A 60,948-nucleotide genomic window follows, 5' to 3' on the forward strand; every position below is an offset into this window, starting at 1 on the left:
GATGGTGAAAGTACACAATATCTTCAGCCATGGGAGGAATGTAGGAACAGGTCAGAAAAATATGAGACGAGCCAGTTAAAATTTTCACCGCAATGAACTCAATTCCGAACTCGTTCATGAAAGGAATAATTTCAGAAGGGTACTTATTAGTAACAGCAATGAGGACACCACCTGCAAAAGTTGGACGATCCAATCGAAACACTATGAATTTGGAAACAAGAATTTCATAATCAGAGACAGAGGAGTTAAGCCAAGTTTCAGTAAGCACTATAGCATCAAAATCAAAAGAAGCACTCTTTGTAAAAAACTGGCTCAGCTTACCCAGAATACTTCTAACGTTTTGATAGCAGCAGGAAAATACTATGTTATTCAGTTTTTTGAAGCAGTTTCTGCAGGGATAGGATTCTGAGCGTCTTTTGCTAGGAATTCATGAACGATACTGTGCTCAGGCCAGGCTACAGGATCAAGTGCTTTTTCAAGGTAGGAATCAGGTAGAACTATTTTAAAAGAAGATATAGAACGCTTATGCTTAAAGTTAAACTTAAAAATAGCTATTTCATTAGGAGCTACCTTAAGATGGTTTAACAGGTGACTCTTGACATCATCAACAGTAGCATCCGGCATAAGCCGAGAGACAAAAATGGCCTTACGAGGAGCAACCGCCCTCAGCGTAAGTCCAGAAGTTCTAACTTCAGGCGCCACACCAACCAGAGGCCTTGGAGACATCACAGCTAGAGCAGAGGGTAGGTTGTCCAACGATGGGGGTTGTCCAACGATGTCCAACGATGGAGGCTCCAAGATGAGAGGTGGCTCGAGATTTGTACTTGGTACGCTGATCGCTTCTTGCAAGGGATGAATATTAGAGTGCCCTGAAGACCCTGATCATTCGCTTGTATAGGCTTACAGATCGCGTATCCTGAAACGCTACGCCAACTTGCGTTTTCGTATTCCGGTGGTCCTCCGTTCCTCAGAATTTCCTTCATATAACGGCCAAGCAGATCGTTAACGACCTTGCACCAGAAATCCTTGGGAATCAGACCATCCTTGGAACCCCTATCAAGGACTCCAATGAGGGTTCGGCCCTTCAAGGCCCTTCTTTTCCTTCAAGGTGCCTACTCCTGCCGGCTTTTGAGGCTCTAATAATACTCCCATTTTTGGGTAAAATTTCCCATGCCCATGGGAAGGATTGAGCCGATGGGTCCTCGTCGTGCTATCCTCATAGGCTGCTCTGCTTCTATCCTAATAGATCCTTTGTGCTGTGTCGAATGAGGCGCTGCCAGAGTTTACCCCACCGTTTCGCTAAATTTAATCCGTTCGCTAAACGATATGCTCAAACAACCATTTCCAAGGCTAGTTGTTTACATAAATCTTCACTTGGAGATGACCGGCAACCACAAGTGGATGGTAATTGAGACGTTGGAAGCGCATCGCTGCCCATCTTCTTATCACTTTTCGTTGGGCCACCCGATCGTGTCTTCTTTTTGCCGAATGAGATGTTTATTTACCTTTTGGATGTGGGAGTGTATCATTGCTGCGCGTGGATGTTTCTTATTATGAAAGCTCTATGCTTTCCTCTGGCACTGGATTTGCCTTGCAACTGGAAGACTCTAATGGAAGGATCTGTCCTGTCCTATCTTGCAAGTTATACGTATTGGATACGCCTTTACATGTACCCTTACCAGCAGTGTATTTTCAACATTACCCCCTAAAGTCCAATTCCCAGTGTAAACCGTAGCTATAATTCGTACGCCTCTTTATTTAAATCTTTATTTAAATACTTTATTTTAAATTTGAAGGACAGCAAAAAGAAATGATGGGGAAGGGACCGTTGTAAGCAATAGCTAAGTAATTGTAAGCTAAGCAATAGTGGACCAAAGTTTCTAGTGCTTCTATCAGGAATATGGCAATTTAAGCTTGTTAGTAAATGCTGGCTAACTACATAACCATTGATGAGCTTATATTGAAAAACTACACCCAGCATTGTCCTACGATTAGTTGAGGTCGGTAAGTTTATTAGATTTGCATCCCATTTAAGATCTCTTAGTGCAAATGCTAAGAAATTCTTTTGTACGGATTCTATGCGGTCTTGCTGTACTCCATATTGGGGACTCCAGACACATGAACCGTACTCCCGTAAACGAACCAAAGAAATAAATACAATTTTAGTAATATAGGGATAGAAAAATTCTTTTAATCATATTTTAATAAAACCGAGGACACTTTTATCCTTATTACCCATTGTGGAATTATGGTCGGCAAATTTAAGTCTTAAGTATACTAGGACACCAAAATCATCAACCTAAGTTAATTTTAAGGCAATCGAATACGGAAAAAAATTAGCCTGGAGAGGGGAAGAACGACATAAGTTTGCTGTTTGATCCATTCAGTATTAAATCATTCGCTAAACACCATTTTTGAAACATTTCGAGATCGGAATGAAGCTTGAATTGGGCAGAAACGGATTGGTATTGAAGACAAAGCTTAACATCATCTACATACATGAGTACTAGAGAGTTCGTTAAAGCAGCGGCCAAGTTGTTAATAGAAAGAATAAGCAGTAACGGGCTAAGATGACTTCCTTGAGGGACCCCAGATGTATCACAGACCAAGCAGGAATGTACATTTTCAAATGAGATTTTTTGTGTTCTTATATCAAGGTAGGTGGAGATCCACGTTAGATCTATATGAGATCTCAGATGATTCAGTTTACTTAAAAGGAGGAAGTGATTAACTGAATCGAATACTTTAAAATAGTTTACAGTAAATAACATCACTTTTAAATCCCTTTCGAAATCCATATATGTGAGAAGAGTTTTTAACTCCACTCAGTTTTACTAGAGATAGTTATGTGTATTAAATGTTACAGGTTCTGATACCTTATATTTTAAAATTAGGACAATGTCTGCTGCTGCTTTCCGGCGTTCTCTCTGCTGTTGCTGCTTCCTCGATGCTGCCCTACCGACGCTTTTCCTTTCAAGTTGCCATAGTGCTGATCTTCATACTGCTGCCATACTGCTGATATTCACTGCTGCCATACTGGTGATATTCATACTGCTGCCATACTGCTGATATTTATACTGTTATACTGCTGCTGTTACATCTTCCACTCTCTTACATTCGGCCATTCCTGACTGGCCATTCCATCTGTCCCAGATGACCAAGCGCCATTACATAACGCCACAACTTCATGTGATCACAGCCGGTTGAAGTGTTACATGGGCCTTCTACATCCGCAGCCTTCCGAACTTCGTATCTGCCGTTCCTGTTAACTTTTGATAATTCATACGGTCCCAGATATTTTCCAGCCAGTTTTTTCCCTGCAATAAACTGTGTCCGGCGTATAGCGACTAAGTCTCCAAATTTATAATTGACTTCTGGTTTACGCCTTAGGTCATAGTACTTTTTGTAGGAATCCTGTGCACGTTGAATTTCGATCTTGCATCTTTTCTAAGTTGCTGGCGTTGCTCGTCGAAGCTTGAATACATTTCCTCATTTAGAAGCTGTAGAATACGATTGGTTGGATTATTGTTAGCTCAAATGGTGACTTCTTAGTAGAAGCATGTACGTGGGAATTAACAGCTCTCTGCACCTCGGGTACTGCCTTAAACCACTTGGCTGGATCATCTGCCGAAATCTTAGAAATAATCGACAATATCGTGCGATTCACCCTTTCGATCTGACCATTTCCAGATGTTGCTTAAAACTCCAGCTGTTCTTAAAACGTGTTCAATACCGTTTTCCTTCATGTAATCTGCCATCAAGTTGGCTGTGAAGGCAGAACCTCTGTCCGAAACCATCCGCACTGGGTTGCCAAAAATTTCGGACCAAGTCTCAATCTTCTTCAGCGTTTCCTCGCAGCTTGCAGTCTTCGAAGGAAAAAGCCATATAAACTTTGTGAATGAGTCCACGATCGCAAATATGTATTTATATTGTTTTCCAGTGGCATCCATGGGACCCAGATGATCAACATGCAGCGTGTGAAGGGGTTGATCACCTTTATCGATGCAGTTTAAAAAGCCTTCTTTCTTGCCAAGTTTCCTGTTGAAAATGATGCATCTTACACAATTGTTCACCACATGCTGAACTTTTTGCTCTAAATGAGGAATCCGATAGGTTTGTTGAATAATATGTAGAGTTTTTTGTAGTGCAAAGTGGCCTGCATTATGGGCGTCAACAATTACTTCTTTTTCCATCGCTTTCGGGACTACGAGGAGATCGTTACCATTCACCTTCTTATAGACAAGTGAAGCTTTTATCTTGTACCCCTCATATGGGCGGCTTTTGAGAATTTCCACACTTGCTTTCAGCCTCTCATCTTTTCTTTGAGCGTTTTTGATGCGTGCTGTGATCTCTAAGGAGACAAGCATAACCCGATCAGGATAGCGACTTAGGCCGTCAACATGTTTTAATCGTTCTCCAGGACGATGTTCCACTGTAAAAACGAAATCTTGTAGATAAACAATCCATTGCGTGACTGCTCTTGGTATATCCGCCTTCTGTAGAGTTTGTTTAAAAGCGGCACAATCCGTTATCAGCTTAAACGGCGATCCCAGCAGATAATGTCTGAATTTTTGTACCGCTAGATACACGGCTTTGGCTTCCAGGATATAACGGTGCTGGCGTGACTCAGCTCCTGTTGTCTTCTTGCTCCAACACTGGATAGGGTGGAGTTTGTCATCGAACCACTGCATTAATACCGCTGCAAATCGGTCTTTTGATGCGTCTGTGTGGAACTCAGTTTTAGCTCCTTTGGGGTACAGTTTCAAAACAGGTTCCTTTGTCCTTTGAACGCGTTCATCTTTGCGCAGCAGGTCAGTTAACGGGCGTGCAATTTGCGAATAATTCTGAATAAATTCTCTGAAAAATCCCGTCAGCCCCAGAAAAGCTTGGACTGCTCTGACGTTTTTCGGCACTGAAAATTTGCTGACCGCTGCAGTCTTCTCTTTTCCAGGCCCCAGGTTTCCGTCTTCAATGTTGTGGCCCAAGAAGTAAATTCTTCTCTGCAAGAAGTTACATTTTCGCCACTTGATCTTCAGGCCAAACGCCCCAGCTCTTTTGAAGACGAGTGCCATCTTTTGCAAACATTGCTCTGCAGTCTCGGCATGAATTATTATATCATCCATATATAAATCGAGTATGTCCTTGTTCATCAGCTCCAGAAATACGTAATTAACGTAGCGAATGAATACAGCTGGCGAATTCCAAAATCCAAACGGTGTTCCATTGAATTTGTACAATCCGGATTTGGTTATAAAGGCTGTAAATTTCTTGCTCTCTTCCCCAATAGCAACGTGGAAGAAACCATTCTCCAAGTCCATCACGGTAAAGTATCGCGCTTTTTGGAGCTTTTCAAGTACTTCCTCTATAACAGGGACGGGAAAGCAATCTCTTAATACCATCGAGTTCAGCTTACGAAAATCAACGCAAACACAGCGTGTGCCATCCTTTTTGTTTACCAGCACCAGACGGCTAGCAAAGTTTGATGTAGATGGGCGTATAATTCCAGCAGATAGCTATTCTATGATCTGCTGTTTGACATCCTGTTGTTCGGCAATCGCAAATCGACTTGGAGATTGACGAAATGGGATAATCTCACCATCTGGAACAATTCGCAGCTTGACTGGAACCTCTGCTACTGAATCCACCGCCTTGTAGTCCTTGATCAGCATCGGTACTTCTTTTTTATACTGCGTAGGAACATCGATTTCATCATTCGTATTAATAATACTATAAATACTCATCTCATTCGGTTCCTCACAAGCTTTCTCCCCATGCGGGGACGAAAACTTGTATCCCTCTGGCGACAACGAAAGATTGAACTTTGAAACAAAATCGAATCCAAGCAATGCGTCATACTCCATATTTTCTTCCTCTAAAACAGTGGGCAAAACTAACACATGTTTAAAATTTGAGTGTGTGCGTAGCAGAGAAAAACAATAAGAGCAGAGAATTCACTGAGAGAAAAAAACGTATTTTTTTGTTTCATTTTTCGTTAATTCAAAAGTTGGAAAGGGCACTAAAATTCAGTATTTTATTTTAAAAAAAAACTTTGGTAGCAACATTTCTTAAACAAATAAAAAACTACGCTTCCCTATCTATATTTTCCATAAAGAAAACTTTTTCCAACCCAATTTCTGAGAACATTTTTCTCAGTGGAAAAATTTTGATTTTTAGTTTGAGCTATCAAATGAATCAAAATGAAAGCAAAAAAGAGAGCTTCTAAGAAAAATTGAGAGTGCTCACACTGTCAGTGTTCCGGCAACGCTGCGGCAGAATTTTCTACCCTATACTCGCGTTCTATGTAAAATGAGAGTTTGCCCACCACGGCTCTAGAACAACGAACTTGTGTTGGGTTATCTCATGATCTACCTTATCTATGATCAGCTGATCCACAATTAAAACAGTAGCTCTTTCGGTCATTGAACTCGTACTGTTTTTTCTGATTCGGCGTCCATTTTGCATCGTTCAGCTGGAACGGCTTGAAGCTCTTTTCGTTGACGTGTTCAAATACTTTATATTGCTCCTGCATCTCTTTGAAAGACTTGCAATTGTAAAGGGTGTATTTGAAGTCACTCCTTAAGTTCAGGCCGTCTACTATGTAGCGGATTACATAACTTGCATCGATGCTGCCAAGTGCTGCAATCTTCCTCATCTGAAGAATATATTCGTGAAGATCCGCACTGCATACGTATTGACGACTAAACTCTGCCTGCAGCAACATCCGCATCTCTGTGTATTGGTGTACGGAAGTCGAATCCAAAAACAATTTAGCTGTTTTTGTCATTTGGACACGTGCCTGTACATACATCTGCTTTAAGTTCAAATCGTAAGCTTCAGCATTCAGCTCGAAATTGTCAAACCAATTCTTGACCGGCATGGATTCTCCATCAAACTCCGAAATTAATTTCGCGAAACTTTCCGCTGTAACTGAGCAACGGCTATTTTGTTCATCTGCTCCCATTTTTAATGCCATAAGCTGAACAAGATCCTGCAGCGTTTTTATGTTCTCGGCGATCGAACAGCTTGCAATTGCCTCAGCTGCGACATTCCTCCACTCGATTCCACGGGATTCTGTTCGTTGCTTTGTGTTTTAGTCACACTTGCTTCGACGAGACTCTGCAAGTAGCTCTTTGTCTCACTCATGTTTTTTTTCTCCACTTGCTTCAACGTTTCTCTCCGGCTCACTCATTTTCCGATTTTTATCAGCTACGGCAACTGACCTTGGTATTCTAGAAGTCTCCTGCTGTCTGGACTTTTCACTCATTTGCTCTCATTCCCTTTTGTGATCCAAATCCTTCACTTTTTAAGACTTTTCGGGACGGCGTCACTTTGTAATTTTCTGGTTAAGACGAGCCCCCAAGTGTGAGGAGAGTTTTTAACTCCACTCAGTTTTATTAGAGATAGTTATGGGTATTAAATGTTACAGGTTCTGATACCTTATATTTTAAAATTAGGACAATGTCTGCTGCTGCTTTCCGGCGTTCTCTCTGCTGTTGCTGCTTCCTCGATGCTGCCCTACCGACGCTTTTCCTTTCAAGTTGCCATAGTGCTGATCTTCATACTGCTGCCATACTGCTGATATTCACTGCTGCCATACTGGTGATATTCATACTGCTGCCATACTGCTGATATTTATACTGTTATACTGCTGCTGTTACATCTTCCACTCTCTTACATTCGGCCATTCCTGACTGGCCATTCCATCTGTCCCAGATGACCAAGCGCCATTACATAACGCCACAACTTCATGTGATCACAGCCGGTTGAAGTGTTACATGGGCCTTCTACATCCGCAGCCTTCCGAACTTCGTATCTGCCGTTCCTGTTAACTTTTGATAATTCATACGGTCCCAGATATTTTCCAGCCAGTTTTTTCCCTGCAATAAACTGTGTCCGGCGTATAGCGACTAAGTCTCCAACTTTATAATTGACTTCTGGTTTACGCCTTAGGTCATAGTACTTTTTGTAGGAATCCTGTGCACGTTGAATTTCGATTTTTGCATCTTTTCTAAGTTGCTGGCGTTGCTCGTCGAAGTTTGAATACATTTCCTCATTTAGAAGCTGTAGAATACGATTGGTTGGATTATTGTTAGCTCAAATGGTGACTTCTTAGTAGAAGCATGTACGTGGGAATTAACAGCTCTCTGCACCTCGGGTACTGCCTTAAACCACTTGGCTGGATCATCTGCCGAAATCTTAGAAATAATCGACAATATCGTGCGATTCACCCTTTCGATCTGACCATTTCCAGATGTTGCTTAAAACTCCAGCTGTTCTTAAAACGTGTTCAATACCGTTTTCCTTCATGTAATCTGCAAACAAGTTGGCTGTGAAGGCAGAACCTCTGTCCGAAACCATCCGCACTGGGTTGCCAAAAATTTCGGACCAAGTCTCAATCTTCTTCAGCGTTTCCACGCAGCTTGCAGTCTTCGAAGGAAAAAGCCATATAAACTTTGTGAATGAGTCCACGATCGCAAATATGTATTTATATTGTTTTCCAGTGGCATCCATGGGACCCAGATGATCAACATGCAGCGTGTGAAGGGGTTGATCACCTTTATCGATGCAGTTTAAAAAGCCTTCTTTCTTGCCAAGTTTCCTGTTGAAAATGATGCATCTTACACAATTGTTCACCACATGCTGAACTTTTTGCTCTAAATGAGGAATCCGATAGGTTTGTTGAATAATATGTAGAGTTTTTTGTAGTGCAAAAAGGCCTGCATTATGGGCGTCAACAATTACTTCTTTTTCCATCGCTTTCGGGACTACGAGGAGATCGTTACCATTCACCTTCTTATAGACAAGTAAAGCTTTTATCTTGTACCCTTCATATGTGCGGCTTTTGAGAATTTCCACACTTGCTTTCAGCCTCTCATCTTTTCTTTGAGCGTTTTTGATGCGTGCTGTGATCTCTAAGGAGACAAGCATAACCCGATCAGGATAGCGACTTAGGCCGTCAACATGTTTTAATCGTTCTCCAGGACGATGTTCCACTGTAAAAACGAAATCTTGTAGATAAACAATCCATTGCGTGACTGCTCTTGGTATATCCGCCTTCTGTAGAGTTTGTTTAAAAGCGACACAATCCGTTATCAGCTTAAACGGCGATCCCAGCAGATAATGTCTGAATTTTTGTACCGCTAGATACACGGCTTTGGCTTCCAGGATATAACGGTGCTGGCGTGACTCAGCTCCTGTTGTCTTCTTGCTCCAACACTGGATAGGGTGGAGTTTGTCATCGAACCACTGCATTAATACCGCTGCAAATCGGTCTTTTGATGCGTCTGTGTGTAACTCAGTTTTAGCTCCTTTGGGGTACAGTTTCAAAACAGGTTCCTTTGTCCTTTGAACGCGTTCATCTTTGCGCAGCAGGTCAGTTAACGGGCGTGCAATTTGCGAATAATTCTGAATAAATTCTCTGAAAAATCCCGTCAGCCCCAGAAAAGCTTGGACTGCTCTGACGTTTTTCGGCACTGAAAATTTGCTGACCGCTGCAGTCTTCTCTTTTCCAGGCCACAGGTTTCCGTCTTCAATGTTGTGGCCCAAGAAGTAAATTCTTCTCTGCAAGAAGTTACATTTTCGCCACTTGATCTTCAGGCCAAACGCCCCAGCTCTTTTGAAGACGAGTGCCATCTTTTGCAAACATTGCTCTGCAGTCTCGGCATGAATTATTATATCATCCATATATAAATCGAGTATGTCCTTGTTCATCAGCTCCAGAAATACGTAATTAACGTAGCGAATGAATACAGCTGGCGAATTCCAAAATCCAAACGGTGTTCTATTGAATTTGTACAATCCGGATTTGGTTATAAAGGCTGTAAATTTCTTGCTCTCTTCCCCAATAGCAACGTGGAAGAAACCATTCTCCAAGTCCATCACGGTAAAGTATCGCGCTTTTTGGAGCTTTTCAAGTACTTCCTCTATAACAGGGACGGGAAAGCAATCTCTTAATACCATCGAGTTCAGCTTACGAAAATCAACGCAAACACAGCGTGTGCCATCCTTTTTGTTTACCAGCACCAGACGGCTAGCAAAGTTTGATGTAGATGGGCGTATAATTCCAGCAGATAGCTATTCTATGATCTGCTGTTTGACATCCTGTTGTTCGGCAATCGCAAATCGACTTGGAGATTGACGAAATGGGATAATCTCACCATCTGGAACAATTCGCAGCTTGACTGGAACCTCTGCTACTGAATCCACCGCCTTGTAGTCCTTGATCAGCATCGGTACTTCTTTTTTATACTGCGTAGGAACATCGATTTCATCATTCGTATTAATAATACTATAAATACTCATCTCATTCGGTTCCTCACAAGCTTTCTCCCCATGCGGGGACGAAAACTTGTATCCCTCTGGCGACAACGAAAGATTGAACTTTGAAACAAAATCGAATCCAAGCAATGCGTCATACTCCATATTTTCTTCCTCTAAAACAGTGGGCAAAACTAACACATGTTTAAAATTTGAGTGTGTGCGTAGCAGAGAAAAACAATAAGAGCAGAGAATTCACTGAGAGAAAAAAACGTATTTTTTTGTTTCATTTTTCGTTAATTCAAAAGTTGGAAAGGGCACTAAAATTCAGTATTTTATTTTAAAAAAAAACTTTGGTAGCAACATTTCTTAAACAAATAAAAAACTACGCTTCCCTATCTATATTCTCCATAAAGAAAACTTTTTCCAACCCAATTTCTGAGAACATTTTTCTCAGTGGAAAAATTTTGATTTTTAGTTTGAGCTATCAAATGAATCAAAATAAAAGCAAAAAAGAGAGCTTCTAAGAAAAATTGAGAGTGCTCACACTGTCAGTGTGCCGGCAGCGCTGCGGCAGAATTTTCTACCCTATACTCGCGTTCTATGTAAAATGAGAGTTTGCCCACCACGGCTCTAGAACAACGAACTTGTGTTGGGTTATCTCATGATCTACCTTATCTATGATCAGCTGATCCACAATTAAAACAGTAGCTCTTTCGGTCATTGAACTCGTACTGTTTTTTCTGATTCGGCGTCCATTTTGCATCGTTCAGCTGGAACGGCTTGAAGCTCTTTTCGTTGACGTGTTCAAATACGTTATATTGCTCCTGCAGCTCTTTGAAAGACTTGCAATTGTAAAGGGTGTATTTGAAGTCAGGCCGTCTACTATGTAGCGGATTACATAACTTGCATCGATGCTGCCAAGTGCTGCAATCTTCCTCATCTGAAGAATATATTCGTGAAGATCCGCACTGCATACGTATTGACGACTAAACTCTGCCTGCAGCAACATCCGCATCTCTGTGTATTGGTGTACGGAAGTCGAATCCAAAAACAATTTAGCTGTTTTTGTCATTTGGACACGTGCCTGTACATACATCTGCTTTAAGTTCAAATCGTAAGCTTCAGCATTCAGCTCGAAATTGTCAAACCAATTCTTGACCGGCATGGATTCTCCATCAAACTCCGAAATTAATTTCGCGAAACTTTCCGCTGTAACTGAGCAACGGCTATTTTGTTCATCTGCTCCCATTTTTAATGCCATAAGCTGAACAAGATCCTGCTGCGTTTTTATGTTCTCGGCGATCGAACAGCTTGCAATTGCCTCAGCTGCGACATTTGTTCCTCCACTCGATTCCACGGGATTCTGTTCGTTGCTTTGTGTTTTAGTCACACTTGCTTCGACGAGACTCTGCAAGTAGCTCTTTGTCTCACTCATGTTTTTTTTCTCCACTTGCTTCAACGTTTCTCTCCGGCTCACTCATTTTCCGATTTTTATCTGCTACGGCAACTGACCTTGGTATTCTAGAAGTCTCCTGCTGTCTGGACTTTTCACTCATTTGCTCTCATTCCCTTTTGTGATCCAAATCCTTCACTTTTTAAGACTTTCTGGTTAAGACGAGCCCCCAGTTTTATTAGAGATAGTTATGGGTATTAAATGTTACAGGTTCTGATACCTTATATTTTAAAATTAGGACAATGTCTGCTGCTGCTTTCCGGCGTTCTCTCTGCTGTTGCTGCTTCCTCGATGCTGCCCTACCGACGCTTTTCCTTTCAAGTTGCCATACTGCTGATCTGACATTTACTGCTGATATTCACACTGCTGCCATACTGTTGATATTCATACTGTTATACTGCTGCTGTTACATGTACATCTTCCTCCTAAATTAGTGGTATTGGAGGGACGCCTAATGAAGCCTTGCTGATATGGAGAAATGATCGAAGAGCAAAGTTTTTGTAAATGAGGAGTAAATAATTTTTCAAATAATTTTGGAATTATGAAAGATTCCTTCCTTAAGATAAAAATCATGGTTTCCAAAGATAAGTTGAAAAGTCTTATAGAGGTTTGCACAAAATTGACAAACACATTTACTCACAGCCTGGTACTCTATCGGGGCATGGCAAATAAACTGGTTTGATCCTTAGAACATCTGATAATAAGTTATTCTCGGATAAAGACGGACAGAAAATTCAATTGGCTGATTCAATGTTTTTTGCGTAAGCCTGATCTGTGCCTTTAGGCGGAGAGTAAGTTGTTTTCGTAAATTTAAGAATACACTGTCAATTGCCTGATCAGAGGTCGCCGATGAATTTTCAAACGGAAGCAAAATATACAGGTGGAAAGAGGTGGAAGAGATACATGTTTACGCTTAGTGTTTACAAAGTTATAAAAATGCTTTGGATCCTGAGTAAATTGAATTCGGCAGCGGCGAATATAATTTCTATAACATTCTATAACGAGCTAGTAGATATCTTGAAAAACCTATACTTCTTGGGGGTTTTTTATATTTAAATAAAAGCCTATTTTTAGTATTTTTAAAAATTCGTGAGGCACTTTGTAAACTCAAGGAGTTTACATCGCCGCATGCCAGAATATCCTACCAATCAAATGCATCGATAAGGCTATAAAGGTTTGTGAAAATCAGCCTTACGGAAACAGCAAATCTTATTTTCCACGCAAAAAAAACTTGTGATCGAAAACTTCTAAAATTAAGAGACAGAAGCAGAGCCAAGCTATGCTTGAAATTGAAATGAAACAAATTATTAATTTGCCTCCAGTTAAAAGTGAAATTTCTCAAAATTCAATTCTCAAGTAAGTAAACACCGGTTTACTTACAGCAAGATTTATGTAGAACAAGAAAGGAAAGCTAACTTCGGGCGGAGCCGAAGTTTATATACCCTTGCAGTTAAAACCGGATATATATCGCAAACATCGGATATAGTTGGCCGATCCTTATGGGAATAGGAATATATAATCCAATTTATTACAATACAAAATCTAAAAAAAGTCCCAAACTTCTATCTTCAAAAATACGAAAGTTGATATTTCTACCAAATACCATTTCCGATCGTTCAGCTATGGGCAGCTATGGGATATAGTCGGCCGATCCTAATGAAATTTGGTAGGTTGGATCAACTGACCAAGAATTAAATCTGTACTAAGTTCCAGCTTTCTATCTTCAAAAACACGAAAGTTGGGTCATTTCCGATCGTTCAGTTATATGGCAGCTATAGGATATAGTCGGCCGATCCTTATGAAATTTGGCATGACGTAATGTTTTGCCAAAAATAGCTCACATGTCAAATTTGAACTCTCTAACTCTAAAAACACCAAAGTTATACCATTTCCGATCAATCAGTTATATGGCAGCTATAGGATATAGTCGGCCGATCCGGGCCGTTCCGACTTATATACTGCGTGCAAAGGAAAGAAGGGTGTGTGCAAAGTTTCAAGACGATAGCTTTAAAACTGAGAGACTAGTTCGCGTAGAAACAGACAGACGGACAGACAGACGGACAGACGGACAGACGGACAGACGGACAGACGGACAGACGGACATGCTCATATCAACTCAGGAGGTGATCCTGATCAAGAATATATATACTTTATAGGGTCGGAGATGTCTCCTTCACTGCGTTGCACACTTTTGACCAAAATTATAATACCCTCTGCAAGGGTATAAAAACGTTTCGTTTAAGAAGAAGGAAGAGAAGTAAAGAGAAGGAAGGGATTTATTCGGTCAAGGCTATATATATATATATATATATATATACCCGGTATTTTTCTTCAAAAATACTTAAGTTGGTATACCATTTCCGATCGTTCATTTATATGACAGATATAGTCGACCGATCCTTATGAAATTTAGTAGGTAGAATCAATTTTACCTTTTATCTTTAAAAACACGAAAGTTGTTTGGAATCGAAAGTTCCGACTTGTACACTGCGTGCAAAAGAAAGAACGGTGTTTGCAAAGTTAAAAGTCGTTAGCTTTAAAACTAAGAGACAAGTTCGCGTAGAAACAGGCAGACTGACATGCTTGTATCAACTCAGGCGGTGATACTGATCAAGAATATATATACTTTATAAGGTCGGAGATGTCTCCTTCACTGCGTTGCACACTTTTGCACAAAATTATAATACCCTCTGCAAGGGTATAAAAATAAAGCCAAATAAGCATATGTCGAAGATGTATAAGATTAAACTAAATGTAAACTTAGCTGTAAATCGTTAAGAAAGAGTAACATTATAGAACAAAATAAAGTAAGCATATAGTTATTTCTGGTTCCTTTTACATACTTGCATAATTGCTGAGAGCGAGGATTGAGAACGAGATAGATGTCGTCTCAGATGAGTGTGGCGCGGTCGGGTGTTGGTTCTCTCTGCCATGGTACGTGCCATGGTAAGCGGGCAAAAATAAAAGCAGAGTTTCAGTTTGCTGAGAGATCAAAGACGGGGAAGAGCTCGGGGAAGAAGAACAGCTGACACATATTTGTAACGTACATTCTAAAATTAATTCAAAACAATTCGAATAAAACATCTTACTCTCATTTATTCACGAGTTGAATTTCGCATTATATCCCACTCCATTGATTTTTAAGGTTGTGCATTTGAATGTCGTTATTTAGCTGCATGAAACCCTCTAATATTATCCTATGCTCCTAGGTAGAGAGTTTTTAAGATAAAGCGAATGGAGTCGTACCAAAACAAAAAACTTCAGCTCTGAAAATTTAACGGATGCATAAGAAGTAAAATACTTTCAAAGCAACATAGAAGATTAAGATAAACAAGAGAAGAGAACCACGAAGCGAGAAACAATATGAACAATTGATACAACGTAGCGAGAGATAGAGACGTAAAGAATTCTCAAAATTTAACAAGCAACACAGCAAATTGTAAAAAGAAAAAAAATAAAGTAAAGTTTTTTTTATGAAGAGAAATATTGAAAAAATTTATTTAAAGTAGAGAATTATTAAAAATAAATAAATAAAAGTTATTCACAATAGTACAATGAAGAAAATCAACAAAATCTGAAAATCAATCGGTAAAAATTGGTGAAGAATTTTTCCTTAGGTAGAGGAACATAAAAAAACTGTCTAAACCAGGGGTGCCCACTCCCATTGCTCCCATGGCTCCTTTATTTTTTTAATTGGCTGCTTTTAGTTATTGCATTGCCGGCGCGGCACTTAACAAGTAAACATAACATTTAAATTAAAATTGAATAGTGAATCATGGATCGTTGGACGCAATATTTGTTCGAAAGAAATTTCAAATGTCAATTTAATAATTGACTGTATTATAAAAATATATCTCCCTAATTTTTTCAGTGTATCCACTATAATACAAAAAAAATCTCTTTACTTTGGTGATTTCTTTTGAATTTATTGAAATTTGCTCCGTCGTAAGCAGCGTTTAGGCACTCCTGGTCTAAGATGTATGGGATTTTTTAATAAGTATGAAAAAAACAGGGTTTTGACGTTCCACACCTTAAGAAATAAACTCTTTCAAAGGCGAACACTTTGATAATTATCAAAGTGGAAAAAAATATAAAAATAAAAAATTAAATATTTTTAGATTTTTAGAGGTGGCATACATTCATATAATTTTTAGGCATTAGGCTGCGAACATGACGTTTCATACGTTTATACTTTGTGTGTTTGCGGCAGAGCTCGGATAGAGAAATGCCCCCTGGAATAGGGCCCGGCCGACCACTGCTGTAGACTAGGGTGACCAGATAGCTGATGTGGAAAATACGGACACCACCGTTTTCTCGTTTCCATACTTTTCAAGTTTTCGAAAACAAAATTGTTCAGTTCCTTGCTCCATTGAATATTAAAAAGGTAAAAAAACGCGTTCGCAATTTGCGTTGTGACAGGGAATCGCAAAGAAATATTGAGCAATTTTGAGTATTTCAGAACATGATTCAAGACAACTGTTAGCAGAAAAAAAATCTGACTTTTTCATTGCTACTTTTTTTGAAAAAATTATCTCTTGCTTCTTTTTCTTGCTTTTCTTTTTCATTCAAAATTTTTTTTAAATTTACAAACTGGTCAAATAATTTTGAATCATCAATTTGAATATTTTTGGATGCGAGAAATGCAACAGATTTTTCAACAGATTCATACCTCAAATCTTTTCCTGGCTTGAAATTTAACCATTCGAAGTCTTCCAAACGACGCAATGACTGGCTCCATTTCAGCAAATAATCACAAGATCTTTCATACACTACAAGCATGGATTCTGTAAAGTTTTGACACTCAGTTTCTTTACCTTCATTTGTTAGCTTTTGCATTTTCTGCTTGACTGCGAATGGTATAAATTTCGAATTAAGTCTTTCAGTCAAAGTCTCCGATACTTCGTCTATGATTTGCAAAACTTCTAGAACAGAATTGTCTTCGCGTTCGATGCTTTTGATTCTATTGTGAAAGACATTCATAAGTGAACTTATAAACAGCAATTTCAATTCCGCAAAATCATCTTTGAAAAAACTCCCTAAAATAATTGGCGGATGGTCAGTGGATAAAAAAAATGATTTCAGAGCTGGATAAATTTGTGAAATTCCATCAACGCTTGGCTTGAGGGTTTGCCATCGTGTTTTGCTGTGAGATAGCAGTTTCCTGTACTCCACGTCAACGAAATCGCAAAAATTCTTTAATTGATTTGTCCGAACAGTGTAAATCGAGAAGTGATTGAAAACCGATCTATACCATGGTGAGCTGAATTGTTCATGACATGGCCTGAACACCCAATGCCAATGATATTTTGGTTGATTTCACGCCTTAAATAATTCAATACGTTTTCTCCTTCTTTGTTTCTCAGTCAAAACATGTTTATCCAATTCACTTTTTATCATGTTAGCAATAGTTTGAGGTTTTTCATCAAACTTTTCTTTGATATTTAACAATTTGACAACTATCCCTCCTTCAGCAGGATCAAAATATTGGACTATCAATGGGAACATTTTCAAATTACCATGATTACTCGAATCAGTGCCTATACTAAAGAAATACTGCCTATACTGTGTCTTTTACAAATATTGCACTACCATTTCAATGGAATGAACAGATAGAACCTGATTTACAATAGCTTCGGTTTTTGTACGTCCGCAAGAAACATTTTTTCCTGCATGAGAATCGCCAAAGAGTGAGCGAATGAGTTGACTTGTGCAGTCCATGGATATGTAGCTTTGATGATGTTTTATGGTGTGGTATGCCAAAGTTCCTTCAGCCGCCCAAACTGCATGTGCCTCTGTTGCTGATTTTTGATAAGTGAAGTCCAAAATGGAACGCGAAGTAGATGCGTCTTGCACTTTTTTTTGAATGTTTTGGTGTAGCGAGATATTTTTCCAGATCACGTGTTCCTACAATTTCACAAGAGCAATCAGGCGATATTTCATGAAAAAAGAAAAAATAAAAACCACTATTTGCAACTGACACCTTACAATCACAAACAATGCAATCAGCAAAATATGCAGATTTATTTTAAAAACTACGAGAATAAGTTTTTCTCAACTCCTCTGTAAATGTTCACTTGCGTTTGGTTGAATTCGGCGTGGTTTTCAAGCGTTTGTGATCGGGTGACTCGGACATTATGCCGTGTTAATTGTCACAAGCTTGTTGTCCCTGTCGGGTATCAGGTTAGATTTTGCTTTACCGAATTTCGCGTTGAAAACATTCAGACCATTCGATTACTTGAAACCTGAACTTCCAAAATCTGCAACAACAAGAACACTTTTTTTTTACAATAAAGCTCTCAACTAATCTAATCGTAATTAGCGTTTATAAAACATTCAGAATACTTACGAGTTGGTTGTTTTGTTACAGATTGACTGATTGAGAATAAAAAAGTCAGCTGTTACAGAAATACACAAAACAACACTATAAGCAATGTACATATGTACGCGACAGTCCGAATAACCAGACGCAATCGTCCCATATTTCTAGGGAATTTTACCGTATAACGCGTGCTAAACTGATTGCGCGTCCTCTACGTCAACTGTGAGCGCGGGCGCTTTCGAATGTTTAAGTCTAGAAACTCATTTCGGAAAAATTGCAGGTGCAACCTGTTTTTTTCGTCAAAAACGCGAAAAATACGGAGATTTTACAAAAAAATACGGACTAACGGACACAGAGCTGAAAATACGGACATGTCCGTATTAATACGGACGCCTGGTCACCCTACTGTAGACCCAAAACGCACGCATCGAATGGGATAATGGGTTAGTGAAGAAAGACTAAAAACTGATAAAAGATAAATGGTGTACCCAAATGCACCTTTGGCGTAGACTCTTTGTGCATATCTATATACATACATAAAAGAAAGTCGTGTTATGTTACACCTCTTATAAATCAAGAACGGCAGAACAGATTTGAGTAAAAATTGAGCCACGAGACGGACATAGGATACTTTTTATGCCGTTCGAACGCGTGAATTGTACTCCTCCGAAATGGCTGCACTTATATTAATGAATAACAGTAAGTAGGTTGTGAGCGTAACGTATCGTACATTTATGTGTGTGTCCATATGCCCCTGAAATAGGGCCCTGCCGACCACTAATTTACAGACACCAATGCCAAGAAAATATAGTCTATATATATGGTCTATAGCCGCGCGAGATAGAAGATCACGAAGATCCGGCGAACAAATCGAAGAAGATAATGAAAATGCGCAATGTGACCATAACGCAGATACGTGAAAGAAGCACGCATCATAATCAAAAGAAGCACGAGATGAACCTAATCAACAAAGACAACTGCAACGAAAAGAAGCGCACAGATTCATAGTTAGAAGAAGAAATAACCAACAACGCCAACAAGTTCTTCGAGGATTTAAATTAGAGCCATTTCTTCGACTACCAATCCAGTACGAGCCTGATGTATTGTCATGCACTCAAATTTAAAAATGACCCAGTTGGGATGTGTTGCTTATCAGGAAAAGTACAACTACCCAAAATTGAAACACCACCTGAACCATTGCGCGGCTTACTTCTTGGTAAAGATCCAGATTCTACCCTGTTCCTTAAAGTCAGTTCATTCAAGTACAGTGTATTCAGTTCATGCTTCCAACAAACGATTCATGACATCGTTTTTACTCATCACAGATATAAATCGTGAACTACAGTACGATACTGTAGAAATGACAGACATTTTTAGTCGCAATATTCCACTACTTAATGACGAACAAAAAATTATTTTCAACCACATAATGCTCGCAGATGCGGCAGGACAAGAATGATTTTTATACCCTTCAAAAGTGTGCAACGCAGTGAAGGAGACATCTCCGACCCTATAAAGTATATAGTATTCTTGATCAGGATCACCTCCTGAGTTGATATGAGCGTGTCCGTCTGTCTGTCTGCCTGTTTCTACGCGAACTAGTCTCTCAGTTATAAAGCTATCAACTTGAAACTTTGCAAACACCCTTCTTACTTTTGCACGCAGTATATAAGTCGGAACGACCGGGATCGGCCGACTATATCCTATAGTTGCCATATAACTGATTGATCGGAAATGGTATACCTTTGGTGTTTTTAGAGTAAGAGAATTCAAATTACACGAGAGCTATTTTTGACACAATAATACGACATGCCAAATTTCACAAGGATCGGTCGACTATATCCTATAGCTGCCATTTAACTGAACGATCGGAAGTGACCCAACTTTTGTGTTTTTGAAGATAGAAGCTTGGGACTTTTTTTAGATATTTCATTGTAATTAATTGGTTTTATTATGATATTCTCATAAGGATCGGCCAACTATATCCGATGTTTGCGATATATATCTGGTTTTAACTGAAAAGGTATATCAACTTCTCTGTCCGAAGTTAACTTTCCTTTCTTGTTTTTTCATTTCCCTAATAGATACATGTTTCAATACCCAAAATGTTGAGTAAATATCTCTTAAATTAAGAAAGTTATTGGACGTTTGGTGGACCGGTGTCAAGCGCTTTGAATTTGCAAACTCATTTTTCTCGAAGTAACAGTATTTTAGTAACAAAATCGAAAAAATCAAAATTTTTTTTGCAAAAAAATAATGAGTAAAGAGAAACTAAGGTAAAACTAAAAAAAAAACGTGCTTACTCATATTTTTTTCTACGTGCACTTCTTTATTAACAGTAATCATTTCCATGGGCCTCGCTGCTTTACCAATTGTAAACTCCAAGGAACTATGTTTAATTTCCGATTCATAAGACATTGAGGCTCCGGCGTGAGCCGGATTAAACATAGTTCCTTGGAGTTTACAATTGGTAAAGCAGCGAGGCCCATGGAAATGATTACTGTTAATAAAGAAGTGCACGTAGAAAAAAATATGAGTAAGAACGCCCAGTATGATAAGGCAAGAGTAGATCAAATGCATGCTTATGCTTTTGAGCATAAGATTGGCGATCATATGTTGTTGAAAAGCACAGGGAGGCACCAAACAAAATTGGATCCACAACTTAGAGGACCATTCGAATTTATAGAGTTGCTTAATTTCTGTTAAAGTCATTAACTATCACATCCAGTTTAAGCAGGACTTCATAATTTGTTTCAAAATACCTTCCTGTACTGGCGCTACAAAAATTTGTAATCATGGGAGTTTTTATGCAAAGTCTTAAAGCTTTATCTGTTATAGTCTCTGAAATCTGAGACGGACAGACTGACATTCAATATCGACTCGGCTGTTGATTGATGATCAATAATATATATAATTTATAAAGCTTTACTCGCCCTTTGTACCGAGTACCGAGTTTGTACGAATACCGAGTATAAATACTATATGTCTAGGCAATAGACAGTATAAATACTGTCTAGGGCAGTGGGGGCAAACTATCATTTTCCATAGCACGCGTGCTAGGGTGCTATGGTAGGAATTAGGGTAGGAAATTCTGCCGCAGCACTGACAGTGTGAGCACTCTCAAATTTTTTTTTGAAGCTCTCTCATTTAAAAATTTAAATTTTTTTAAAATTGAATTAAATTTTAAAAATGTTGAGAGCCCAAACTTAAGGGGTCACGCCACCCTGAAATTTTCAAAAAATCGTTTTTTTTTTTACTTAATTTAAAAGACTATATTCTTACGCGTATTTTAAGACGTCCCCGAAGACAATATCTTGATAATTATAGAAGTTATGTTTATTTGAAGGCGGCACTGCAGGAGGGCACCTAAGACACTTCTTTTTCTTCTTTTGCGTTTTTCTCGAAACCACTTTTTTCAAGACGGTGGGCATGATAACTCAAAAACTGTTCAACCGATTGACTTGAAAATTGAAACACATCTTCTTACATAGATTTTCCACAGAGTGACGTAGGATTTTTTTGATCCAATGGATAGAAATTTTTTTATGCAATTTTTAGTACGAAATTTTTTGCCCAAAACATTGAGTCAAGTTTTGAAGTGCTCTCATTTGCGTAATTTTTCTTCTTTTCTAAAACGGCTACGTCACTCTGTTCGAAATTTATCACTTTTTAAAAAAAAATTTTGTTTACTTTTTTCTGATGAAAATTGACACGTGAATCATGCCCACCATCAAGGAGCACTCCGGAAAAACCCATGATCGCCGATGTTCATATCTCCGCCATTTTGAATTGAAAACAAATTTTTTTTTAGAATTTATAAAGCTCATTAGTTGTATTAAATAGAAATAAAAGGGGAAAAATCCTATCTCAACTAGTTTAGTCACAAGAAATTCCTGAAAAACCGTCCCGTTTCCACGCGGTCAGGGTGGCGTAACCCCTTAAAAAAATTTTCTTAGAAATAGGGTTGAAACAATTTTTCTCCATAGAAAATATAGATAGGAAAGCGTAGTTTTTAGTAGTCAACATTTGTTTAGGACCTGTTGCTAGCAAAGCTGTTGCTGGAAAGCTATTTTAGTGCCCATTCCAGCTTTTGAATTAACGAAAAATGGTAAAAAAAATTATGTTTTTTCGCTTAGTAAATTTTCGGCTCTCATTGTTTTTTTCTGCTACGCAAACACTCAAATTTTAAACATGTGTGTGTTTTGCCCCCCACTGATCTAGGGCATCGAAACCAACATGGAAAAATATAGGTCATTTCTGATAAGACTGAACACGAGAAGTATTAATTTATTCATTTTTTTCTAATTGGTAAAAGTACGGAGCGGTGGCAGTAAATTCCTCGACTAGCTCCCAGAGTTTTGGGTACGTACAAATAGCTTTTTTTAATTAATGTCTCCCGTTTTACGCTTCAATTAGGGCGCCTTCCCTGTTTCTACGACTATTTCCGCTCGTCTCACCCTCGGCTTCTCGTCTGTCAATCCACAGTCGCCAATGTTTCTCCTCACCATGACTACGCCAGGAATGGGTCAGCTTGATGCCTAGCAGCCGGTTCGGATCGTGGTTCCCTTTGATTGTAACCGGCGTTCTCTTTTTTCGCTTGCTTGTGTGCTCCTCTTCTTTAACTGCTTCGTTGGCTGCTCTTGTTGTAGTCCTTTGATGACTGCTTCTGTCACGACATCTCAGCTCGCCCTTTCTCACTCTCTCACTTTCTCATACTCACTCTCCATTTTCTCGCCCCTGAACAGATTACTCAGCTGTCTTAGCATGTTAGGATATTCAATTCATCAAAAAATCATAGTATTAATATGTTCCTGTATACTAGGTATACAGTATTCCCTTGGGGTATTCCCAAGGTATACGTCAAAAAAGGCATAGGCATAAATGAGGGTTAATAAACCCATAATTTTAAGTTCGAAGCTAATTAAACCCATGATTTAAGATTTTCATTATGCAACCAATTTAATATAATAACCATAAACAAAAAGGGCAAAGCATCTATTTACCTTAAAAAATATAAAACTTGGTTCATTTCCGATGAATCTATATGATTCCTATAAGAAGGAAAAAAAGAAAGCGAAGAAGGGTGTGAGAGAAGTTTGAAGTCGATAGCTTCAAAGCTGAGAGACTTGTTTGTGTAGTAACATACAGGCGGCCATCATAATAAAGAATCAGAAGGGTCGGAGATATCTGCTTCACTGCTTGAAGGCCTATACAACAATTAAAAAATAATAATTTTAGATTTACCCACTTGGGATTTGATAAATTGAAATTTGATGTAGTGCATAAATTGTAAAAGACTTTAAAAAATTGTGGAATTAGTACCAAAATAAATCCTTAATTTATTTCTAAATTAATAAACATTTAATTCGTAATAGTTACTTCCGTTCCTTTTTTAAGAAGTTTTTAATCATATTTCAAATTAGACCGTCCTTCATTTTTTCTTGAAACTAAGCAAGGATCAACGTTAGTTATAGCCCTATTATCTTGCATTGCCATACAGTTTCTTATAAAATTACAAACGCATTGGACATACTGCTCGGGATACTTAATATAAATCTTGACGTGTTCAGCATCCTCAAAACAAACTGAAGAAACCTGAATGCCCTGATCGCGCCGTAGACCAATAAATTTTTCAACATCTTTATAGGGAATGACTACGTCACCTTTGGAGTACAAGAATAGCTGAGGGAACTTGTTTGCCTCCTTTTTCAGGTCGCAAAACGGGCTGGCGTGGAAAGGCGTGGACTTCACAAAAAAGCTTTTAAATGCAGCAAAAGATTCCTGAAAAAATACACAACGCAGTTTTACTTTTTAGATGCTATACTTTAACAATACTCACTTCCATAAACCACATAAAACTTAAAGTGAGGGTAATAAAAATCGCTGTAAGACAGTTGCACCGCTTTTCTCTACCATATATTGCGGTTATGGCACGGTATAGACCTAGTATACGACGCTCGCCAGGAGCTGAATCGAATATCACGCCAAGAACTTGCAACGGACACTTGTGTTTGACCACTGCTATGTTAATGTGTTGATAAAGGTAAGCACCTCCATTAGAAAATATATGAAATATTATGGGGTGGGCATCGAAGTTCATGTCCTGTATTAGTTTAAGGATTTTCTCGCCTATTGGCACCATTTCAGATCGTTTCCAAAAAAGAGTGTCTACTGGTGCAGTATATCGAACCGTTATAAGGCTAGAAATATAGAAATAGCTGATAACACTGGGAAACTCCTCACTTACCACTTACCCTCTATCCTCGTAAATTCTCGAATACTTCATTAGATATCGGTCCTGACACCCCGCCCAACCTAAAAGCATAACGATCGGGACATTTTTCTCTTCATTTTTGTTAGTCAAGCCAAAGCTCATTTCGGTTGATGGTGATGGAAATCTGATAAAGTACTCCAAGGTGTCCTTGCGTCCAGAAATTTGCCTAGTTGTATTTTGTATACCCGAGTCGTTTATAGTCGCAGGTTCGTATTGGGTTGAAAATTCGTTGGCTACTAACCCAAATGAGTGCAATGACGGCGATGACATCTTTACATTTAAATTGTCCTTAAAGCTAGTCTATTGAATTATATAAAACATGGATTATTGAATTTAGGATTAGATTAACTGGTTACGCAAACCTTGCTCATATTAAAATAATACTTTTACTTAGGATGTATTTACTGCCTAAATATTGATTTTACAATGCTTACTCGGATAAAAAAAACTTACAACAAACGGATTTTTTTTGCAAGCAAAAACCTATTGAAAGTTTCAGTTCCTTATTTAGAAACATGCCGTATTCCAATGGAATACGTCGCAACAATTTTTGTTTCCAATAGGAGGTGATTCGCTGTAGGTTGGACATGCGCAGTGAAATCCTGCAGAAAGGATGTGAGATGTTATTTCGGCCAACAGTTATTCGGCCACATTTCACCTTACAAAAAACTCACATGAGAGGTTAAAATAAGCGTTTAATTATTTAAAACCAGTAAAACAATATCTTCACAATAAAAACAAATTATATATATACACGATACATTAAAAAAGCTACCACTTAATATTAAGGGCTGTGACAAGCTTATCTACAGAGTGATAGCTAGTGTGCAAAAGATCGTGAGACTTATCAGTACCAAATCCATTAAAAAAGTCGTCGTATAAATTTTTTGTCGCTATGTTATCGGGCTCAGAGCGAGGAAGTTTCGTATATAACTCCTCCAAATTTTGGGTAAGCTCACGTACATGCTGCCCACTAATAGGGCGAACCTGAGCACCTCCATTTATGCAACCCGAGGGACAGGCCATTATTTCGACAAAATGAAACTTGGAGCCCTTACCACGCTTTAGTTTCTGTACTAGGTTCTGGATGTTCTTAAAACCATTAGCAATGGCAAAACGAAGAAGTACTTTTCCGTCTTTTTCAAAATAAATCTCTTTTAAATCACGATTCCTAGGTTGCACTAATTTTAGCTCATTTGGCGGGTCATCGTTAAAGAGCTTTCGAGCTGCATACCTAAAAACGTGCTCTGCATAACCACCAGAATATGTAGATTCATGTGAGTAGACCATGAATTCGGGTTTTTTATCCCACCACGGCCAGTCCAAATCGGCAGGTTCTTGGGCCGATAAAGTTTGGTCAACTTCAAGCAACATTTGCTCCACTTCAACTGCAAAAAAAAAAATATAAATTTTTGTAAGATTAAATATTTTATTTATGAAACCTGAAGTTATAACACAGTCCACGTCTCGCGACGCATTTGCCTCACTAAAAAAGTCTTCACGAGATGCTTCCAGCTTCTTGTCGTAACAAGGCATAACTGTCACATGGTAAATTCGTGACGCAGGCAGATTTAGCTTTTCACCCAAATATTGTTTAACTAAAACGCCCATTATTTGCTGAGGGGACCTTGTAGTAGCTATGTGTGGCAGAATAAAATTTCCATGCGTTTTTTCTGCATAACATACCCAGCCCGGGCAAGAAGAGCTGAACATAGTTAAATCCTTATTCTCCCGATACTTCTCTAAAAATTCATTCCTGCATTCGAGCAGTGCCAGATCATCAGCCACTTTAGTGCTTAGTACGTAATCTGCACCCAAACTGCGAAAGTACCCGGCTAGGTGGCGTGCTGTTTCTTCCACACTCATTTTATAACGGTAAGCTAAGCTAATTAGGGGCTGAGTAGCAACGGAGAACACAACCGTACGCGCCATTTTAACGTCTTCAGTCGCCTTTAATTTAATGTTCTCATGAAGAACCTTGAGAAGTTCCTTCTGGCTCTGCTGCGTTATTAAGACTCCTTCCGCGGATGTAATGCAGCCGGAACAGGCTAAACAGTCTTGAAGAGTGATTTCCAGCTTCTGAAGTTTCTGTTTTCCGGTCTAAAAAAACAAAAGCCAGTATTTTTAAAACGTAAAAGTTCAAATACCCTACCTCTGATTCCTCATAATACCCATCTTCCTGCACACTTATTTTTGCTCCCGTTTTTGATTTTTTCTTATCAATGGTTATGGGTTTTACGCATTCCTAATGGATTACATTTTGTTTACATAAATAAACTTTATTCAATTTGAACAACTGGTACAAAACCTGAGAAGGGGTAATAAAATCATCTATATCAGTTAGCTGCAGGGCTCCACTAAACCTTGACATGACCTATAATACAAAAAATAAAGCCTTGAGTGTTGGAAGTTGGTTTTATGAAATAAATTTTATGTCAATAATAATAACGGCGATGGTAAGAAATTAGGGATTTTTCGTTAAACCGATGTATTTCTTTAAACTTAAATTATTAATTGCAGCATTTACACTGACTGCATCATAGCAACTTCTTTGTATGCCACACTGATAATTTTTGCTGTTGGTCTATGTAAATAATTTTTCTTTTTGTGATTATATAATAAATTTTATGCAAAAAATAAGATTAAATGTGACAGTTTTAAAAATAATTATTTATTAAAAAAAAGCGCTTGAAGCGCTTCCTACTAACTTCAAGCTGTGTATATATTAAACTCTTTTAAAATTGCCACTATAACGATTTATTTACAGCCAGTCAACCACGCACGCACAAAAAAATATCTTACATATTATTTACAAAATAATTTGGAAAATAAATAAATCGATTATAAATAGAAAGTCTATTTGTGATATAGAAAATTACAGATTTTTAAAGTGGGCTACGTTTGACAAACAAGATGGCTTTAAGAAATCTTTTCACCAGCGATTTAACTATCTTGAAAAACTGATTGTCAATAAGAAATTGTAAAAAAATACATTGATCATTCATTTTTTTCTACATTAATTGCTTGATTCTTTACCTTCTTCCTACAATCTTGTTTAGAATATTATAGGTATAAATAATACAAAATGCCCATAAGTATTATTTTAGTTCATGTATGTATGTATGTTCCCATATTCATCGCTGTGTATCGGTGCGAATAATAGGCCCTGAGTTCCACATTATCTGGTCTCACTTTCTAGCAACGTGTTTTTTGTTTATCAGAGCGATGCGAAAATGGTACCGATTTTTCTTGTGGATACCATAGGGAATGCGAATCTGCTTGGCGAGCAACAGAATTCACTTGTGTATAAGCGAGAAAATTTTATAATAAATCATAAAAAAATTGAAGGTAGCGACGTTTTGGAGAATAGTAAAATAGAACTTTTTGGCTTAGAGCTAGACAGCAAAGATATTGAAAAAGCTGTAAATGATAACCATTTATGTAAAGGAAAGCAACTCAATACCAAAGTGAAAAGAAATTTTTCAAAGGAAAAAGTCGCTAATGCTTCCGGAAATTCCTCCCCAAAGCCGGTCTCACATTTAAGTTACAGCAACGCTGAAGCAAATATGAAGCATCAAAACGTGGTAAACAATATGAAAAGGGCAAAACGTGCTGTGGAACCGGGATTCGATCAACGCAAGTCATTGTCAACTATGAGTAGAAGGAAGCAACCTGCTTTTAATAGAGTAAGTAAATAAGAAACAAACGCTTGGAAATTATTAAAAACATGATGATATATTCGACATCCGAAGTTATAGTTAATATCACAGGCTCAGTTACTAAAACTCAGGCTGCCCAATGTGGTTCTGCAGGATGAAATGAAAGATTCGTATCCTTTTCACCCGTTGTAATCTTGGCCGCTTTGTTAAATAATATTTAGTGACCGTAAGGCCAACGGAAAATTAAATGCCATAAACTAGACTACTACCTCTTGTAAATTTTAAACAGGTTGTTTAGGCTTGGCATACAACGTCTAGTTAATAGACCACTACATGAGCAGCTGAGGTTTGACACAGCCGCATTGACGACGTCTTTAGTAATCTGATATCTAGTTAAATTCACTGCACATCTATATCATTATTTCATTTTTACAGTAAACCATTTTTTTTTTTAATTTTAGGTAATTCGAACGAAGTCCAAGGGAAGTGGTTGGTTTGATCTTCCCGCAACTGAAGTTACGGAAGAAATGCGCAACGAGTTAAAAATAATTCAAATGAGATCGGTTCTTAATCCAAAACAATTTTATAAAAAAAACGATTTAAAGAATTTGCCAAAGTATTTCCAAATTGGAACCGTTCAACATTCAGTTATAGATCATCATAAAGAAAAAAACACTCGAAAATCTCATAAGACTCTGGTAGATGAACTTTTGGAGAATGAAGCTTTTCAGAACTTTAACAGGCGAAAATACAAAGAGGTTAATGAACGTATTAATACATTTTCCAATAAAAAAGGTTTAAAAAAAAGAAAAAATCTAAAAAACAAGTAAATAAAGGAATATTTTAAAGTACAGTTAAAAATGTTTTATATATGTATATATGTATATGTTGGTATCAGAAAAATCCATTGAGTATGATCGATTCGTTCTATCAGCTTCGGTGAATACCATCTCAACTGAACACAGTGGTATGCCAAAAAATTGTTCGATCGCGCTTTGTTCACAACGCGAACAAGTACGATTTAATTTGATGGCTCTGCTTGTTGATTCTGGTTAAGTACTGGTAAGATGATCGAAAATTATTGAACAGAAAAAGACGATCGGATAGATCACAGGGTTGGAATTGATTGTGAGTGAAGCAATCCGATCGAGAATGTGTTTGTGTGTTTTGTTTGTATTTACATATTTGTGTACATGTAATAATAAAATAAACAAGAAAGGAAAGATAACTTCGGGCGGAGCCCAAGTTGATATACCCTTGCAGTTAAAACCAGATATATATCGCAAACATCGGATATAGTTGGCCGATCCTCATGATTACATCATAATAAAACCATTTAATTAAAATAAAAAATCTAAACAAAAGTCCCAAGCTTCTATCTTCAAAAATACGAAAGTTGATATATCTACCAAATAACATTTCCGATCGTTCAGTTATATGGCTATATGGCGTTCAGCTATAGGATATAGTCGGCCGATCCTAATGAAATTTGGTAGGTTGGATCAAGTGACCAAAAATAGAATCTGTACTAAGTTTCAGCTTTCTATCTTCACGAAAAACACGAAAGTCGAGTCGTTTTCGATCGTTCAGTCATATGGCAGATATAAGATATAGTAAATGAAATTTACTCATGAAATTTGGCATGTCGTAATGTTTTGCCAAAAAAAATTTTATTTTTTTTTTGCCAAAATTTAAACTCACTAACTCTAAAAACACCAAAGTTATACCATTTCCGATCAATCAGTTATATGGCAGCTATAGGATATAGTCGGCCGATCCGGGCCGTTCCGACTTATATACTGCGTGCAAAGGAAAGAAGGGTGTGTGCAAAGTTTCAAGACGATAGCTTTAAAACTGAGAGACTAGTTCGCGTAGAAACAGACAGACAGACGGACAGACGGACATGCTCATATCAACTGAGGAGGTGATCCTGATCAAGAATATATATACTTTATAGGGTCGGAGATGTCTCCTTCACTGCGTTGCACACTTTTGACCAAAATTATAATACCCTCTGCAAGGGTATAACAAGAAAGCAAAGCTAACTTCGGGCGGAGCCGAAGTTGATATACCCTTGCAGCTAAAACCGGATATATATGGCAAACATCGGATATAGTTCGCCGATCCTTATGATTACATCATAATAAAACCAATTAATTACAATAAAAAATCTAAAAAAAAGTCCCAAGCTTCTATCTTCAAAAATACGAAAGTTGATATTTCTACCAAATACCATTTCCGATCGTTCAGTTATATGTCAGCTATAAGATATAGTCAACCGATTGTTATGAAATTTGGTAGATCGGATTAACTGACCAAAAATAGAATGTGTACCAAGTGCCAGCTTTCTATCATCAAAAACACGAAAGTTGGGTCATTTCCGATCGATCAGTTATATGGCAGCTATAGGATATAGTCTATAGGATAGCCGATCCTAATGAAATTTGGCATGTCGTAATGTTTTGCCAAAAATAGCATTCATGTCAAATTTGAACTCTCTAACTCTAAAAACACCAAAGTTATACCATTTCCGATCAATCAGTTATTGGCAGCTATAGGATATAGTCGGCCGATCTCGGTCGTTCCGACTTATATACTGCGTGCAAAGGAAAGAAGGGTGTGTGCAAAGTTTCAAGTCGATAGCTTTAAAACTGAGAGACTAGTTCGCGTAGAAACAGACAGACAGACGGACAGACGGACATGCTCATATCAACTCAGGAGGTGATACTGATCAAGGATATATATACTTTATAGGGTCGGAGATGCCTCCTTCACTGCGTTGCACACTTTTGGACAAAATTATAATACCCTCTGCAAGGGTATAATGATGTCCTAGAGAGATATCCGCCGAGAACGCCAGTCCTGCTATACTCGCAATATCGGAGGTGGGTCACTGATGGTATGGGCCGCATTTGGACACGCCGGAAGATCCGGAAGATGTTTTTTATTAACACGAATGACTTCTCAGATGTACATAAGACTAATGGACGACGTTTTGATACCGTTTGGCGAAACTTATTTTGAGAAAAAGTTAATTTTTTAACAGGATAACGCCGGCATCCACGTGTCAAAGCAGTTTTTTGAGGATTACAAAATTGAACTTTTGGGGTGGCTAGCTTGTAGTCCCGATCTAAGCCCGATTAAGAATGTGTGGCGTATACTCTCAAATAGAGTATACAGCAATGGACGACAGTTTGAAAATTTGGCACCGCTCAAGAAGGGTTTTGTTGAAGAATAGGCAAAAATCGACGAAAAACATTGCAGGATTTGGCTAATTTTGGCTGAAGTCATTTCAAAGCACGGAGGCAATACCCACTATTAGGTAAGAAAATACATTTTTTTCCTACAACTATAAATTTTTTAAAAATTATTTTCTTTACAGTGTCCCAATAATTATTTCTAAGGGAGCTAACATAACAATATCAATTTTAGTGGAAAGGATCAGTAAAATAAAAAAGTTTTATCTGTTTTCAATGCATTTCTTCTCTATATTTACAAATATAATAAAAACAAAAAAAATTAAAAATCATTTACGAATTTATTAATAAATAAATAAAGTGTTCCAATATTTATTTCGACCAGGTATATCTCAAAAATCGGATATAGTTGGCCGATTCTTATGAGAATATCATAATATAACCAATTCATTACGATACAAAATCTAAAAAAAACTTCTATATTCAAGAACACTAAATTTGGTGTTTTGGTAAATTGTTTCTAATTTTCTTATGTTGGTAAAAACCATATCCGATCATTCAGTTGTATGGCAGCTATAAGATATAGTCGGCCGATCGTTATGAAATTAGGTATGTGGGATTAACTAAGCCAAAATTGTACGTTCTGTACGAAGTTTTAACTTTCTGTCTTAAAAACACGAAATTTTCGATTTTTTAGTGTTATGGCAGCTATAGGATATAGTCGGCCAATCCTTATGAAATTTTGTGGGTCGTATTAATTTGTCAAAAATAGCATTCGTACAAAATCCGAACTCTCTTACTCTAAAAACACCGAATTTTTAGCATTTCCGATCACTTAGTAATATGGCAGCTATAGGATATAGTCGGGCGAGTTTTTTCGCGAATGTATGAATATATCTTTTATATTTATGGTCATTAACTGTTATTATTATTTTCTTAGTGTTTAGTTTAGTTTTTGTAAATTTTTTCAAATTAAATTACACAGTGCGACAAAAAAAGAAAATTTGGAGGAACTTTTGAAGAGACCTAGAAGGAATTGTCCATTAGGTCGAGTATAGTATAAAATCATGTATGAAATTTTTCATACACCCTCAAATCTTGATTTATTTCGAAAAAACGGTTTTTCGAAAGTGCTTTGCTCTTAAAAATTCCTGAACGCGTAATTCCTGAATTTTAGGCCGATTTTAAATTTTTTTACGTTTTTCAATAGTTAAATGTTGTAGCTTTTGAAAAAAAAATACATCTTTAACTTTTTTTTTTATAAAACATTTTTATTTTATTTTTCGTTAATTCAAAAGTTGGAATGGGCACTAAAATAGTGTATTTTATTTTAAAGAAAGCTTTGCTAGCAACAGTTCTTAAACAAATGAAAAACTACTCTTCCCTATCTATATTTTCTATGGAGAAAACTTTTTTCAACCCAATTTTTAAGACAATTTTTCTCAGTGGAAACATTTTGATTTTTAAGTTTGGGCTGTCAAATAATTGAAAAGGAGAGCAAATGAAATTTTGAAAGTGCTCACACTGTCAGTGTGCCGGCAGCGCTGTGGAATAATTTTCTGCTCTATGCACGCGTGCTATATTTAGTTAGTTAGTTGGAATTCTTTTTTAAAGCCTGGGTAGGCTAGTAACACATCGTCTTAGACGAGTGTTTGCTTTAATTTAAATAATGCTTCCTTGGCTTCATTGTCCAATGTTACTTTAATTTACCCTTAAACATTATTTGAAAGTCTACCGTTTTACCCCTTAAAAGTGTTGTCAGTGGTTTAGTTATTTTTGCGTATTCACGAATAAATCTTCTGTAATATCCAGATAATCCCTAAAAGATAATCCCACCCATCCCTTGGGTGGTACCACACAAACGGGTGCATTGTATAATTATGCCATGTTCGTAGTGCAGCGGGGAACGGGTAGTGTTTGCTGTATACCGGAGTGTCAGAAATGGTTTGGAATTTGCCTAAGACTCTCGTCAGTTTCTGGTAGAGCTGGAAAACAATCGATGTTTGGGACAATCGATGATTTCGATGTTTTTAAAGTAAACATCGATAAAACATAGATGTTTTCAAATAAAAAATAAAAATATCAATTAAGTTTTTTATATGAGATTAGAGATTTTTATTTAGAGATTGAGATTCTTATTTAAAAACATTAATTGATCAATAATGTTTGTTTTTAAGGCGTATCTCCTGTCAGATATAATCTGTCCAGCTTTGCTGAACGCTCGCTCTGAAGCTCAGGAAGATGCTGGCACGCATAAGACTTTTTTAGACAGCATTTCTGAGGCTGTTGTGTCGCTTGTAAGCGCCTAAAAAAAAAAACGAAAACATAAAATTACATTGATTATTATCATGTGATGTAAATTACATGTGATACCATGTAAATTTCACTACATGTGATAAAAAATTTAAAAAAAACCAATTTTACTTAAACGTTGCCCTTAATGCACAGATACAATGTTTTTATTGTATCTGTGCATCGATAGTGGCCCAAAAACCATCGATGTTTTGAAAATTAAAGAAACATTGATGGTATCGATAGTGCCTGAGAATCCATATCATCCCAATCTTGATATATACTTGAATGGTAGTATATACCATGGATGACATAAGTAAATATAAATAATATAAAATTAATAAGTTCGGCTTCTGGTCTTGTGTTTCGTTTCTGATCCAAGCCGAATAATGCATTTCATAACCTTGCTTCTTTCTTCTTACGACTATCGCCGTAAATGTCTTCCACTAATTTTAACTGTTTTTCGGGCATTTCTAAACACCTTCTAGCCTTACTCTTAAGAAATAGTTATTTTCTTCATTAGGTTGTTCTTCTAGTAGGTCTTCAAACGTACCGGTCTCGATGTTATAATATATCTTTGTTTTTTTTTTGTGCTGGCCCTGTGCCTGCAGGCATGGGTACGTTTGCCATTCGCGTCATTATTGCCATTATTGGGGGCATTTTCATGTAGTTTCAATGCCTTGATCTAATATATTGACCTATAACATAAATGGGCAAGCCCATGGCTCATCGGGCTCTCAAGGCTCCCCCCGTTATTCGTAATTTTTGGCGCCAGCAAATTGAGGCAGACGATCGAGTCGGTCAGTGAGCCGTGAAGATTTACAAAAACTATGCTACACAAATTCCGAGGCAGGTAGCGGGCCCGACCCCGTGGTCACGAGTTTGCACCAACAATTATAAAGGGTCCGTTTGCGCACAACGCGATGACAACCATCGCCAGGGGGGTGTTGGTTGTTGTTGTAATTTGTTGTCTGGCCGAGCTGCGGCTCCGAGCTTTCGTGCCCATCTATGATCTATAACAGGGGTGGGCAAGCCTATGGCTCCTCGGGCTCTCAAGGCTCCCCCCGTTATTCGTAATTTTTGGCGCCAGCAAATCGGGCCAGACGATCGAGTCGCGCGGTCAGTGAGCCGTGAAGATTTACAAAAACAATGCTACACAAATTTTGAAGCAGGTAGCGGGCCCGACCCTGCGGTTCCGAGTGTGCAACAACAATTATTAAGGGTCCGTTTGCGCACAACGCGTCGACAACCATCGCGAGGGTGGTGGTTGTTGTTGTAATTTGTTTTTTGGCCGAGCTGCGGCTCCGACCGTAAGATTTCGTGCCCACCACTGATCTATAATATATCTAATATATCGGCTCTGGTCTCTGTTCCGCTTATAGGCTGGTCCCTGCTGTGTTGCCGCGGCCGCAATTAAGCGGCCGGTTTTAACCTCTTTTATCAGCAAAGTGGGTTGTGAGACATTTGGAAATTGCTTTCCAATAAAGGGGAGTGTTGTATAAATTTATCACTGCTTTTGCTTCTTCGATAATCTTGTTACGGATTGCGATCATAAGAAGGTAGTATCTATGAGTACTTTCTTGACCGTTAACAGCGAGGATCTTTTAAACATGTTTCTTCTAGCTAGCAAACATTGTTCTATCTCCAGAAAATTCCCCAACTTGACAAATTGGGGTACACAAAAGATTTGAAACATTTTTCTAGAATCCTGTTTGTCCCGCGTTGAGTAGCGATGGGGTACTGCTGCAATCGGGTTCACTGATTGCATGGTGATCGGGCACTAATGGACGCCGTAGTGCCGGTGGTTTGTTTTAGCTGTTACGCTCTTAGCTGGGTGTTTGTTGCTAAAGTGTTAACTAGTGACAACGACTTCAATCGGGAAGCCGTTGAAAAACCTGTGCAAAGAGATCGGCAATTGTGTGATCTTGCCTTGTATAGTATATACCATTTAAGTATGGTATATATCAAGATTGGGATGATATGGATTCTCAGGGTTAGAAAGAAGAAAGGTTATGAAATGCATTATTCGGCTTTGATCAGAAACGAAACACAAGACCAGAAGCCGAACTTATAAATTTTATATTATTTATATTTACTTATGTCCTCCACCTTTTTCGAACGTCCCGTCTCTCTCTCACAAGAGTTATAAAGCAGTGGTGGGAAAACTCTCATTTTCAATAGCACACATAAAGTCGGTAATTCTACCGCAGCGCTGTTGGCACACTGACAGTGTGAGCACTCTCAATTTTTCTTAGAAGCTCTCTTTTTTGCTCTCATTTTGACACAATTGACAGCCCAAGCTATGATACGATTTTACAATTTATGTAAATATAAAAAAATGTAATTTAAGATACGTATTAGACTTCTGCATGAATGTATCCAAAATGAAAAATGCATCATTTATTCTAAAAGCGGGCAAACTTTTTTTTTTAGCACAGTATATTTGGGTATGAATGAGTAGGGTAGTATTTTTTGTTTTATTTGACAGCTTTCACACTCGTTCCATAGTTGTACAGCTATTAATGAGTACAGGTAAATTAGTGTGCCGTAGTCAACTCACTGTACAGTGTTTTGGTGTTCAGTTGACTTACTGTACAGTGAGAGAAACTTCATGACTGGAACATACACATAAATATTTCTCGTGTTTATGTAATGTCTGATTAAAAAATGTATTTGTATTTTCGTTTCAAATGTATTTATTATAAAATAGTGTATTTACAAAATATTAATATTAAAATGAATGCTTATTACAATAATTATTTTATGTTATTAAATTATCTATATTTAAATTATTAATGTTGTAATGAAGGAACATTATTTTATTGACCATGTCTTCAGATGTGGCAATTTTTTCCCGTTTTTCGCAAATTAAATTTTTGGCAACAGAAAATGCTCTTTCCGATGCTGCACTGCTCGCGGGAGCTGCTAGTATCTTGCAGCTAATTTGATAAAGCAGCGGAAAACGGTCTTTATTTATTGACCACCACTGCAGAACATCAAAATCTTCCCTATTCGCTTTATTAACATTTTTATAAGTTTGAAGCTCATCCTGAATATCCGATAAAATATTGGTGCGTTGAATAGGTTCTGAATAGTCTGCAAATATGTTGTCTATGACTGTCTATCTTGAGAGTTCATTGCATGAGCGTCGTTCTCCTTAAAATCCATATTTATGAATTTTTGAAAAAATATTTGTACACGTCAAATAGTTGTACACGTCAACAGACAAACTGTACAGTGTGTTGGAAAAGGCACAAATTTAGTACTCACTAACGACAAGTACAACGATATACTGTACTCACTCGAAGTGAGTACACTGAAAATGTTGTGCTACTTTGTTCCGACCTATAGAGTACACTGTACAGCAGAGGTCGGCACGGCCCTATCTCGGGGGCATAGGAAATTTCTCTGCCCGAGCTCTGCCACACACACAGTATAAATGTGTGAAACGTCAAAGCCTACTTTCTGCTATACGTTACTAACACTAATGCGGTAAAATCATATCAATGTATTGGGGTGCCGACCTCTGCTGTACAGTATAGAATGAGTGCAGTGTTTTTAAAACATTACACTACTGTACAGATCTGTTATGTCACAAATGAGTACATTCATGCAGAAGTCTAATACGTATTTACTTTGGAATGAAGAACTTAAACAAGAGAATGGCTGTCCAAAAACAAAAACAAAGAATTATGTTAAATTCAAATTTATTAAAATAAAATTATAAACACTCTAACTAAACACTTATAAACACAACTCTTGTCATAACTAAGAAAAACTTTTAGCCCCATGCCCCGTGTGAGGGTTAATCAAAGTACTGTATTGCCGTTTCACTCGCACTATTCAACGCTTACTATGTTAAAATTAAAATAAGTGACTTAAGTCAACAAATGGACTACCTTGTATAATTGTATCATGGACCAAGCTTAAAAACCAAAACGTCTCCACTGAGAAAAATTTTCTCAGAAATTGGGTTGGAACATTTTTTCTCCATAGGAAAATGTAGATTTAGGACGTATTTTTCCATTTGCTTAAACACTGTTGCTAGAAAAGCTATCTTTAAAATAAAATACACTATTTTGGTGAACATTCCAACTTTTGAATTAACGAAAAATTAAATAAAAAATTACGTTTTTTTCGCTCAATGAATGCTATGCTCTCATTTTTTTTTTCTGCTACGCATATACTCAAATTTTAAACATGTGTGCGTTTTGCACCCTACTGCAAAACGATAAAGAAGTTCTCAGACCTGTTGGGATTTGAAGGCTGGTTCTCTATTTGCATATTTGAAAATTGATTGATTGAATAGGCTTTGAACCTAACGTATTGTTTTATTGTTTGTTAAAAAAAAAATAAATAAAAAAATAAAAATTTTTTCCAAACACCAAACAAATATAAAACCACTCTTATTTACATAATCTTGCGGCCAATCTCGGGCAAAACCAACACAATGTACTGGCAAAACCCCCTCCCTCCCGTTCCATCAAAATCAAGCCGCCTTCTAAAAAGAAGGCTTATTCTAATTTTCAAGATGACGATTCCAGTGACTCCGAGCCAGTGAACCAGCCGTCTGCCCCCACTGCGACGGACCACACGCGGCCTTTTACAAGGGCTGTCCAGCCTACAAAAAGGCAAAGAGCACGTTCGCCCCCAAGCAGACTGCCCCAAGAAGCCAGCAACCTCAATTCAGCAAAATTAACCCTAACATCAGCTACGCTAGTGCAGCCAAAAACGGAGCACCACAGTCTGACTCCAACCCCAATCCCGATCACAGTCTTTCAAGTAATCCAATGGACGCCCTAATCTATGTTTGAGCTCATGGTGGAGAAGGTCATGAGGCAAATAGCCCTAATGATGGTCACCGTTTGCAAATCCTTATGCGTGCCCGATTATATATAACCATATGGAATGCTAACGGCCTGGGTAAAAGAAGGCCAGAGGTCGAGCTGTATTGCAGGACCCAACAAGCAGACGTTCTCCTAATATCAGAAACGCATTTTACCAACAGATCATACTTGACTATTAGGGGATACGACCTCATTGCCGCTAACCACCCGAACGGACGCCTTCGCCGTGTCACTTTTCACCCCAGTCTGGCTTAGGTCAGTCCGCAAAAAGCTTATCTATAAGACAACAGACGTTGACAAGTACCAATCATACCTGAACAACGTTACCGACCAGCCCGACACTTGACCGCTGTAGAAGAGTTAACCGCCCATATCCAGGCGGCGCCTGAAAAGCAGCGCCAAGGCCCTCCAACCGCCCGAGAGCCACTGACAGGAACATCCACTTTTGGAGCCCAGAAGTCGAAGAACTCAAACTTGAAAAGCGACGACTCGGGAGAGTGTGGATGCTCTCGAGGAATCCTTTGGACAAAACCGTCTTTAATAGAGTGACCAAATGTCTGTCAGAAACGCTGGCAAGACTAAGAAAGCAGGCCTTTGACGGGTTCGTCGAACAACTCGAGCCAGGCGACTTTCAACATAACTGATGGCGAGTCACCAAATTTATCAGAAAGCCACTGAAAAGGATCCACCCTGTACAAAGAACCGACGGCAGCTGGTGCAGATCGGAGATGGACAGGGCCAACGCTTTCGCCGAACATGTGTCTTTACGTCAACCTCGAAGGTTTCTTTACGTCTTTCGATCGCTGCTCACCGGAGGATGCTGCTGAAACTGCCCGACTGTTAGCCGAGCCTTCCAGGGATGCCGATCCAATACGACCAGTGAATCTTACCACCTCCAAGCATTCAGCTAATTTCGAGGATCTATAATAGATGCTTGAAGATACGGTTCTTTCCGTCTACATGGAAACGTGCCCAGGTAACTATGATACCTAAGCCCGGGAAACCTGAAGCGAATCTATCGTCCTACCGACCAATAAGCTTGTTACCAATGCTCTCCAAAATACTGGAACGAGTCTTTTTGAGCAGAGCACTGCCAGTTTTGGACGAGGCTGGACTGATTCCTGATCACCAGTTTGGCTTCAGGCGGCGACACGGTACCCCAGAGCGGTGCCATCGGGTCGTGCAGTACATCCTGGACGCATTTGAAAACAAGAAGTACTGCATGGCCGTCATGCTGGACGTGAAGCAGGCGTTCGACCGAGTCTGGCATCCCGGTCTACTATACAAATTAAAAACTGGCCTACCCTGACCATACTTCCAGTTCCTAAAGGTGTTCTTGGAAGACCGTAAATTTGCGGTAAGATGCGGCAAGGCCATCTTCGGTCCAAGAGAAGCTCACGCTGGTGTCCCCCAAGGCAGCGTTCTTGGCCCGTTGATGTAAAACGCTTACATGACCGACCTCCCTGTTCGCCAGAGGCCTGACCTGCTCGCAGCAACCTATGCAGATGACACCGCCTTCCTTACCACCGCCGATAGCGCCATGGGGGCAGCCGAAACCATGCAATTGCAGCTTGACTTGCTCAGCGAGTGGCAAAAGCGATGGAACATTGTCGTCAATAATGAGAAGTCCAATGCCACCACATTTTTTCTCTTCTGCAAAGGCAACTGCCCTCCATTTAACCTCAACGGCTCCCCAATCCCGCAGGAAGACAATCCCAAGTACCTTGGATTCACCCTAGACAGTAGGATCACCTGGATCAAAGACTTCGATCCTTCTACTGGCTCATGGGTAGGAGATCGAAGCTGAGAATCGCCACTGGGGCCCACGTCTATCATGACAATCACACCATCCACGAGATTCTCAATTTACCTTGGGTCAAGGACGAAATCCAAAAAAGCAGCGCACGCAACATGCAGAGGCTCTATAATCACTCGAACCTGTTGGCCATCTCCCTGCTGGACAACAGCGAGCAGCCCAGAAGACTAAAAAGGACGCACCCGCTGGACCTTGCCTGGATATCCTAACCATAATCTTTAAATACCATAAGCTAAGCTAACTTACTACTCTAATTTAGTTCTCCAATATTAATATGTAAAATTATCTATAAGTGAAGTTCATGTAATAACATTTAATGGTTGTCCCTAAAGGACAGTTTTGAATGAACGTTATCCTGCTATAACGAAAAAAAAACAAAAAAAAAATATTTGAAAATTGCAATTTAATTAATTGTGTGAGGTCTTATTTAAGTAGCTGCTGTTGCGCTTGCTTGGCCGCTTGGAATATTTTGCTTATTCAATATTTTCTGATCTTGACGTATCTATCTGCTCCAGGCGTTCCGTCTCTGGTCTGCCTCTACGTGACCTAGTCCTAGCAGGATTACTGCTTGGATTTGGATCTACCTCTACGATTATGTTGTTACTGCCTGATGATGCCGTATGGACTACGCATTCCGCAGCTGATAACTCTGCTAACAAATTTTTGCCCGATAAGAAAAGTTGGATCAAGCATTCTCGTATACACTATTATGGAACGTATGACCGCATCGTGTAGTTGCTTTAAGCTCCTTTGATATTATGGGCCTCGTATATATCCCACACTCCGTCATGTCTTCGTCTGTTTCTGCTGCCAGATTTGAGTTACTGTGTCTAACTGACATTTTGTTTTTGATTAACTACCTTATTATTTCCTTTCATAAGGGTCTGTGGTTTGGACTGCAGTCTAAAGTATATTTCATACTGCTAGTTGCCTGAACCCTACATTCTTTAATTAAAATTACAGACATCAATGTTGACTTAGCGGCACAAGTATTTTTTTTTTTTTTTTTTGGATTGCGCCATTGAGGTTAAAATCTATCCTCGATACTATTGGCCCGTACCAATAGCATGCACGATTCACCGGCATGTCTAGCCGGCGCCTACGTACTAAAGACACCCCCGCACACACCACAGACCCCGCGGTACCACTGCTAAGTATTACTTCGCGGGGAAGGGTTGCCTAATCTAGGCATTCTCCCTTAAGTGACGTTCATTTTCGAGTCTTCTTAAGTCGCCCTGTGTATAAGCTATCAACTGGCTTACCCAGTCCCATTGCTCCTGTGAGCTACACATGAATTCCACAAGCTGCTCCGGATCTGGTAGCGATCCGACGATGGCACTCGTAGGAACTAAATGACTCGTAGGGCCGCTAGTCGGTACGATGCCCCTAGCTTTTTTTAAGCCCCTGTTGTCTTCTGACTGACGCAGCCCATATCGGCGCTGCGTACAGCAAGACCGACGTGACGACACTGGCTAAAAGGCGTCTCCTGCTTTCCTTTGGCCTCCCACGTTTGGCAGCATCCTTGAGAGTGCGCCTTGGATCCTTGCAGCTTTTATGGTGGAGTACTCCACGTGCGCTCCGTAGGACATCCTGTTGTCCAGCATTACCCCTAGGTATTTAATTGCCTCCTTTGACGTGATGCAGCAGTGGCCCACCTGGATGGTAATGTACTCCACCTTCTTCCTGCTTGTGAATAGAACTGCCTCCGTTTTATGTGCTGCTAGGTCCAGTCCAGAGCCAGACATCCAGGTTGATATCCTTCGTATTGCTTCACTCGCATTGGTTTCCACGTCCTTGATTTCCTTCGCCACCATGAGCAGCGCCAGGTCGTCCGCGAAGCCGATGAGTTTGCATCCTGTCGGTAGTTCGATCCTGAGTACTTCGTCGTACATGATGTTCCAAAGAAGTGGCCCGAGGACCGATCCTTGCGGCACCTTCGCAGTCACCTCATAGGATTTTGGTCTTTCGTCCGTGTCGTACAGCAATGTCCTATCTGAAAGGTAGCTGAATAATATTAGTTGTAGGTATCTAGGAGTTCCTGCCAAGAACAAGGCTCGTTGGATACGCGTCCAATTAGCCGAGTTGAAGGCGTTGCGGATGTCCAGTGTTACCATCGCACAATACTCCTTATCTCCCCATTTCCACCGGGTTCCCGCGATGGCTGCTTCCGCCGTGTCGGTCACGGCTTTGATGGCGTCCACCGTGGAGCGCGCCTTCCGGAAACCTTACTGGCTGACCGAGAGCGTTCCTTTGGCCTCAGCGAATTTCGAGATGCGAGTAGCTATGGCCATCTCGAGGACTTTCCTTACCGTGTCTAGGAGACATATGGGCCTGAAACCCGATGGGTGTAGGGCAAGTTGGTCTTAGGTGCTCTTGCCCTTTAATCCCTTTCATGACGACCTTGTAGGCTGTGCCCCATGGGTCCACCTCCGCCTCGTCGCAGATTTTTTGAAAGCATTCCCGTTTGCTGGCTTTTATAGCCAGTTTCAAAGCCCTCTTAGCTGCCTTGAACTCCTCCGTTCTGGTGGTTAGGTCCTCTGAGCCTCTTGCCCTTTGGAAGCGTCTTCTTGCCCGCAGGCAGGCGGTCCTTAGTTGCTGAATGTCCTGGTTCCACCAGTATACTGATGCTCCACTTCTGCTGGGTTTCCTCCTAGGCATGGCACTGTCACAAGCATCTGATAGTGATCCTGAAAGTTCTTCCGCTGCTCCCTCCGGGGACGATGATGAAGTCCGGTCATCCGGCGTCTGTAGGGTTACCGAGAGTGCTTCTCGATCCAAACGCGAGTCCTTCCATTTCGGTCCTGTCACCTTGGGAATCCGTTTCCTACACTCAAAATAAAATTAACCCTAAGATTGAGAAATTCGCCCTATTTTTGTCTTCAACGGCACCGCACCATAAAATTTAGGGTACATTTTTCTAAAATTAATGGCGTTTCCTTTCAAAAATGTAAAGCAAATTGCCCTTAAAATAAGAAAAAATTTTCAAAAAAATAGAAAAAAATTCTTAAATTTATGGTTTGTTTTTCTAGTTTTCAGAAAGTACTTTTCTAAAACTAAGGAAAAAATGTCTTGATTTAATGGCGATTTTTTTCTAAGCCCCAGGGCAAGGCGCCCTAAAATTAAGAAAACCCTTTCTACAATATATACAAATATTTCTTAAATTAAAGGTGACCTTTTCTAAATTCTAGAAATTTTATTTCTACATTTTACATTACATATTACATCATACATTTACATATTTTTACATTATTTTTACATTTACATTTGTTTTCTTTGATAGCTCTCTTCAGTTCTTACTTTCACATAATACTTTATTTATGGTATATAATAAATTTGACCCTCGAATCTTGAATTGTATACTTGACTTTTAAATTTCCAGTAGCACCACGTTTTCCCCTTTTGGTGGGGACTAGAATAGCGTGAATCATGTGCGTCCTTTTTATCTGTGGAAAATAACGTCAATTAATATTGCGATATAAATATGAATGTTTTAAAACATGTTTTAAGGTAGTGTAACTATTGCCTTTTTACCTTTGCTTTGTTGAGGAAATGTTTTTAGAAAGATAAAACTCTGGACTTCCTTTAAAAGAAATGAGAGAAATATTGCAACAATCTATGAATTTATTCAACAAATGCATTAAATAAAACAAAATTAATGTATAAAAAATATTACCAATTTGTGTTCACTATTCTGCTTAAGAATGGGCAATTCCTCCATAAGCTAAGTGTAGCTACACTTGTATCGTCCTAGAAAAAGAAACTTTTGCGCCACTCAAAAGTAAGATCAAATTTTGCGTTGACCTCTTCACAAGGCTAAGCTTCACCTCTTCACTATTGAACATCAGCAATATTACCTGAAAATGTATTTGGAAAATGATTTTCAACCTTTGAAGAGGGGCGTAATTTACCAGTTAATAATTTTTTCTCCTTAGCCTTCAGGAAAGCAGACCTTCTGGCTTTTTTCCGATGTTAAGATCTATCATGTCTTTCCACAATTAGCTCTAGATTAATTAAATTAGTAATTAAATTAAATTACTTATTAAATTAGTAACGTTTTTAGTAACTTACCAGCGAAAAGAAAAGGCTTCTCAGTTCATTTTTTTCAGTTCATCCATTAGCACTTTTTAAATAGACTTTTTAATAAACTTGTAATGTCAACATCTTAGAGATGTAAGACTCCGTTATTTATGTGATATTTGATAGTTCAAATATCGGTACATTATTTCTTAACATAATTTTTTGTATTTAACATGTTAAAACTTTATACATAAAATATAATATAGATCAGTCTGCATTTATCTGCCCGTGCTCTGCCACACACACAGTATAAGTGTGTGAAACGTCATGACGCGTCATGCTCAGAGCCTACTTTCTGCTTTCTGATATACTAATGCGTTAAAATCATATCAATGTATTGGGTGCCGACCACGGACAGAGATAAAATATAAAAAAAGTTCTATCTTAAACAAAATATTTCTATTTTCTAGGGTTACCTAAATTAAAAGGTAACACTGTGCATTTTTAGAAAGGAATATCTATATTGTAGAAACAGTTTTCTATTTTTTAGGGTTAGTATCTTTTTAAGAAAGAAATTTCTATATTGTAGAAACAGTTTTCTATTTTATAGGGTTAGTATCTTTTATGGTAAGCCTTTCTATTATTAAGAAAATATTTCCTGAAAATAAGTCATAATTTGCCTTAATTATAGAAAAATGTTCTTGATTTTAGGGCGATTTCAGATTATGGCGACTATTTCTATATTTTAGAAAAACTTCTTTGATTTAAAAAATTTTTCTTGTTTTCAGAAAATTTTTTCTAGAAACTACAAATTTTTTCTTGTATTTAGAAAAAATTAAGTTTTATGGCGAATTTCTAAATTTAAGGGTAAATTTTATTTTGAGTGTACTTACCCCTCCAAGGGCAAAGTGTATGGCCTGGTGGTCGCTGAAAGTAATAGCATCACTGACCTCCCAGTTGCACCTCCTAATTAGTGCGCTGCTAACGAAGGTGATGTCGATGATAGATCCACGCCCTGCCTTGCTGTACGTCAACTTTTGGCCTCTATTGGCCAAGACCACGTCCAGTGCCGCAAAGTGTTCCAGGAGACTGGTACCCCTCTCGTTCGGTGCTCGGCTTCCCCACTCCGGGGACCAGGCGTTGAAGTCCCCTCCAATGACCACCGGCGATCTGCCTCTTGCATCCGCAACCAGGCTTCGTAGCATTCTTTGGTAGCGCGAGATTTCCCATCTTGGCGGGGCGTAGCAGCTGTAAAATGTAACCCCATTTATTTTAGCCCGGACAAAACCTTCACTGGATGTCCTAATGTCCTGTGGAGCCGTCTCCGTTGACCACAGAGCCGCACCCTTGCAGCTGCTTGTCAGCCATCCGTTTCCTGGGATGCTCCTATATGGTTCCGAGATGAGGACTACCTGTGTCCTTTCGTCTCTGACCGCCTGCCTAAGCAGCGACTGAGCCGCCTCGCAATGGTTGAGGTTGAGCTGGGTGCACTTCATTAGCTTTTCCTTTGTGAGAGGGCGCTCCTAAACATCGGACATTTCCCACTTCCTGCTATGTGTCCTGCTTCCTTCCCGGCGTTGCTGCAGAACGCACACCTTGGCTCTTCCGCGCAGTCTTTTGCCATATGGCCGTCCTTGCCACATCTCCTGCACATTCGTGAGCGGTCGATGGCGCTCTGACATTGTTTCGCCATGTGCCCAAACTCGAGACATCTGAAGCACTTAAAGACTCTGGTCCTTTCCCTGAGTGCACCGCACCCAGCCTACCTTCAACCAGCCTATCTTCATTGCTTTCCGAGCACACGCTGCAGGCAATCTAATTATGGCCGTCTGCGTCTGGCCAAAAGCCTTCCTTAAAAGGATGTCGCTTACCGGCACTCCTGGAGATACCACCAGCTTTCCAATGGCTTCAGAAACCTCCTCCTTTGTAGTGATCTCGTCCAGATCCCTGCACTCGATTTCGATCTTGTGCGACAAGGAGCGCACTTCCACCTGATCACCTACTGATTCCGAGACCAGGGCTTTGAAAGCTGCTGTTTCCTTCCCAGTGAGGTCCATGCTAGGGTTGACTCTAGCCCTTACGAGGTGTAGAGTTCAGAGTCAGATCCGCGTTGGTCAGGTATGGTTCATCTGCGACACCTAAGGAGCGTTTCCTGGAGACTTGCCAAATTTTAGCGGGACGGGGGCAGAAGCTGCATTAGCTTGGCAGCCATTTTGGCGGGAGTTCACTCCGCGTACTCAGGTGCCAGAATACAGCTGTCCGTCAGCCCAGGGTTCGTCGTCTCAAAATCCTTTTTCCAGTTACCTATCCCAGGGCTTTACTGGACTCAGCCCTGGTCGCTATCTCGCTATTTTGGAGAAGATGCCTTTCGGGTTATGGAGAAAGGTTGCGAGTAGCTCCTTGTTACGAAAGAATTCTTGGCTGCCGCTGCCGGGCGGGAGGGGGCTTAAAGGTTTGGGGGTTTCAAAAAGATTATGAATATATAAATATATAATATATAAATCGGCCCGCGGCGACAGTTATGCTCCCACACTGTCAGGGCTGCATTAGTAAACAGCTGACAGTACATTGCACTTTTTTGGTGGGTGGCCACGCTCGTGTTCTTTCCGAAGAAAAATCTCACGGAAGCCGGAAGAGCTGCAAAGAGAGTGACCAGAAGAGAAAGTGATCTCCCCGTCTCTTACCTTAGCGTTGGCGCCATCAATCCGGACACGTCGGATGAACCCGGATTAGGGCGTTTCGAGGCGTGCCTCGATGTTCCCTTTCAGGTAAGACCCTCGCGCACCTGATGAGCACCTTTATGTAACACTATGTTTCGCGCAGGCACACTACGCGTCTGTCCGCTTCGACCTCCAACCTTCAACCAAGCGGTTTTTAGCGGCATAAGTATGTCTTTAGTGTTCCGGTACTATTCGATCGAAGTATCTCCAAAAGATGTAACTTCAGTTGCAATTCCAATGCGTTTTCAGATACTTCAGATACTTTCTGTCAAGCTCTCAACTTGCTCCTGAAACTTGCTCCGTTGTACAATGTTCTCTACAGATTCAAACGACTTTGCAGGTAACTGAAAACCGCATCACAATAAGAAACAGACCCAAATAATAACCATCTATTCCAGTTTATAAGTGCTCTCTTTAATATTAAATTCAAAATACACTCCATACGCGATATCAGAATATCAAAATTCTAAATCAAAATCCAAAACAAAAAGAAAAATTTTAAATTTTTTCAACTTCATCTTACGTTATCTTAGCCTATATGCTACATCCATAGCCTCTATCATATTTAGAGCTAAACCTTTTTTTTATGGATTTACGCTTGTTTAGGTTCTTTGGGCCCATCAAAGATACAGATTCCTGTAAATAGGTCGCTTCTAGTGTTGCAAGGGAAGGAATGAGATGGCTGTGTGGTGCATGTGCAGTTACATTTAAATCAGTGATCGGCACCCCAATACATTGATATGATTTAAACGCATGAGTGTTAGTAACGAATAGCAGAAAGTTTTCTGTGAGCATGACGTTTCACACATTTATACTGTGTGTGTGTGTGGCAGAGCTCGGGCAGAGAAATTTCCTATGCCCTCGGGATAGGGCCGTGCCGACCACTGATTTAAATACTAAATAAAAATAGGAATTAGGAGGATAAATGTTACTTCTAAATTCTTAACTCCAATTAATCTAACGTATTAAACTTCTCTTATCCTAGTGGTAATTTGCTTGGCCAGTGCTGGAATCAGTGTTGGATATGAGCCGTCGTGGAAAATGTGGAATGATAGTACGAGTTCGAAGCAACAGCGACACACGACGCAGACACACAGATGAGCCAAATTAAGCCAGCTTCTCCGTTTCATTGCTTTGCTTGGCTCCTATTCTACGAAATTTTCCCACGAGAGAGTTCAATGGACCAATACACCAGTTACTTTGGCACGTGGATTCTATTTCTGTATGATTCCTCGTAGATTACCTTTTTGATTCGACTGTTCCCTTTTGATCGCGAATTCAAAGAGACGATAAGTTCTAGGCTAACATTCGCTGCTACGTGACCGTTAAAATCTCCAAACCTTCCTGTTTGGTCATTGAGGGTTTTCAATAACGTAAATTTGCTCCAACATAAAAAGGCCGAATTTAAAAAGTGTACGTTATAATTTATTTATTTCTGCCTGACCCGACACTTCCAGTAACAGAACTTTTCCTGATTTTCTCTATATCTGCCTCTCAGAGAAAGTACGAATCGTATATCTTTGAGTCGGATCGAGGCGACTATATCGCGCTCCCCGTTACTGCATTCGATACCCTATATTTTGGCTAAAGCATTTCCGACTGCCCTTGCAAATAAAACTATCCGATTTTCCTAACCTTTGACCCCTCAAGTATGGAACCGAGCCTTTTACGATAACTTTTACGGAAAAATGTAAATATAAAATACGTAATGTTTAGTAATTTAGTAATTTTTGTTATGATATTAAAATCGTTTCGGTAAAGAGACATGAAAGTATCACAAACAAAACAAACTTCGTGGCCGTTCCGTTTCTTATCCGTTTTGGATCAAAATTAACACTCGTTTCACGTTTTAGTTTCGTCCAACTCACGTTTTTGATATCCTTTACGAAAATTGGGTGCCATAGGACTAGCCAGTTTGCTTAAATTAACGTCAGGCCGAAGGGTTGTTCAGTTATTTTAGGGCTTTGAAAAAGCATTAAAAGAACAAGGGAGTGGTCTGATGATGAGTCCGAGACTGCTTTGGCACTTATTATATTGTGAGGTATGTTTTTTGCCACCGCAAAATCAATGTGGGTATGTAGGGCTTCCATGGGACACAAAGTTTATTTCTAACATTTTAATTGCATTGTACAATAGACTCCCTTTTGGGAGTCACTACAATGCCAAACATACGCAAGTATCAAGTCTAGTCTCCTGCGGCTATAAAACGATTCCCAAGTAAATTGTAGGTGTCCATTAATTGTCCTTTCGAGATTGAGAAGCGAGGAGGGCAGTAAATGACAGGGATAAAAGCCTACAGTTACTTGGCTGAATTTGTATTAATATGCTTGCAAGAAGTTTGTGGCAAATCTTTTGTGAAATTGGTGTTTGACGCGTTCTCTGACTAGAACTCCACCGGTTCTGGTGTGGGCTTTGCTACCGGATGATCTGTACGGCAGATATTTGTACTTATTTTAAAGTTGTATTTGCTTGTAAGATGCGTTTTCACTAGTAGCATAACGTTCTACATTGATATTCGTAAAGTCTGTATAGATCATTTAGACCAGTGATCGGCACTCAATACATTCATATGATTTTAACTAGCACCAGAGGTGCTAGGATCTCCAGCCAGGCTGTGCCTCAAGCATTCGTGGTGGAACTCCCCCTCTCCTGGGCCAACGCGTTGGAGTTGAAATCCCCTGGGTGTTTGCCTCTGGCATCTTCCCCTAGCTCTTCTAGAGCCTTGCAGTAGGCATCGAGAGGCTTGGGCAACTATAGACCCATGTGCCTCCCCACTGGATTCTAACGAACTCTTCACATCTCCTCACTTGACTTGGCTTTTCCGCGGAACTGTTGCAGATCCAGATTGCCGCCTTGCCCTGGATGTTGGTCACCCGTTCTTCGCCTGGTCCGACGTTGTAGGGCTCGCTTAGAAGCGCTATGTCAGCATTCACTTCAACAACGGTGTGTCGCAAAAGGTCCTGCGCCGCTCTGCAGTGATTCAGATTGAGCTGGATTACTTGCATTATCTGTCATTGCTTCATTGGAGTGCGGACACCGTCGACTTCCTGCTAGGTGTTTTGCCTCTGTCTCTCCTTTTGCTGGCAAACGCACTAGGTACTCTCGTTGGCTCATTTGGATTTTATTCCCGCTTTTGCCACAGCGGATGCAGCATGCGCTCCTATCAGTGGGGCTTCGGCACTTGCTCGCAATATAGCCAACTTCCAGGAATCGGTAGCACCTCGATTGACTCTGTCTCACCCGAATCCGACAAACGGTCCATCCGATCCTTACTGTCCCTTTGCTCGCAACTTCAGTCGCAATCTTGCTGAGCAGACCAATGATAGCGGTCTGCGAGTCCCTGGATCTTGCGCGCAGGCTCCTTCATGACCGATTTCCCATCCACTTCGAATTTCTCGGCCAAAGCAAGCCGAATGTCCTCTTCCGTCCCTAACCTCCAGATACTTTGTCTTGCTGTCCTCGGACAGTGCTCGCACTTCGGCAGCTCCCTGCAGCACCTTTTCGAGGTTCTCCCTCATAGCGTCCGTGCTATCCATAAGGTTTTTCGACAGCTCGAGCAGAAGATTCCTAGTTGTGGTGCGGCGCACCTTGTGGACATTTTGGCTAAATTCCTTAAGCTAACACATTTATACTGTGTGTGTGTGTGTGTGGAAGAGCTCGGGCAGACAAATTTTCTAACATGATGATTAACAGTCCGATTAAGACTGTTGTGCTACGAGCAACTGTATTACCATGTTCTAGTTTAGAAGTCGTCTGTAAACTATTCAATCTTAGATTTAATATTGGCTATTTCCCGTGGAATTATAATAATGATACCGAAGCCTGGAAAAGAAAATTCAGATATTGTACAGCACAATAAGCCTTATATCTTGTTTGTCTAAATTGTTTGAAAAATGCTTGTTAACTCGCATAATACCATATATGAAAGCTTAATTATCCCGGCACACCAATTTGGCTTCCGTAGGAAAAAGTGAGAAACATCGAGCTAGTGAACAGATTAACATCCAAAATACGCTCAGGCTTTGAACAGCGAGAATACTGTAGCGCTGTATACTCTAGCGCTTAATGAACTCATGCACAAAAATAAAACTTATTTGCCAACGTACACTCACAAGCTACTGGAATCATACCTCTAAAATAGGGTATGGAATAGTCGCTCCAGATGCCCAACCCAAGCCACAAACCAACTCGCTAATCATCGTAGAGTAGTTGAAAGATGGTTGACCGACTGGGGCATTAAAATAAACGAACAAAAGTGTAAACATGTATCTTTTACTCTTGATAACGAAGTAACGTACCTTGGCGTCCACGTTAATAGACGACTTACCTGGCGTAAGCACATCGAATGCTAGAAGGTGCACCTAAAACTAAAAGCTAGCAACCTCCTATCTATCATAAATTCACGATCGCCACTATGTTGGATTACAAGTTTTTATTCCACAATTCAGTCCTTAAGCCAATCTGGACGTATGTGTGGGGGAACGGCAACATAGACATTGAATAGCGCGCTCAATCAAAAATCTTGAGAACTATTACTGGGGCACCTTGATATGTTCGCAATGAAAACATCCACCGGGATCTGGGCCTTCTAGCAGTGAATCACGAAATCAAGAAGCAAAAAGTGTCCTAAGAAGATAACTGTCTTTGCACCCAAATTTCCTCGCTCGGGGATTGAGTCGGGTTTCTAGCGAATCAAAAAGCAAAAAGTGTCCTAAAAAGAAAAACTGTATTCGCACCCAAATTTCTTCGCTCGGAGATTGACTCGGGTTTCTAGTGAATCCCGCCTGCGACGAAATGACATTCCAACCCACCAATCGATTTTTAGGGCCGTCTAACTCTGTACCAGTCATTATGACTGTTATTTAAGTTAAAAATATAAGATTAGATACACCTCTTGTTAGTCTCGCAAAAAGAAGATTCGAAAAATAAAAACTAGGTTAATAAAAAAACAACAAAAAATTTAGTTTTGCAAAACGCTCGGTAGCTTAGCATTGGTGACCTTGACGTGAGCGTGTACGGAACAAAAACAAAACGTTAGTTTTCCCCTTAAAAAATTCAAAGCTTGTAAATATAAGAATTAAATAAAAATAATAACGATAACTATTTCTTGTGTCAAATAGCGATAGAATAGTTAATAGATAATAGACAAATAGAAAAGAATAGATAAATTATTTTACTGTTCAAAAGCTACGATCGCAGTTGCTTGCCCGGAGTAATCTAAGCATTGGAATTCGAAGCAAACTTGCACTGAAAACCCATGTGTTGAGAAACCGGCATCACCAATTCCGGGTACAGAAACCTGAGAATTGATCTTTGGATGAAACAGCTGGTTTGCCAGTATTGAGGTGACTAAGTGCACCCGCGAGTTAGTATCAAGCAGACCTCGGCAAGGCAGTAAACCTTCATTGTAGTTTTGGATCTTGACATTGGCGATGGCTAGCAGCGCCGTATCGCTAAGTGATCTTTAGCTGCGAGAGAATTGGAGGGGGCAATGGACGAGAAAAGGCGTTGCTGAAAGTATTAGAAAGCTGGGGAGCAGAGAGTTGAGCTTGTGTTTCAGTCGGAGCCACTTTAAAGCATTAAGATATTATTAGATTAAATAAGAAATATTATTATTAAATTAAAGGGTCTACGCAGTCCTACCATTGGTGGGGTTTGAGGGGATAAGAAGTGGTCGGCAAATTGGAGGGATCGTGATTCTTCATCGAAAAAAGAGCATACCACAAGACCATGCCTTCAAATGCAAATACACAGTTTGTTGTAGGAGGGGAATGCATAGAGGGGCGAGCGCGGATGCGCTCTTCAGCACGGATGAGCCCTTCAGCGTGGGTGCGCTCTTCAGCGCGGATGCGCTCTTAAGTTCAGCTGAGCGGCGGCCCAACGGCCTCTCACCTAAACATCCCGCCCCCCTTGAAATCACTCGGGTTCGAGTCACCGTATCGCTTCGCGAGTGCTGTGGTATATTTGGAGTCGAATTAATAATTTGCCTAAATTCTATTCCAAGCATAGCTCAGCTCTGCTTCCTTCCCGGCTTATCTATATTTCTGCATTTCTCTTTTGCACTCTTTCAAAGCTCCCGCTTCGGCTTCTTGTTTGGCACAGTGGTTCAAGGTATTGTTGCAACCGATCCCTCGTCGTTACGGCTGATGACAGGCTCCAGACACGCTATCATTGGTTTTGGAACCCACGGTGGCCGAACAAACTTGTTCGTTCCCCACGCTGGTAGTGGGAAGACGGAAACACGCCGCTAGCGATGCGTCAATGCAGCTCGAGGGCGTACACAGGTCGATGAAGGTCCCCGTGTCGAAGATCCGGGTCCCGGTGTCAATGCGCACTAGCGCAGTCGGCAACACGTTGACGCTGTTCCGCTGCAGCAGCGACGATAGGGTGGGCACAGCGACCGCGTCCTGCGGGGGGCCTCGACGAGAGGCGGAGAATTGACCAGGCGCGGATGACGCGAGCGGACGAACGGTGGTGCGCTTGACGACTGCCGGCCAGTGGCGGAAGAATGCCGAGGAGTTGTCGACGAGCGCCGGGAAGTCGATGGCCGTGGATCGGCTTGTGAGTGCCGGAAACTGGCGGACAAAGGCAGAGAAGTACCCGAACCACGCCGGGAGTTGGCGGACGACGGCCGAGCGCCAGCTGAGACACTCCGTGTACTGTCTCTCGTGCTCCGTGACCAGTGCTCCTCTTGACGTGCCTTGCGCCGAGCCCGCGGCTTCTCCACGAGGTGCAGCAGCGTGTGGTGATCCTGACCAAACGTCTTACAGACGTCCCCACGCCGACAAGATCCGTCGGAGTGCTCGTGGGCCAGGCAGCTGGAGCAATACTGGTTTACGGAAACCGCCAGGAGCCGCTTCTCGGCACTGAGACGTAGAAAGCGCCGACACTTTCTCAACGGATGGATCCCGCTACAGACTCGGCATCGGTAGGAATGTGTACCTCGGGTACATCTGCTCTCCAGTGACTGGGCGCTGCAAGGACGTGACGACATCGTGCTGAATATGACCTTGGAATCCAGAATTTGGCCCGGATCAGATGGATCATCAGCTGATTGCCAGCGTGCAGCATGATGCGATGCGTAAATTGAACAAGGAGTCAAGACAGAGTTGTGCTCGCAACCTGAATCCGATTCCGAACTGATCTGTGTGGGCACATCTCCCTGATCCAGTGAGTCACCGCGGCTGCGGGCAACTCGTGCGGAAAAAACAGACACGCTGCGGGGGTTGGCTGGAGATAATGGGCCTGTCAGCACCCATCCGAAAATGGTCTCCTGACCGAGAAGCGACCCGCAGATGTTAGCCTTGAAATTACCGAGGAGAATGGACGGAAGAATGTCAGCTCCTAATAACACATCGACTTGGGAGCTCTCAAAGAAGTTGGGGTCCGCCAGGGGAATGTCGGGCAGCCCCTTGAGACGATCTCGCTAATTCGGATATGATGGCAGATTTCCTGCCAACTGCGGAAGAACATAAGCCGCAGTCTCTAATTGTAGCCCGGGTCTAGACGGCGACCGAATGGAGAAATGGCACAACTTAGTAGACTGCGCGGAAATGGTCTTATTAAGGCCGGAAACTTGGGCGTGAATAGTCTTAAAGATAAACTTGACAAGGTTGAACAGTCGTTCCGTTATGAAAGTCGCTTCGGACCCTGAGTTTATCAGTGCTCTTGCCTGGAAGCTGCACCCCAAATGGCACACGTTGATAAAGGCTATGCCCAGTAGGACGGCTCCTGACCCGGAAGCGAAACACACCTGCACATCCGACTGATCCTCTGAGCCGTTTGCTGGCGTAGACGGACTTGGAGCGGTGGCGAACGAATTGCCGCGGTGCAGGGGGGTGTGGTGTCGGCTGTGGCATGTGAATCAGGTATGGGCGGTCGTGCAGTCTCGCTGCTGGTGCCCTCGGGCAAAACAGTTTAAATATAACTGCTTCCTCTTAATTTAGTCAGAGCGCCCATTTACATCCATTTCTAGGAAACGCGGACACAAGCGAATGGCCCGCAGCCCTTTTGGCCCGGAACCACTCGAGTCTCGTATGAATTGAGCCTCCGAGCAAGGGCAGTAGGAAGTCGCGACCTTGTCACTAGGCCTAACGTCGTCGATGGCCTTCAGAGTGCGATGGCGCTCTGTCAGGAAGTTATATAATTCCTTTCATGTTGGAATTTCGGCCTAATTATGTACGGATTGCTTCCACATAGAAAGTGTGACTTTGGGGATCTTTGAGGAAATCATAAATACCAGGAGGCAGTCCCAAGCCTCAACATTAATGGAGGACATTTCTAGGGCTGTCAGACAACTCTGAACTCTGACAACTCGCTTGCAGCTCCTTCAGCGCGACCCGGACTCTTGAAAAATAGCCTGGATGTTGAAAAGGATCTTTAACTGGCTATTGACCAAAAGCCACCGGTTCTCAAAGCGGTCTTTGAGGCTTTGCCACGCTGCGACAAACCCCTCATGGGTAAACGGAGCCTTAGAAACAATGGCGTGTGCGTCACCACTCGGTTTGGACAGTAAGTGGAACAACTTCTCTACCGGGGTGAGCCGCGAGTTTTGGATGTAAATTGCCGTAAACAAGTCTCTGAAGGTGGGCCACCGAAGTTAATCACCCGCGAAGACCTCGGTATCCACCGGAGGTAACCGGCATCCTGTAGACGCGGGCGTGTGTACATTGACGAAAGCCTGAATTGATTGGGAGCAATTTTCCACCGAAGCTGGGCAATACACCTCGAATAGACGGAGTAACAGTAGCTGTACTTCGATTCCAGCACTGTCGAGGTGTCCGCATTGTCGTCGGACACGGCTAGCAAATCGGGGCAGCTCTCATAGCTCTTCTCCACCTTCTCCCACAGTGTCCGAATTTGGTCCCGATGGACCTCGCACATGTATTGGGACCCTATTTCCGTTTCTGGGGCGCCCGGAGTATTTATGGTATCCTCAAATTGGCTAATTCGATCTGTTGTGACGATGAACTTTTTCAGCGAGTCTGCCTCTGTGAAGGACCGGGGACTGTATAGACGGATTCATCACTCTTTGCCCTTGGAATGGCACTAGTCGCCTTAGGATTCAACAGAGGCGTCCGCGGCTTTTTGTCGTCTCCCGTGGGCATTCTCAGAGTCCAATTCGCTGGTCAGCGCTTGTCGACTGAACAGATGCCTCGTACGAAGTGGTGGCCAGTCACACTAATATGATGAGAACGGTGAGATCGCGGATGAAATGCGATTACAAGGAGCAAGTGGGAACTAATGGCGCCGATGTCCTAAGGAAAGTCGTGTGCGGCACAATTCTAATGTGGAAAAAAAACTTCAGGAACCAAAAAAAAACCCAAAGGGAGACGAGGTTTGTTGAGATTGTAGGCGGATGTTGCCTGATGCCGAGTAGAAGCAGCGTTGGAGGCACGGAAAATGAACAAGTACCGGAAAATTCGTGCTGGTTCGAAAAAAAATTGATGACAAATCTATATATATTATATATATTCTATATACATATATATATTTATACAAGTGTGGTTTGGTACGTAGATATTGAATTCTTAACTATTTTCGAACTTTCGGAGCAAAAAAAAAAAGGACTTGAATTTGGCTTAAATTTAACACAAAAAATTAAATAATTAATAATAATTAATTTTTGACTATTTGTCGGATTTAATTATTATGGAGAATGGAAGGTGGAGTTGAAATCTTTGAATCGAATCTTTAATTAATTGAATTTAATAATTCTATTCGGACAGAAGGTTGATAATTAAATTATTAATAATTTTCGACTTTAATTATTAAGTGGCCGGAAAGGTGAATTAAAAAAAAACTGGCCCTTAAATCGAATGGCAAATACTAATTGAACAAATTGTATTAGTTATAATTATAAATATAAATTTATAATTTATTCATTTTTTTTTTAATTACCATCGAACTACCGAACTGAGCGGACGTGCTTTGTCCGACCTTCGGAAAAACTGCACCATAATACAGTTAATCAACTATGGTAACCCAATATAAACGAAAAGACGCTGAACTACAATTTATTAAAATCAATAGACAAGCTTTTTATAACAGTTGTGATGTGCTAAACCAAAACTAGTGCATTGTTAAAAAAAAAAATAAGTGCCACGCATTGAGCAACGATCAAAAGAACGAGCGTAGAAGTTCAGTGAACCAAAGAAGCGGCTTCTACTCCTACTTTTCAACCCGCGATACCGAAGTGGAAAAATCGGCGATTAAGAGCAACCCGGCTTTACTGACCGCCGAAACCCAAAGGGCACGGTCTTTCTCATTCGCTCTGCTCACTCCGACTCCCTCGTCATGGAGTTCGCAGTGTAAAACCCCCCCTCCAATATCGGAAACAAATTTCGCAACAACAACTAGCAGTGCTACAATTTCTGCAATCACAGCGACAACCACTGCAACTCAAAGTACCGCGACGTCAATGACTACAGCGAGTACAAAAACAACAGCTTCGGAAAGTGCCAAAGCGGCCACGGCCACACAGACTGGAATGGATCGCTACATCCAAATTAAGCGCAAGCTTAGCCCGCAGAGTAATCCGGCAGGCAATAAAACAAAAATTAACCGTGTCTTGAAGATCGATAAAGAACCAGACAGATCCACTACTAACAGATTTGCCCTACTGGCGGAGGTTGAGGAAAACCAACCAGCCCCATACACCGCAAAAAAACACATGTCCCCACCAATCTATATTAGGGAGAAAAGCTCGAGTGCCCTGGTCAACAAAATTGCGTCGTAGATCGGGATAGTTGACAACTTTTATCTTGTTCCACTTATCAAAGGGAACATCCATGAAACAAAGGTGCACACCAAGACTGAAGAGCAATTCCGAATCGTGTCCAAATATCTGGACACTGTACAGAAAAACTATTACACGTACCAGCTGAGAAGCAGTAAGGGCCTACAAGTGTGAGTAAAGGGAATAAAACCTGATGTTACCGCCGCGGAAATAAAAACCACCCTTAAAGAAAAGGGCTTCGCCGCCAAGAATGTTTTTAACATTCTAATAAAGATAAATCTTCAAGGTCGAGCTCGAGCCAGAAAGCAGGTCGCTGAAGAAGACCGAAGTCCACCCATTCCACCAGCTGCAATATCTTTTGCATCCGAAAATCACTGTTGAAGGGCCACATAAACGCAACGGTCCAGTGCAATGCACTAATTGTCAAGAGTATGGACACACAATGTCTTACTGCACACTTTGGGCTGTCTGTGTAGTCTGCGGGGAGGCCCACAAGTCCGCTTGCTGCACTACAAACAAGGACAGTACCGTGAAGAAATGTGGAAACTGCGGAGGCAACCATACGGCAAACTATAGAGGATGTATGGTGTATAAGGAGTTAAAGAGTCGCATGCGTCAAGCGACCGCAACGCGCAACCAAAATCCACAGAATGCGTACATTGCGTCAAAAACTACGCTAGATGTCTTCTTCGCCAAAGCTGCGAGATCCTCATTCGGTCCACTAAACACCACCAACGGCTTCTCCTATGTCGATGCTCTACGATCTGGAGCGAAATTCCAATTAAGCCTAACTCTCAAAGCGCTCAATAGGCCCCAGAACAGCCACACAGCAAAACGGAAACTATGATGCTTACCCTCCAACAAAGTATGATGGAGCTTATGTCATTCATAAAAACGACCAAGCAAACGCTTGTTCAAAACCAGAACATGGTAATACAGCTGCTCGTAGCACAACAGTCCAAATAATCTATGCAGGCTCTACGAATATCAATATGGAACGCCAATGGTGTCTCACGGCATAAACTTGAATCACAATTCTTGACCGAAAACCATATTGACGTTATGCTACTGGTGGAAACGCATCTTACAAGCAAATACAACTTTCATATAAGAGGCTACACAATCTACCGCACAGATCATCCAGATCATTTTAATCAGAGAACGCATTAAACACCATTTTTACAAAAGGTTTCCAACAAACTTATTGCAGGCCACAGCGATAAAAATTCAGTCAAGCAAGGGAATCCTTTCAATCGCTGCCGTTTACTGCCTACCTCGTTTCTCAATCTCGGAAGGACGATTTATGGACTTCTACAATTCTCTTGGGGATCCTTTTATAGCCGCAAGAGACAACAACGCCAAACATACGCACTGGGGATCACGTCTAGTGACTCCCAAAGGAAGACAATTGTACAATGCAATTATAAATGTGAAAAATAAACTGGACCACGTTTCCCCTGGAAGTCCCACATACTGGCCAACAGACTCACGAAAGCTCCCAGACCTTATTGATTTTGCAGTGACAAAAAACATACCTCGCAATCTAATAAGTGCCAAAGTAGTCTCGGACTTACCATCAGACCACTCGCCTGTGCTTATCATCAGACCACTCGCCTGTGCTGAGCCTTCAAAGCCCAGAAATAACCGAACACCCCGTTCAACCTGACGACGCCAAATACGAACTGGCTAAAATACAAAAAGTACATGAGTGCCCACATAGAACTCGCCCCGGAATTTAACATGGAATCGGACATCGACTACACTACGAGCGCCCTGGAAGAAGTACTCGTTGCGGCAGCTAAAATCTCTACTCCTCATAGGAAAGATGTAGACCGAAACAAACACTTCAAATCTAATCAGCAAATCGAACAGATCGTGCGAGAAAAGAGGCGCACGCGTCGTGATTGGCAAAACAGCAGATCACCAGCTTCAAAACAACGCCTTAAGGATGCAACCCGATCACTCGACCAGGCTCTTCACCAACAGGAAGAAAATGCACAGCTGAGGTACATCCAGAATCTCTCGCCAACAAGCACAAAGTACCTCCTGTGGAGGGCCCACCCAAATCTTAGCGCCCCAATTGAAACGACCACCCCAATAAGAAACTCTTCGGGATGCTGGGCACGCAGCGACGAAGACCGAGCTGAAACATTCGCCACACATCTCCAAAGTGTTTTCCAGCCAAACCCAGCCTCAAATTCATTCCTCCTGCCAGAAATTCAGCCAGAGTCCTCCCCTCAGCCAGCCGCACCTTCATTCCGGCCGAACGAAATCGAAAAAGTCATAAGAGGGCTAAAACCGAAAAAGGCTCCCGGTGGTGACCTATTGACCCCAAAGATGCTGATCGAACTTCCAAAATGCGCTATAGAGGTCGTCTGCAAACTATTTAATGGAATCATTAATCTTGGCTATTTCCCAAAAAAGTGGAAGAAATCCATCATTATAATGATACGGAAGCCTGGAAAAGACCACACAATTCCGTCATCATACAGACCAATAAGCCTTCTATCTTGCTTGTCTAAATTGTTTGAAAAATGCTTGTTAACTCGCATAATACCACATATGAAAGCTTGCAATATTATCCCGGCACACCAATTTGGCTTCCGAAGAAACCACGGAACCATCAAACAAGAGAACAGATTAACATCCGAAATACGCTCAGCCTTCGAACAGTTGCAGCGCTATTTTCCTCGACGTATCTCAAGCTTTCGACCGAGTTTGGCTCATCGGACTCATGCACAAAATTAAAACGTATTTGCCAACATACACCCACAAGCTACTAGAGTCATACCTCTACAATAGGGTATTCTCAGTAAGATGCAACGCAGCTACTTCGGCGACTACAGCATCGAAGCTGGAGTTCCACAAGGAAGCGCACTCGGCCCGTGTCTATATGTTTTGTATACTGCGGATATTCCTACGATCGCACAACTAACAACCACAACGTTCGCCGACGATACCGCTATCCTTAATCGCTCCAGATGCCCAACGCAGGCAACAACCCAACTGGCTAATCATCTCACAATAGTGGAAAGGTGGCTGTCCGACTGGCGCATTAAAATAAACGAACAAAAGTGTAAACATATAACGTTTACTCTTAATAGACAAACATGCCCTCCGCTTTTACTAAACGGTATGTAGATCCCTCAAGCTAACAAAGTAACGTACCTTGGCGTCCACCTTGATAGACGAATTACCTGGCGTAAGCACATCGAATGCAAAAAGATGCACCTAAAACTGAAAGCCAGCAGCCTCCACTGGATCATAAACTCACGATCGCCACTGTGCCTGGACTACAACTTACTACTGTACAATTCAATCCTAAAGCCAATCTGGACGTATGGCTCCCATCTGTG

The 60,948-nt window shown here is 40.6% G+C and overlaps 4 protein-coding genes, 2 long non-coding RNA genes and 1 other non-coding gene across 13 annotated transcripts; 2 read left to right on the forward strand and 5 right to left on the reverse strand.

Annotated features, from left to right (window-relative positions):
- Window positions 1-23,339: 23,339 nt before the first annotated feature.
- Window positions 23,340-24,835, reverse strand: LOC108131011 (transmembrane protein 53). Of its 5 annotated transcripts, none has more exons than XM_070276998.1 (5): window positions 24,669-24,760; window positions 24,287-24,606; window positions 23,872-24,232; window positions 23,531-23,813; window positions 23,340-23,479 (listed from the first exon to the last, which is right to left on the reverse strand). In XM_070276998.1, the coding sequence occupies exons 1-5, from the start codon at window positions 24,675-24,677 to the stop codon at window positions 23,436-23,438; spliced, it is 1,017 nt and encodes a 338-aa protein (XP_070133099.1). In that variant the 5' UTR covers window positions 24,678-24,760; the 3' UTR covers window positions 23,340-23,435. The 5 variants fall into 5 exon arrangements, with proteins under 5 accessions (XP_070133099.1, XP_017105232.1, XP_017105224.1 ...); XM_017249743.3 differs by having other exon boundaries at window positions 23,340-23,813; window positions 24,287-24,472; window positions 24,548-24,606; window positions 24,669-24,750; XM_017249735.3 differs by having other exon boundaries at window positions 23,340-23,813; window positions 24,760-24,835.
- Window positions 24,836-24,981: 146 nt separating this feature from the next.
- Window positions 24,982-27,437, reverse strand: LOC108130996 (probable cytosolic Fe-S cluster assembly factor GF22738). 2 transcript variants are annotated; one of them, XM_017249714.3, is made up of 5 exons: window positions 27,343-27,437; window positions 26,615-26,680; window positions 26,459-26,551; window positions 25,749-26,406; window positions 24,982-25,694 (listed from the first exon to the last, which is right to left on the reverse strand). In XM_017249714.3, the coding sequence occupies exons 2-5, from the start codon at window positions 26,675-26,677 to the stop codon at window positions 25,078-25,080; spliced, it is 1,431 nt and encodes a 476-aa protein (XP_017105203.1). In that variant the 5' UTR covers window positions 26,678-26,680; window positions 27,343-27,437; the 3' UTR covers window positions 24,982-25,077. The 2 variants fall into 2 exon arrangements, with proteins under 2 accessions (XP_017105203.1, XP_070133098.1); XM_070276997.1 differs by lacking the exon at window positions 27,343-27,437 and adding an exon at window positions 26,791-26,819.
- Window positions 27,438-27,485: 48 nt separating this feature from the next.
- LOC108131035 (deoxynucleotidyltransferase terminal-interacting protein 2) lies at window positions 27,486-28,818 on the forward strand. The gene is made up of 2 exons (XM_017249764.3): window positions 27,486-27,992; window positions 28,427-28,818. Exons 1-2 carry the CDS (start codon window positions 27,540-27,542, stop codon window positions 28,793-28,795), a joined length of 822 nt encoding a protein of 273 aa, XP_017105253.2. The 5' UTR covers window positions 27,486-27,539; the 3' UTR covers window positions 28,796-28,818.
- Window positions 28,077-28,356, forward strand: LOC122322253 (small nucleolar RNA U85). Its single transcript, XR_006246484.1, has one exon. It is a non-coding gene; the product is annotated as a small nucleolar RNA U85 (small nucleolar RNA).
- A 4,436-nt stretch (window positions 28,819-33,254) lies between the features above and the next one.
- Window positions 33,255-36,045, reverse strand: LOC138925789 (uncharacterized). The gene is made up of 2 exons (XR_011442000.1): window positions 35,551-36,045; window positions 33,255-33,467 (listed from the first exon to the last, which is right to left on the reverse strand). It is a non-coding gene; the product is annotated as an uncharacterized lncRNA (long non-coding RNA).
- A 5,256-nt stretch (window positions 36,046-41,301) lies between these two features.
- Window positions 41,302-43,014, reverse strand: LOC138925870 (uncharacterized). Its single transcript, XM_070277459.1, has 5 exons — window positions 43,007-43,014; window positions 42,427-42,941; window positions 42,183-42,341; window positions 41,626-42,110; window positions 41,302-41,556 (listed from the first exon to the last, which is right to left on the reverse strand). The coding sequence occupies exons 1-5, from the start codon at window positions 43,012-43,014 to the stop codon at window positions 41,302-41,304; spliced, it is 1,422 nt and encodes a 473-aa protein (XP_070133560.1).
- A 2-nt stretch (window positions 43,015-43,016) lies between these two features.
- LOC138925891 (uncharacterized) lies at window positions 43,017-44,562 on the reverse strand. Of its 2 annotated transcripts, XR_011442120.1 has the most exons (4): window positions 44,186-44,562; window positions 44,026-44,118; window positions 43,649-43,971; window positions 43,017-43,560 (listed from the first exon to the last, which is right to left on the reverse strand). It is a non-coding gene; the product is annotated as an uncharacterized lncRNA (long non-coding RNA). The 2 variants fall into 2 exon arrangements; XR_011442119.1 differs by having other exon boundaries at window positions 43,017-43,971.
- Window positions 44,563-60,948: the final 16,386 nt, after the last annotated feature.

This window comes from Drosophila bipectinata, chromosome 2L, assembly GCF_030179905.1.
Source record: "Drosophila bipectinata strain 14024-0381.07 chromosome 2L, DbipHiC1v2, whole genome shotgun sequence".
In the NCBI taxonomy this organism is placed as follows: domain Eukaryota; kingdom Metazoa; phylum Arthropoda; class Insecta; order Diptera; family Drosophilidae; genus Drosophila; species Drosophila bipectinata.

Excerpts from the sequence above, each read along its gene's own strand:
- LOC108131011 (XM_017249726.3), bottom strand. Across the intron at positions 24,233-24,286 it reads AGAATTTACGAGGATAGAGG|CCTTATAACGGTTCGATATA; the intron begins GTAAGTGGTAAG and ends CTATATTTCTAG. Across the intron at positions 23,814-23,871 it reads GTTTTATGTGGTTTATGGAA|GAATCTTTTGCTGCATTTAA; the intron begins GTGAGTATTGTT and ends GTATTTTTTCAG.
- LOC138925870 (XM_070277459.1), bottom strand. Across the intron at positions 42,342-42,426 it reads CCATATGTCTCCTAGACACG|GTTTCCGGAAGGCGCGCTCC; the intron begins GTAAGGAAAGTC and ends TCAGCCAGTAAG. Across the intron at positions 42,111-42,182 it reads CAACTCGGCTAATTGGACGC|ATAGGACATTGCTGTACGAC; the intron begins GTATCCAACGAG and ends GCTACCTTTCAG.
- LOC108130996 (XM_017249714.3), bottom strand. The coding sequence starts at position 26,677 with ATGTCAAGGTTTAGTGGAGCCCTGCAGCTAACTGATATAGATGATTTT. Across the intron at positions 26,407-26,458 it reads GGTATTATGAGGAATCAGAG|ACCGGAAAACAGAAACTTCA; the intron begins GTAGGGTATTTG and ends TTGTTTTTTTAG. Across the intron at positions 25,695-25,748 it reads GGACTGTGTTATAACTTCAG|TTGAAGTGGAGCAAATGTTG; the intron begins GTTTCATAAATA and ends TTTTTTTTGCAG.
- LOC108131035 (XM_017249764.3), top strand. The coding sequence starts at position 27,540 with ATGGTACCGATTTTTCTTGTGGATACCATAGGGAATGCGAATCTGCTT. Across the intron at positions 27,993-28,426 it reads AGCAACCTGCTTTTAATAGA|GTAATTCGAACGAAGTCCAA; the intron begins GTAAGTAAATAA and ends TTTTAATTTTAG.